Below are 71,075 nucleotides of genomic sequence, written 5' to 3'. Positions count from 1 at the left end.
AGTCTGTGTGGGATTGCCCAACCATTCTGTGCATCTTCTCTTTCAGATGAACTTGGTATATACCAAATCTGCTTTCTCCAAATTCTATAAGCAATCCATTGTCTCAGATGTCAGGTGGGACATATTTTCCATTTTATTTGTGGCTGGGGGTCTTAGCGAGAAATAATGTCGAGTTGCAGCATTTACTATCCGTGTACTGTCTCTTGTTGCAAACCAAAAGCCTCATCATATGTGACCAAATCCAAACAGCACTCCCATGTCCCATAAAGTGTCTTACATTTTAAAAATGTTCGTACATTAAAAAAAAACCAAACAACAACAATGATGAGAGAAGCTATAGATTTTCAAGCACCTGAGTCTCAGAAACGCCATGCTGTAATTTCCTTTTTCATTTGATTTCAGTAACAACAACAATGGGGGTCTTCTTGTCCATTTCTGGATTGTGTTTGTGGTGCCACAGGCTAAAGGCCAAGTGTTTTGTGAAGATTGTGTAGCTGCTATTTTAAAGGACTCGATTCAGACAAGCATCATCAATCGAACCTCAGTAGGGAGTCTTCAAGGCCTTGCTGTCGATATGGACTCCATTGTGCTTAGCGGTTGGTATTCCTTGGCAGTTGCTATTTTTCCTCTGAAGAAAGTGAACCTTCTGACACAATTAATAGCTTGCTGTACTAAAAAAAAACCTAGAATCCATAACTTTTGCCTCTGAAATAATCACCTCCTGGAACTGGAAAAGCAGAATTGCTATGTGGGGATCTGAACTGGGCCTAATGGTGCTAATCCAATTTTTAATTTAATTGGATTTGTGTCCCTTTGTGTTTATCATCAGTTAATGACATGTGTCATTGGAATGTTCTCCCTCCTAATGACTTTTCTATAGAATTCATTCAAGGAGGAATGTGGTCATGTGTCTGCTTTGATATATATGGTGTCAGAGCTAGCCCTACATTAAGTAGAGTGAGGTGTCTACTTCAGACAGCTAGTTTTTGATAGGGTTGTGCACAGTGCCCCTGCCTGGCCTAATTTGGGCCTCCAGGATCAAGCCAATCCAGGGAAACTTGTCCTGCCCTGGATTCAGGCCCAAATAATTTTAAATACCCTCATTAAACATATGGCCAGGAGAAGCACTCGGGAAAGAGATATTGCACCTCCACCCACTTAAACCAAGAGCATGGGGGTTCCCACCTGCAGGGTGCTGCTTCACAAGTGGCTCTGCTAAGGGGAAGGAGCTTGTGAAGAAACACCCTGAAGTAAGGTTACCAGACGTCCCCATTCCCCAGGGGACAGTCCCTGGATTTACAAATCAGTCCCCTGACAAAATCCATCCCCTTCAACTGAAGTTGAAAAGTGTCCACGGATTCATTGAAAAAATCTGGTAACCTTACCCTGAACCCCACAGGCTGGAATCCTCCACTCAACAGAGTGGAGAATTAATGTATTGCTTTTACCACCAGGGAGAAGCGAGAGGCACTCCTGGGATTTTCAAGCTCAGGTGGTTGGCCTTGGGACTATTATCTTACCTTACGGTGTGGGGTGGGTGGGTGCTTTAAGCAATAAGAAATGTTTTTGGCCAACCCTATGTGGAGTTCCAGAGTGAAACCAGCTGGCAGGATCCCATATCCCTCTCATAGCTGCCAAGTTTTCCCTTTTCTCGCGAGGAAGCCTATTCAGCATAAGGGAAAATCCCTTAAAAAAAGGGATAACTTGGCAGCTATGATCCCCCTCCCTGCCAAGTTCGTTGCAATGCATGTTAAGTCTTTTCGTCTGAATAAAATCCTGGAAAACATCCTTTCATGACGGCTTCACAAATTCACACAAATTATTGTCATATCAATGGGTCCCTAGTCTCACGTTCCGAATTAACACTGCAGTGCAGTGCAATCTCATATTGTGTGGTGGTTACATTCTGGAGATGGCACTTATATGCAAAAATGTGTATACTTCAACCAGCCCTTTGGAGCTACCCAGTGTGAGCATCCTTACCTTTCCAGAGTTGTACACCATGTGGGCCTTGCCTGTTCCCCAAGCAAGGCAGAGAGCTTTTACCAGGCTCTGGGATGCTCTCATGATATCTTGTGGGACTGTTCAAGCTCCAGCATGATATCACAAGTGCATCCCAGAGCCCAGCAAGTCTGAGAGCTTAAATGCTCCGAGGAATAGTTCAGTCAGTAGAGCATCGGACTCTAAACCTCAGGGTTGTGGGTTCAAGCCCCACATTGGGTGAAAGATTCCTGTATTGCAGGAGTTTGGACTAGATGATCCTTCTGATCCCTTCCAACTATGCTTCTATGATTCTTTCTGCACTGAGAAAACCCTGCACAGAAAGAGCATTTAAGCTGTCTGTGTCCCATTATGGGTTGCCAGACTCAAAAGAGAGCAGGGCAATTTAAGGCACAGAAGTCCTGTTCACTATTGAGTCTGGCAACCCTACATTCCATGCATGTCATTTGTATGATTTCTACTGGCCAGACTTCAGCCACTTCATGTTGAAATCACACATGTTAAATGCACATAGGTTGTGATCATACTGTATTACATTCATATGTTGCCTGCTGGTCCGTTTGTTTAAATATGTGCAGAATCATTTGTATTTTCTCCTCCAATGCAGTTGGGCTTCGATCTGATTACTCTTCAACAACAGGAACAGGTACATGACTGAGTTTTTTAAAAACACATTTTCCCATTTAACACATTTCAAAATGGGAAATGTATATTATGTAGTGAAAATTGAATCCTGCCTCTATCTGTATCACCTTCTACAATGTAAGCTTCGTACAGGGCTAAACATGGGATCTGCTGGGTAATTTAGCATTTAGACCATGCCTTTGAGTGCTCAAAGATGTAATTCTTACAACAACCTGGGAGGCAGGTCAGTATTGCGAAATGCTCCCTATTTCTCTGGGAGATAATGAGTTTCAGAAGGAGACACTACCAGGGGTTGGGCTTTCTTTAGAGGAGGGTCTTTTTTGTTTTTTTTTAAAATTGTTTTCAACTGTAGAGAATGAGTGGGAACAATCAGTGTGTACCATAGCTGCCAAGTTTTCCCTTTTCTCGCGAGGAAGCCTATTCAGCATAAGGGAAAATCCCTGTAAAAAAGGGATAACTTGGCAGCTATGGTGTGTACACTGATACTAGACAGCAGAAATGCAACCCTCACATCAGCTCTCCCAAGAGATCTTTGATGTGGTTCTTCATGCAAATAATGTGTACAGAAATGTGTTTATTAGGAGGAAGTATAGATAAAAATGCATATTCATGAGAATATATATAATATGCATTATATCAGGACAGTTGTTTGCAAAAAGGGAGAGCTCTGCACTAAAATGCTGCAACATTTTAATGAGAGGTGGTTTTTTTTAAAAAAAGTAAATTGATGCAGAAATATTGAGAATTAAACTTAAGACTGGAAAAAATGAGAAACTAAAATCAATATATTTGGCCATTCCTGCTAGCGACTGCTTCTAGGTCTGCTTCTTTCAATCTGAAAATGGCTTTTATTCCTCTACTCACCTGCTCTCCCACACATACATTCACACCACACATCTCTCTTTCTGTCTTTCCCTCTCCTCCTGTCTCATTGTTTCCAATTGACCTGTTTACTGAATATTCATTCTGAATGTTTGCACAACTTTGTGGAAATGCCATTTCTTTACTGAGTGCTTGTTCTGGTTTGTGGGGAGCACAGCTGGCCCATCTGTGAGGCAAGGTGAAGCAAGTGCCTTGGGTGGCAGGATCCTTAGGTGATAAAATTTCTTGGTCTGGTCCTGTCTAATACTCTCTTTCTTTCTTTCTTTCTTTCTTTCTTTCTTTCTTTCTTTCTTTCTTTCTTTCTTTCTTTCTTTCCTTCCTTCCTTCCTTCCTTCCTTCCTTCCTTCCTTTCTCTCTCTCTCTCTCTCTCTCTCTCTCTCTCTCTCTCTCTCTCTCTCTCACACACACACACACACACACAGAGAGAGAGAGAGAGAGAGAGAGGAGAGGAGAGGAGAGAGAGAGAGAGAGCTCCTTTGGTGTCTTCCCCTCCAATGCATCTCCTGGCTGAAGTAAGAGGCAGCTGCCAACCTGGTTAACTTTTGGGAATGGGAAGATAGGGAATATCTTATCCTTTGCCTCAGGGAGCAAAATGTGTTGGGTGGTTCTTGGTGAGGAGATTATATGATGTCACATCAAGCAATTATTATCTCACACTTTTCCGCTCATTTTTTCCTGTCGCTTTTCAAAAGTCCATTTTTAAAAAAGTGGCTGCAGCACCATTAGGTTGGGTGAAGCCACTGCCTCAGGTGACTGAATTCCCATAGGGGGCATCCCTGTGGACCCCCCACCCCACCTGCCCTGCAACCTCTGCCACCAATGTCTGGCGAGATCTCTCTGAAATCACATGAAACTTGGTTTTAACATCTGCTTTTATTGGCATTTTTAATCTGTATGATGTATTGTTTTTTGCAAACTGCTTAGATTGAGCAGCATTTAAATCCAGTTCATGTTGTTGTTGTTTTTAATACAGTGGTACCTTGGTTCCCGAACTGCCTAGTTAACGAACAAATCGGCTCCCAAATGCTGCAAACCCGGATGTAAGTGTTCCGGTTTTGTGAACATTTTTTGGAAGCGAATGTCCGTTTCGGCTGTTGGCATTGTTTCCGGGGCCAATCAGCCATTCAAAAGCCGCACCTTGGTTTTTGAACATTTTGGAAGTTGAACAGACTTCCAGAATGGATTGAGTTTGAAAACCAAGGTACCACTATACATAAATACATTTTGGGGAGTTTGAATCCAAAATCAAATGGGCAAATCTGGTTGTAAATGTCTGTAGGATCAATTGATATTTCATCAGTGACATGTGAAAAATATGATCTTGCCTCTCCGTAAGGCTCAAGCATTGTCTTTTATCAAGCATTGTAATCTCTATGACACTAATCACCATTTACTGTAGGTTCAAGTTGCATATATGATCTGCATGCAGACCGGCTGCACCAGCACTTTCCATTGGACATTTCAACAACATCTGGGAGGATGATCTGCTATTTCAAACTGATTGCATTGGTCGGCTACTTAATCCGCCTCTCCATAGCATCCATTCAGATTGAAGCAGACAATTGCATCACTGATTCGTTGACCATTTATGACTCCCTGATGCCAATCAAAAGTAAGATACTGTATCGGTAGGTATGCCTTTTCAGTACAATTTCTTTGGTTTCTGCAAGCAGAAAATAAGTTTATTAAAACAACAACAACATGTGTATATTAAACTTGTCTGTTGGCAGCCACTGTGGATTCCTTAGCAAGGTATTGCTTGCTAGCAGTATGTTGCTCCTAACAGCAGCTTGCAGACCAAACTTTATGGGAAGACCCACAAAAGAGTGTGTTGCAATAATCCTACCTCAATGTTATCAGTCCACCTGGGAGTCATCTGGAGAGAAGGGCAGGATAGATTGGGGCAGGGGTCCAAAAGGCATGTGATTGGCAAACATCTTGTCCATGTTATCGAATTGCAATAGCTGATTGAAGCAGATTGAACCTGATTGAACACACCTATAGGATCTGCTGTGTCAACAGTATCAAAGTCTAACGTGTTTACTATCACAGTTACTGTGGCTTCCTTAAACTATTGGCTAAGCAAAGGGCCAAATCTAGTAACGAGGCTTATGATGCATTGTAATCCCCATACTTTCTACACAATGAAGAAAAATCAATTTGTTTCAGAATTTGTGAACCAACCAATTCATTCCTGTCTTTCGTTTCTACAAATAATTTGATGCTGGTTACTCTGAAGTCCACGCAAGTGAAGAAAGTGAAGGAATTTCATGGATACTTTGAAGTGATCCCACAAGAAAGTAAGTGTTCTCATTTGTTAAATGCGGAAACTCCGGCTGTAGACTCATCATTAGTTAAGTTTCCCCCCCTACCATCAAAAACGTGAAACATCAGTTGCATTTTCATTATGGAAATAACCAGTATCCCTTTTACTCCATTATGCCAGTAGATGGAGTAGTTGTCAAATACACATATGACATGAGATTGTTAGTTTCACCGTAACTAGGAGGCTGCCTTGAATGAAGTGAAACCTCTGATTCATCTAGTTCAGTATTGTCTTCACGGACTGACAGTGGCTCTCCAGGTTTTCAGACACGGGACCTTCCTAGTCCTACCACAAACTGAATCTGGGATCTTCTGCATGTGAAGCAGGGGCTCTGAGTGATGGTCCTTCCCAAACGATTAGGGGCATTTCAAAATAACAAAGGTCATTATGTCACTGGAATCAAGTATATATTTTTCTTGTTGACATGCTTCCCCATTATGGGTCCTTGTGGTCCATTTCACCCTTTTATCTTTATCTGTCACATCTTTTCCAATAGGGACAGTTGTTGGGTCAGTGGGACAGACTAGGCAACCTGCACCTTGGTTGCAGAATATTTTGGAAGCCGAAAGGGCTTCTGGAGTGGATTACGTTTGACAACCGAGGTTTGATTGTATTTATATTTAATTTTCATACATTGACCAATGACCACCAAGCTGTTGGAGGTGGTCTCCATGATTATAGTTCTGCATGACTTCAATATTCATAGTTACAGGTAGGTAGCCGTGTTGGTCTGAGTCGAAGCAAAATAGAAAAAAATTCCTTCAGTAGCACCTTAAAGACCAACTCAGTCTTTATTTTGGTATGAGCTTTCGTGTGCATGCACACTTCTTCAGATATGAAGAAGTGTGCATGCACAAGAAAGCTCATACCAAAATAAAAACTTAGTTGGTCTTTAAGGTGCTACTGAAGGAATTTTTTTCTATTTTGCTTCAATATTCATGTCAAGGCTGCTATCTTTAGTTCTGCTTGGGACTTCATAGCCTCCATGACAATCAGGGGGCAGAACAACACACAAGGCAGGGCATGCACTAGACTTAGTCTTCACTTCAGGGCAAGTGCTGGAGTAGATGTTGGAGGGATGGAACTGACCTTTTTGTCATGGTTAGATCACTAGTAAAATTTGGGCTTGCAGCATCAGTATACCCCCATAGGGGTGGGGTGGGGTGGGGGCAATTCAGATGGTCTCAGAGAGTTACAGAATCTGATCTGGGGGATTTTCCAGCAGCCATATCTGATTATTCTTTTGAGGACCTAACTTCACTGTGGAATACTGAGATGGGGAGGACAATTAAGACAAGATCCACAGAGTGCCCCGTCTGACACTGCAAAGCTTGCTGTGTTCCTTGGTTTTCCCCAGAACTACAAGCAATGAAGCAGGCGGATGATAGCCAGAGCAAAAGTGATGCAATTTCTGGTGTGAAGCCAACCACATAGTGGTTAGAAAGCACAACCACATGCACCACGAAGTGACGATGGTAGCAAAAAAGACCTATGTCTCCATCATGTCCTCAAGTAGTCCTCAATATGATGGAAAAGCTGATATTACTTGCTCTGGTTAATTTTTATGCACCTTGTTTTGTGTCTGAGCTGTTTACTATGTTTTGCCTTGTTTTCATTGTCCACCGCCCTGAAACATATTTAAAAAGGCAGGGCAGAAATCCTAAAACAAAGTATTGCATAAAAAGAAGACAGACATACTGGAAGGAATGGTTCTTCTTCTTCTGGCTGATTCTTGGCTTCCAGATTGTGCAATAATATGAAAATGCATCTTTCTTTTCTCAGAATGCGGCAAAGCTATACTGGCATTGGGAAGTCCTCGGTTTGAAGGGAGAATCACAAGTCCTTATTACCCAAGTTACTACCCTCCGAAATGCATTTGTACGTGGAGTTTCCAGGTAATTTTGAAATCCCGTTGTGCAGGAGTTTCGCAGCTGCCCTTTGGTGTGTTTCGTGTCAGTTGGAAACAGGGCTCTCTGTCTGACAGTCTCTCTTTGGTGAGATGAAGTTGCAAGATTCTGAGCCCTTTGATCTCAGCACAAAGCTTGGATCTTTCTCCCTCTCTCTTGCTCTCTCTTTGTGGGTCAAGTAGCTGTAGTGGGAGATGAAAGGTTCCCTTGTGAGGGGATGGAAAGCTGCACTTCCTCTTAGCCACTGCCAGCCTGACCTCTTTCCCAAGGCTCTGATGAGCTGGCACCTGAGTTGTGGCAAGCACTGTTGCTCCCTGTAGCCTGGCACAGGGAAAACAAAAAGTGCTACTGCTGTGATGCGGACCCTGTGGTCAGTTTTGAACCAGCAGCATGCTAGTGCTTCAACTTGGGTGTCAGTGCTCAGATCTGGAAGTCCTTATTCACAGCTGTATCAGACTTTGATATGGCTACTCAGTGGGGAGAGATAGGCATAAGATCATAAGTAGGCTCCTGCTGGATCAGGATAGTGGCCCATCCAGTACATCATCCTGTTCTCACAGTGGCCAACCAAGTGTATACAGGAAACCTACAAGCCAACAGTGGAGGCCACACATGCCAGTTTCTGAGTGAGAATGGTGGCACAGTGTGTGACGCCACCATGCATGACATCCTGACATTGTACGTGTGGTGTCATGACGTCAGAGGAGCCAGGGTGAAGCCGAGCACAGCAGCCACACATTAGCAGCACAGCTTCAATGGCCGTGGCTTCTCCTGCTCCTGCTGTCACCACCAGCCTGGAGTTGCTTCCAAACTCCTTCCCGTCCATGGCAGCAGGAGGAGGAGCCAGAGCATTGAGGCTGCACCATGCTTGGCTCTGTGTTCGGCCTCATTGGGAGGTGTTTTGAAGGGCTCAGTCCCCAGGAGATGGTGCCCCTGATGGAGGTAGAACATTATCCTCCATGAACTTTTAAAATTTTATTTTAAAGCCATCCAAGTTGGGAGCCAATCATACATATCGAGGGAGAAAATTCCTTAGTAGACATTCTGTGCCTAGTTTGTTAGAGCTTCCACCCAAAGCATACTGCAGTAATAGCCAGGTGATTTTTGTCAAGGTAGCAAATGTTAACACACATTTAACCTACTGCAGAATGTGGCTCTCATCAGATGTGTTTCCATCCTTATATTGTTACTGGTATCTGCATGAATCTTGATAAGCTCTGGAACACTTGAAATCCTTGCATGTATATTATAAGAGCAGCAGCAGCAGTAGTATCAAGCTGAATTGTCCACAGTTGTTAAACATATTTTAAAAAATGTATCCCTTATTTCCTTAAAACAGACTCCCCTGAAAAATCTTGGCATAGCGCTGAAATTTCATAATTATACTATCAGTGAAAAAAGCATTAAAGGCTGTGAGCACGGATGGTGGAAAATTAACGAACACATGTAAGTATATGAATATAGGCTATATATTCTCGAGGAGGTAGGCAGCAGATTGAGGAAGTTGTCATAGCAAGTAGTCATGTGATAATTACATCGTCCTGATGGCCTTTATTTTAATGCGCACGGCAAGATACAAACTGTTGACATTTGCTTCATGTTCATTCTTCAGCATCATTTGGATAAGAAGTATCCTGTCTGGCTTGTATCAGTTGTAGAAGGGGGAAGGCTTTCCAGTAGCTGGAAGGCAGTAGCTAATGGTGTAGTGAGACAACAGTGCTTACCTGACTTCCCAGCAGTGGAGTCTCTGCTGCTTACTGGGAGGGAGAGTGGGAGAATTAAATGGTGGAGAGGTTGGTGCTGAGCAAATACACCAGCAGGAGCTCTGTATTGACTTAGCTGATGTGTTTGCTCAGCTTGGACCTCCCCAACACCTTGCCCCTCCTACTCTCCCTTGCCTTCAGTAAGTTGTAGCTACTCTACTGCCATAAGGTAACATAAATGATGACGCCCTGCCACAATGCCTGCTACTGGCCCAGATATTCATAAGAGCAAATACCTTTCTGGGTAACAAATATTTCTTTCTGGGCGACATTTTGAGGGTCACATGCCACTGATGAGTTGGCCAAAGGCAAAAGCTGGAAGGATATCATTCTCCATTCCAGTTGACATTAAGCCCAGATATTTATAGGGGCAAATACAGAACATGGTAGTGTGTGTGTCTGTGTAGAAATGTATAGCAGCACCCTAAATTATTTGACCTCAGAAACTTGTGAACATAGGAAACATACCTAATGATGCTATTTGTCCATTGACTCAGTACTGTCTATTCTGAGTGATAGCAACATTCCAGGCCAGGTGTGTGGAGAGAGATGCTTTCCATTATCTACTGCCCGGATTAACCGTGGAGACAATTAGAAATTTAACCTGCAACCGTTTGAATGCAAAGCACATCCTCTGTCACTGAGCAAATTCCCTACCCTAAGCATACAACAAACATGCAACCTCATATTAAAATACTGAGATCACATAAGAAAGCTTTACAGAGAAGGCAGCAACCTTTGAACCACTTTGTTTCACCATGTAAAAAAATAGCGTCATCTGAACAAATAGATTGATTAGCATGGAAGGGTTACGATACCCTCCAGGTGCCAATTTTAGTTGTGTCATTGCCACAATGTGCACTGAAAGGGGCTATCAGATGCAAAGTGGAAAGGCAATGGGCAGAACAATTAATTCCACATGTACAAATTTCCTTTGGGTGAAATTCAGTGTACCTAATACTCAATCAGCACAAGCATTTTTGCTACACTGCCAGAACAGCCTCTCCTCTCCTTCCTCTATGTGCTGTTCTGGCAGTTCTCTTGACCCTCCACAGTGGATTTGGGGGAAGTCATTGGGGTGCACATAGAGGGAGGAGAGGATGGGGAAAGCCCAGTTGTGCTAGCTGGAGTTGAACCCGACTCTTACTCTTTTGTGATGATTTTAGCATGTAGTTGTTAAAAACGTTGAAAAATTCAAATATACTACTACGACTACAACTGTTCTTGTCTTTTAGTGTGAAAGATGTTCCATGCCCCACAAGTTAACATACATTCATCCCACAGGTATTGCGGTTATTACATTGATCATCAATCAATATTCCGAGTTGCAAGCTTTGCAGTTAACGTTGAGTTTCAATGTAGTTCCAAAATTTCAGAGCAGCCACTGCTTGTAGAATATGGAAGCTACAATATCAGCCAACGTAAGACTGATTTTAACTTTCCTTTATAGCTTTTGGAACACCACCTGAATGCATCTTTACTAAAAAAATACTGGATGCCATCTTTGGCATGCAGGATAATGCTGAGTTTTTGCGTGCGGACTATGTAGCCATAAAACAAAGTGCTCCCCCGTTTTTCTACTTTCTATCCAATAGTTATCCACATTTCGGCTATATAAGCTTGATGTGACATGGATTTAAAAACATTAGTATAAGATGGCAGCCACTCCTATTAATTTTTTAAAAAAGCATGACTTGCTAATGCACGGTAAGCAACATGACTTGCTAAGTATGCTGAAATATGAAACTGTAACAGATGGATCAGACTTCCCAAACCTGGTGCCTTCCAGATGTTTTGGACCACAACTCCAATCATCCCCAACCTACAGAGTTGACCTGGCTGGGGTTGATGGAAGTTGTAGTCCAAAATATATGCAGATCACCAGATTAGGGAAAGCTGAAATAGATTACACCTATAAATGATTTGGCAACTCAGCTATTGAGTTAACCTTTCCTAGTAGAGCATGGCATGAGATTGAGAAGTATCCTTGTATGCTATCTTTCTTAGACTATACGTCCCAGCTTTGACCAGTATCTTCTTTTCCTGATAAATTGGTAGTTTAAAATTTTATCTCAGGTTTATGAGTAACTCACAAAATAATATTTCATTGAGTTTTATTAAAAGGCAGTACCTGCCAAGTAGCATTTCTGCCCCTTTGTAATAAATAGGAGTGATGCAAAAGCACCTATGAAGCACATTTCATTTTGGGAGAACCAAGTGTGTCATTAACTGGTGCTATGCCATTTATTTCTCCAGCTTTTCTTTTCTTTTCTTTTTTTTTTCTTTTTACAATTTCCCATCATTATATGAAAAGGCATTAAATTTGAAAAATATTAGGTAGTGAAATATTTAATGAAATATTCATGAATGCAGTGCAGAATTTGTGTTGCTCTTACCTTACTTTGGAGGTGCCCAATCCCTCTACAGATCATCTCACCAGAGCTCTGCACTCTGCAGCCTTCCCAAATGCCCTGAGAATATGGCAGGAAAAGAAAACTTTTGAGATAGTTGAGAGTAGGCTTCAGCACAGTATAAGTGTAAGAGCCAAAATTACTTTGAAAGTTAGAGGTCCTAACTGTTTCCCCTCTTGCCTTCAGCTTGTCCACTTGGATCTTTTGAATGCCACACAGGTTTATGTGTTCAACAAACTCGGCGCTGTGATGGGATCAATGACTGCTTTGATGAAAGTGATGAGCTCTTTTGTGGTTAAGTATCGGTTGCAGATGAGCCCTGAAAATATTATGGCCATTCTTTAAAGTTACCTTTCTTAGTGACTTGCTGCCTTTCTTCTCATTTTAGGTGTTTCCAAAGAAAACTGTAACACCAGCTTCCTAACACAGCACCATTCCCTTTTCTGTGATGGAATAAATGACTGTGAAGATGGTCAAGACGAACGACACTGCACTGAAAGTGAGTCTCACCCCATTAAAGTTGTTAAGTGCAACACTTTCACCTCACAAATTGCTCATTCTAGTTATTGTAGTGATCCACTTTATTTTGGGCTTGATACTAATTCAAGACCATTATTTTTAGCTCTGATTTTTCTAATCAGGAGAGGAGAGAGATCTGTTGAACGGGTTGCTTTCCATTCATGCAACCATTGGATACAACCTTTTGTCTCTGACTTAAAAAAAACCCCAAGTACTGGTGTCAAAGTGAGCTGGTAGCACCTCGTCTGGATGCAAGCCTTTTGTGAAACTGAATGTCGGAAGATTCAGGGCGGACGAAAACAAGTCCTTCTTCACAGAGCACAATTAAAATCTAGAGTTCACTACCACAAAATGAAGTAATGGCCACTGGCACGGATGGCTTTTAAAAAAGGATTGGACAAATTTATGAATGATAAGGCTATCAAAGTCTACTAGCCATGAGAGCTATGTTCTACCTCCACAGCTGAAGGCAGTAGGCCTCTGCATACCAGTTTCTGGGGAACACGTGTGGGGAGAAGGCTATTGAGCATCAATAATGCCCCACTAGTGAGATTCTGATAGGCATCTATTTGGCATCTGTGATAATTCCCCTCACAGAGCTACAATTCTCAGAGTTCCCACTCTATGCTCCAGGCCCAGCCATCCCTGGCACATGTCTCTTGGAAGTTTGCTCAGGCAGGTGTGCTCAGGCAGAATAGGAATTGACCATTAAACCGTTTTGAGAATTGTCGCTCAGTGAGGGGAATTGGGGTCTCATAACAACTCTCAACACACTTAACAAACTACAGTTCCAAAGTTTCAATGTCTGAGCCGGTGCTGAATCGTTGTCATTTCTTGGATGAAAAAATGAATAAAACAGAAACTGCTGAAGCATGTATTTTTTCACTGGTTCTTTTTCAGGCATTCCGTGTACCAACAATACATTTAAGTGCAGCAATAATATTTGCTTCAGGAAGCAGAATGCAAGATGTGACGGGATTGTAGACTGCCTCGATCGAAGTGACGAAAACAATTGCAGTAAGTCTGATCAAGGCTGCAATCCTTTAAAATATGCTTACTAGGACAGCCCGTCCTACCCTAGCATCCTCCAGATGCTGTAGGACTACAGATCCCATCAGTCTACAGCAAGGGTGGCCAACTCTCAAGAGACTGTGATCTACTTTCAGGATTAAAAACTGGCAATAATCTGCCCCCCTTTTGGGGTGGGTTCTGTTCTCTTTAGAGAAGAGAAAGCCCTGTTTTTAGGGGTTAAACAAAGCTTATAGGAGGGTGACTTCCATTTTTGCGGGGGTTAAAGGCAAGGGACAAAGGGGTAAAGTCACTCACATAAAGATCACTATGGATGAAAACAGCAGCACTGAGAAAGCTCTGTCTTCCCTTCCAGAGATCAAACCATAGCTGTCAGCCCTCCCGTTTTTGGCGGGAAACCCTCGAATTTAAATCCGTTTCCCGCTGCAACCCTGGATTGTAAAATACCCTGTAAATGTCCCGGCTCCCGGCTGGCTGCTAGCTCACTTGCCGAGTGCTGCCGGTGCTAGGCTGCCCAGACATGCGGACACGGGCAGTCCGGCCCCGGAAGTCGCTTCTGCGCATGTCTGGACATGCGCAGAACCGATTTCCGGTGCCGCTCTGCCCATTTCTGGACACTGGAAATTGGGCAGAGCCGGCACTGGAAGTCGCTTCTGCGCATGTCTGAACATGCGCAGAAGCGACTTCCAGTGCCGCGCCACTGCTGATCCCTTATTTTCCAATCCGGAAGTTGACAGCTATGGATCAAACTACAATGGAGGGTGGGGCAAGGGGGTGGGGCAGGAGTCAGTTTTACCGCCACTAAGGAAAGGGAGCCAGAGATTGACCACGATCCAACAAAACTTTGCAGGGATCTACCAGTAGATCGCAATCGGCCTGTTGGATATCCCTGGTCTACAGCATGGCTAATGGTTGGTGATGATGGGAATTATAGTCCAAAATAACTATAGACCACCAGGTTGTAGAAAGCTGTGCTACAGAATTATGGTGCATCAAATATGGTGCATCAAATACAGACGACCTTTGCATTCAAAGGTCCTCTGCTGCACTCCACCTCCAATCTGTTTCAGATTTTGAGGGTGGGGGTGGATGGGACAGGAGAGGGAGAGGAAGTTCCATTGCATGCATGGAAGTCCCTTGCACAGGGGTGTAGTGTGGGTTGCCAGTCCCCGGGGTGGGGCAAGTGTTGTGCCATCCTGTTGGCCTGGACAGCGTTCAGTCCCTTCACCAGCCAGAGTCTAATCAAGCGAGTCTCTCCTTGCAAACTAGCCCTAGCCTGGGAGCAGAGATAAGGCAGAGAATCTCGAAGCCATTATTTCATTGATTCAGATTAACTAGCTATCAAATATTCTGAAAAGGATCACAGGTGGTTTCAACAGTGTGGGCAGAAATTCTAGTCAAAGCTGATGTGCATGAGCATCGGAAAATGACTCATAAGAAACACTCAGCTGGGATGTTCACATCTGAATGGGGAAGTCACATCTCCATTTAAAAACAGAAACAAAAGCAGCTTTCTGATTCACGTGAATTATTGGCTTTAATTTTCAAAGCTGCACATGCTTCTCCCAGCCCATGCACACTGCTCTGTACAACACAATAGGTATTCATTAGCATATTTAAGTCCATAGATATTGAAAGATACCTTATGCCAGGTCAAACGGCTCATTTAGCTCATGATAGTCAACTCTGACTGCCAGTGGCTTTCGAGGGTCTGAGGCAGAGGTCTTTCACATCCTTTGCTTCCAGATGCTTTTATTTAGAGATGCCAGGGACTAAACCTAGGAAGCAAACTGAAGCTATGGGAACTCTTCTTCCAACTGAATGTAAATAGATTATGGTGCTTGATCCACCACAGAAAATTCCTGGGCCTAACTAACAGCTGCATGAATTAATCTGTAACTCCTCAATCCCTAATAATAGATGAAGATTTAACTCAGTATAGAATCAGAGATAATGACATCTACCATTTACATTAATTACCAGTGGTCTCTGTAAGGCAATCAAAGTGTCACTGGGTCTCCGCCTATCTAAGCCATGCAGCTTCTTCTGCAGGAAACAGGACTTCGCTTATCTCAGTCATTCCCCATCTGCCACAATGTGATAAAGTCCAATGAATGATGTGCTACATGGATTCCCATCCCGTAACTAGGCTCTCATTGCACCAGCCACAGGTTTGCATAACAAATCCAGAGGATATTGTGTCGGTCCCTATACAGACAGTGAGGACTTCCAACTTTTTTCCTAATGGCAATTGTACACAGTGTTTGAAACTTGGGGCGAGTTTTTTAAAAGTTGTGTGCCCCCATGCAAGGGCCTTGTGTAAAACAAAAACGTAAGTCAGAAACCCTCCTGTGCATAAATAAACCCTTAATTTGCACCAGAAGGGATCATTTGAATCAAGACCACTGTCATGTGTTTCCTAGCACTCCAAAAAGGCAGACCTCAGTTTGCACACGAACTAGTTATATTTAGAGTGCTCAAGTTCAAAAGGATTAGTTAACAGATCATCCAGTTAACTGTATTATTGGAAAATCATGATTCCGCCATGGCTGCTACCGCAAGGGAAATATTGAACTGTTAACCTTCTTCCAAAGGCTGTGGCAGCACTAAATACCGCAACATGCCCCACCGGATTGTGGGGGGGATGGATGCCCACGAAGGTGAATGGCCGTGGCAAGTCAGCCTCCATTTTGCTGGAGTTGCTTACTGTGGAGCCTCTGTGATATCAAAGGAGTGGCTTCTCTCCGCTGCCCATTGTTTTCAAGGGAACAGGTGAGTAATTAGAAATCCCTTCATCCATAGCTTCTCCTTTCTCATAACTCCAAAGTAGTGGCATGTATGGGATAGACATGGAGCACAATGCGCTCCTTCTTCTCCTGTTAATTTGTAACAGTCAACCATGCAGCGCAATTATGAGATTTCCAATATGCAGCTTGAAAAATAGCCTGACCTCCCTCGGCATATGTGAAGGGTCAGTGCACAAGGCTGCCTAGTGCTTGGCTTTTCCATTTCCATCTGTCCATGGCATATCCCTGCTCAGGGCCCACTTTGTGCTCCAGGCCCAACTACCCCTGGCACATGTCTCTTGCAAGTTTGCTCAGGCAGGTGTGGTCCTTGGCTGAACAAAATTCCCCGCTCCCACCTTAGTCCCACAACTCTTGTTTTAGATTCCTCAGTTGCACACCCTCCAACATTCCCCTGAAGAAAACGGGCACAAGGGCATGGTACCAAAAGGCACACATCTTTTGGTGCTGTGCCCTCGCCCGAGTCAGTTGACTCACACAACAGTGTGGCACCACTGCCAGTTCATCCCTGGGAAATTCTGGGCAGCGGTGTGCGGTCAATAGACTAGGGGGACTAGGCTAGTCCTCTAAATTTCCCCCTGGCACCTCCTTACCAAAGCCCATCTGCTTCTGTCTGGCTTAGGGAAGGAGACGTGATGCTCTAACAGTTCTACAAAAAATGTCACCACACGCCACTGATTCTGGGATGAATTCAGAAGCTCGGATGGCTTCTGTGATTTTGGGAATGTCCTGTTAAAATATGGACAGTTGGATGGTACGCAATTGGTGTGTGTGTGTGTGTGTGTGTGTGTGTGTGTGTGTGTGTGTGTGTGTACTCCAGAGTTTTCATACCTTGTTCTAGAAGTCTGGTTACTGATGCTTGCATGATAATCTCTTTTCCTTAAGGTTATCTGATCCTAGAATCTGGACAGCTCATATGGGAATGCGCACTCAAGGAAAAGCCAAATTTGTCTCTACTGTGAGGAGGATTATTGTGCACGAGTACTACAACAGCAGGAATTATGACTACGACATTGCCCTGCTCCAATTAAGCACACCGTGGCTGGACACAATGAGGTGGTTAATTCAGCCAATTTGCCTGCCTCCCATCACACACAGAGTTCACACTGGGGAGAAATGCTGGGTAACAGGATGGGGGCAAAAGCAAGAAACAGGTGAGCTTCCTGCTCCTTTTGGCCAACATGCCGGGAATTGCAATGAGAGGTTTTTTTGTTTCACTTTTTTATGTTTAGCACAAAATTTATATCTGTAACATCAATGCATAATCCTATTTTCTGGAAACAGATAATGGATTAGGTGACAAAGCAGAAGCAAAGAGAGTCCGTGTGGTGTCCTGGTTAGAGTGCCAGACTCAGACCTGGGGGACCAGGGTTCAAATCCACACTCAGTCATGAAGCTCACAGGGCCAGCCAGTGTCTACAGCAACACCCACAGGGTTGTTGTGGGGATTGAGGAGGGGCAAGAACCATATAAGCCACCTCAAGCATCTTGGATAGAAAAAATGGGATATACATGCAAAAAATAAATAAAAAGTGACTTGTTTTGCTCATTTTAAGCAACATCTGAACTCTGGCAAACAAGGTAGAACTTTCTGAAGGATCGATCAGCATTGTGCCATCCATGCCAGGGATGAGGAGGAGCCTATAACCCTTGGACTCCAACTCCCATCAGTCCCAGCCAGCATGGGCAAGGCTCAGAGATTATGGGAGTTGTAGTCCAACAATATCTGGAGAGCCACACGTCCCCTGTCACTGACATGCTTTCTATAATGGTTCTACTGGTAATGATGGATCATGAGGGCACCAACATAAAAGGGAGCCCTTTTTGTCAGCCTCAGTTGGCCACCTGCAATATGAGGACAGTAATATTCACTTACCTCACAGGATTATTGTAAAGATCATTGTAAAGATCAAGCACTGATTTGATCCATCTAAACTCATAAATAACAGTAACAACAATAAGAGCTAGGACAGAAACCAACATCACCTTTCTGTGGAAGAGAACCCCATTCCAGTATACTTTCTAAACATACGATATATAAATGAAGACGTTACTGTATTGGTTTTCTTAGATTTGATAAGAGCCAGGTTTAGTATAGTTGCTATAAGGATTGCTATCTAGATCAGGTACTAGAGAATGATCATCTTGCCTAAATTATTAAACTTTTCCAGATGATGAAACCTCAGCAGTTTTGCAAAAAGCAGAGGTAGAGATTGTTGATCAAACACTGTGTCATTCAACATATGGGCTTATTACAGCCCGCATGCTGTGTGCTGGGATGCTGTCTGGGAAAAGGGATAGCTGCAAAGTAAGTACCTTGCTCTCTCACATACTTGCCCCACTTATACTTGCTCACCACCGTTGCTTACTATTCCTCAACACCCCCCCCCCCAATATTACCACTGACTTTTGACTGCATTCCAGTTCAGGTCTGTGCTAGGAAACCTAATGACACTGGTCTCAACTGGATCTTATATACCCTCCCCTGACAGGTTGCTCTCCTGCAACCTGAGACTTCTCCTGCATGGAAGGTGCCACTGCTCTTCCCAATTCATACGTCTCCTGGTTCTGGAAGACAGGGGTGGGTGGGAGAAGATAGTGTGTCTACTGACCCATCTATTGGCTGAACAGCCTTTTCTTCGGCTACATCTGGTGCACCTTCCTCTATCTCATACTAGCTTGACTCTTCCTCCCCACCCACTCCCGCCTTGTGGATGGCGCCAATCCCCATAAATCACTGGTCTCCTCTCCTGGGTCATTCCCCATGCCTCCGCCACATACTCTTCAGAGCCCTGCCTGTCGCTAATCACCTGGGGACAGCTTTTATCCACATTGGTAGATAATTGATGCTATCAACATAAAGGATTGTGTTGACTTTTGAAAACAATGTCTTTTTTTAAGGGAGATTCTGGAGGACCCCTATCATGTCGAAGCAAAAGTGATGGAAAGTGGTTCTTGATGGGAATCGTTAGCTGGGGCTATGGCTGTGGAAGACCCAATTTCCCTGGAGTATACACAAGGGTGTCAAATTTTGCTACATGGATACACAAATATGTGCCTTCAGTTTTTTAATTTAGCGGCAATTACACTTGAAACAGAGTCAGCTCTGAAATGTCCTCATTAAAACCACATTTACTAAATGATTAGCGGTGTTTTCAGTTTGTCATTGTGTCTGCTACACCCATGGCCTCAGAATGAATGGCACGACCACATGCTCAATATGTAGAATTGTACAGAGGTCTTGAAAAATCTAGGTTCCCGCCTTTCTCATTCTCAAGTGATACCACAAAAACTTAATTTTTGGTATATTTTTAATGGTTATTTGCATCAAATGTAGGGGAAAAATATTTTATAAGACTACAACACTAGGCATGTGTCAGGATGCTGTCAGCAGCTCCCGGCTGGTTGCCCAAGAAAGTATTTTTAAAAATGGAAAATTTCTTACCGTCCTTTTTTATTTCAATATTTACAGAGAGAGGCTATAGAACCCAGCCTCTTGGATAATGGCATTGTCCCGAGTGAATCTCCACCCCTGTCTCTTCCACCTCCTCATTTGTCACTTCTACAGGTGCTGCTACATGCCCTCTGTCTTTGAACTCTTTGCTCTCCTACTTTTAAGTCTCGCCGGGTTCTGGGAGATTGAGGGTCTGGAATGCTTTCTAATGACATTGTGTCAGCCAGCTGCTGCTCTGGTTCTGCCTCCTCCTCCTCTCCTATTATTTCTCAACTTTCCCCCTCATCTGCCTTTGAGCTGTGACTTCCCACAAACCACTGTTGTAAATCTATACTGTCTTCCTCTTCCTCCTCTCTGGAAGTGTCGGGATGGGGAGGCAGTCTCCACCACTTCTCCTCCTCCTCTGCCCAGCCCCTGACAGCATGACACAGGATGTCTGTGACTATTATATTTCCAGCATGCAACCACAGGCGCTGTAAAATATGGGGAGGGAGACACCATCTTCAAATCTCTTCCCCTCTTGAAGGAAATATTGCTTGAGAAAGGCAATGCTGATTTTTTTTTGGGGGGATACTCTGGGGGAAAAGTTAAGTATCCCTTTCCCCTAAACCACCTCCTCTTCACACTGCCATCTGGCTACATTTCAGCTTGGAGATTAATCACTGGGCTCTCACAATGCCTGTAGTTGGGTCATTTCCCCCAGACAAAACTTGAAAGTGGAACCTTATTCAGGGATGCAACATGGAAAGGGACACAACTCATTTCAGAACGCCTTAGGACAAATCAGTTGTGTTTCTTATAGTTTATACTTCTTGTTGGCATCCATCTGTCTCAGGAGACAATGAAAGAGTGCCTTCAGGGATGAAATCAAACTGTTGGAGAGTTACAGTGCCTGCTGTGGCTGAAGAAACATACAGGAGAGAAATGTTTTATTGCATCTGGAGCAGATGAAGGTGTCCAGTTTTGCTGCTACCGGTACAGGTGTACCATGGTGTTTCATCTCTAAGCGCTCCTCCCATCAGTCATTTCTCCTCTGGCCACTGTTGCAGATACAAGACCTGACTGCCTATCTCCAGTTTTTACTAGGGGTGGGGAACTTCAAGCCCATGGAAACAATTCCTCTCTCCAAACTTCTGTGTCTGGCTCTCAGGACTTGCTCCAGACCACACTTCTCCCCAGCGACACACCTCACCTGTTCTGCTACACAAGCTCCCCAGGTGTTTTTGCTGGGCTGGAATGTGTTCTTGAATTCTGATCATGCTTCCTGCTTGCCTGGACGGAGGATAGAGATGGTTATGTGTTGAAACTACCTTACTATACAAAGTTTGTTGTTGTTTAGTCGTTTAGTCGTGTCCGACTCTTCGTGACCCCATGGACCATAGCACGCCAGGCACTCCTGTCTTCCACTGCCTCCCGCAGTTTGGTCAAACTCATGTTCGTAGCTTCGAGAACACTGTCCAACCATCAAAGTTAGAATTTACAATTCTTGCTTCCCTCCCTGGTTTATACACCCACATGAAGGCAACTTCAAGGGATGACTTGTAGATGTGAAAGATTACTCCCAAGTTGAAACACATCATCTGATGTCTACCTCTTCAGTGGAAAGGCCTTCCGATTCAGGTGCCACCGACATAGTGCTGAGAAACCAAATAATAGTTCATACATAAGTGCAAGTCTAAAAGACTGTAATGAACGCTCTGCAAGCGATAGACATCAGTGGCAATTAAAAACTCGCTCATCTCATGATACGATTGGAGGCCAGAAGGCCAGGACTTCTTTTCCCCTAAAGCTTTTTAGTAACCATTCTGAGGGTTTATCCACACTTCTGCTTGCGCTACCACATTCCCCATGGAAAACCTGCTGTTCATCGCTGAATTGGAACAAACATCAATCGGGTTTTCTCTGGATTGATGTTCAGTATGATTTAGCACTGGGGAGTGGATTTTTCTGGGGGGAATCAGTGAGGCAAAGGCAAAACAGCTCAGATCCATGCCTAGAAAGCATGGGGCAAGCGGGAAACAGTTTGGACACGTGCTTTCTAGGCATGAAACAAGCAGAAGTGTGGATGAGCTGCGGTTTGGGATAAAGGAAATATCACTTCTGCAGAAAGTGACCTCAGCTCAGAGGGCTGCCAGGATTTGCAGACAACAAAGTGCTGCTGGGAAAGAAGAAAATAGAAGCATGCTTGGGGAAATACCAAGTTTTGCAGAAATACATAAAGGGGGGGCATAAAACACCAGCCAGCAAAAATCAAACAAATGGCCCAGCAATAACGGAGCATAGTCAATAGCCACATAATGTAGATAGTTACCGTAGTTGGAAAAGAAAATAGGGAGATGGGGAGTAGAGTACTTTGCTTGAAAGGAATTACTGGCTGGAGAATGCGCCAACACTTTGTTGCAGGTCCCACTTGCTGGCGTTTCTTTTATGCCGTTTTTTTGGACTAGTTACAGTGATTGGTGTTTATAGAATCTGAGCCATCCTGAGTCTCTAAAATAGGGCTGAGCAGAAGTATGACCACATGGATCCTAATATGTGGTTGTTTTACACATTTATGAACCACATTCCTGCTACAACAGGATACAAGACAAAGTAGACCTATTCGCCGGTGTAAAGTAAAATGAGTTAACTTGGGATACACACACATCATATGTTCACAGCACATGACTTCCCCCAAAGAATCTTGGGAGCTGTAGTTTGCGGTGGTTGCTGGGAACTGTAGCTGCATGAGGGGTAAACTACAAATCCCAGGAGAAGCAATATGCTTTAAACATGTTTCAAATTTATGGTGTGTATTACTACCCTTCACTGCCTTCAGGGGGAATGTCCTGGTATTAAACCAGGCATCCCCAAACTTCGGCCCTCCAGATGTTTTGGACTACAATTCCCATCTTCCCCGACCACTGGTCCTGTTAGCTAGGGATCATGGGAGTTGTAGGCCAAAACATCTGGAGGGCCGCAGTTTGGGGATGTTTGTATTAAACCGTCAAGAAAGGAACCGTTTTACTACCTCTCCTGCTTGAAAGTCCACAGCACAGTGAAGAATACCTACAAATGCCAGTAAAATGTTGTGATTCAGATTTTATCATACCATCAAAGCATGCTAGCATGCCAAAGAGGCACAGGGCAACTATGCTATATATTAGATGACCTTGGGCTTTAGTGTGTTCATCATAGGCTTTTAATTTAACTAAATTGTTGATAGATTTTCTTTTTCTTTTTTGGGTGGGGCGAGGGTAAGAATAGCATCATTTCAGAAGCCGTTTTAAAACAAAAACAACCTATATCATTTAAACACCCCTCCCACCAGTGCCATGTCCTGTAAACAAAGAAGCCAAGAAGTTCGACTTGAAAGAGTAAAGTGTGTGCAAGGTTTTCAGACTTTTAAATACGTCCCTCAACCGTAACCATACTGTAACAAAATCCCTCTGTGTTCTTAATTACTGTTCTTGGTTCACTTGGTTTTGTTGCAAGTATGTAAGCATTTTAAAAGGGTCAGTAAGTTCCTTTGATTTCACTCAGGCTTTTTCAGTCACTGTCAGAGTTGCTCATCACAGCCGATATTCTTTCCCCTTTCCCTTTGTTTTAAGAAATGCTTGGTGCACATGCTGTAAAGCGCTGCTATCTAAAACTGAGTTTTTGCATGAATAGCATTGGGGTTTGTCTCACTTGTCCATTTTCAAAGGAGATGCTATCTCAACCCAGATTCCTTTTGTGTAAACCTGATCTCATCTGCCCGGTTTGGAAAAGAAAGAGTTACAGCCTGGATGGCTTATTTTCCTTCCCACCTACTACCTGAACCACAGGTGCTCAGCCGGGAGGCTGTTTAGTTATATAGCAAAGGACAACCAAGGACAACAATAAGAGGGAAAGACATTGTTTTCCCCTGAGGTTCCTAATACAAAAGCCCAAGTTGCTTCCAGGATTTTGTTATGTAGAACGGCAGAACAAACCAGGGAAGCATCACCATGAGGTCTTTCCCATCCAGGCGCCTCTCTGTTATATACAGCATACCTACTCCTTGTGACTCACATTTTCTCTCTGGACTGGTAAGAAATTGCAATTCAGTTTCCTAACACGCTTGTAAGTTGCTCATGAATAATGCAGTGATTAATTCGCTTGTCAGCTGAGCAAAGGCAGAATCATTTCCCCCAATTTGCTTGCCGATTTCTTCCTTCTTTCTTGAACAGGGTCTGCCTTTTCACCACAGCCAGGCTTCACAAGAAGATATTGCGAGTCAAAAGCATTCTTTTGGCCAAAAAGTGCATTTTCATTTCTGGAAAAGATGTATTTTACAAATGTTACCTGTGATTTCTTTGACGGTCACTGTGATTCTGCTGGTGCTGTACTATACGTTATGTAAGTGTCACTATTTCAAGCTTTTAATTTCTATAAGCATTGCTTTTCAAGCAGGTTAATGTTAAAACTATTTTTAATGGGTTTTTATTTAGTTCCACGATGTCAATGATGTATCGTGTTTATGACAAATGTTCATAACCAACTAGTTTTGGCACACTATGAGAATCTTGTGTTTTTGGTGTTTTTGTCCTAAACTCATTAGATAGTACGGTAGTTCCAATCCAACAAAAAAGAGCCTATGTGCTGAAATAACTATTCTTCTTATTATTATTTGTACCCCATCTGGGGATTGCCCCAGCCACTCTGGGAGGCTTTCCTTTAACAGATCTGCTTTCCACTCTGTACTCAGGATCTATGGGTTGCAAATAATGCTAATCCTACACCATCTGCAAAGCCAAGTAATTTAAATGTTTTGCCCCTTGGGTATGAATTTAGATTGAACCTTTAAAAAAAAGTTAGAAAACATACAAATAAAAAGCAATAACATTTCAAAGTTAAACATTTGCAGTGTGTGTAAGAAAGTCCTACGTACACCGTTTCGATCACTTGAGAATATTATAAGCAGGCACTGACAAAAGTCAGAGTCATCTGATAGTTGAGTCTTCATTTGAATCCAGTGAAAGTGGATTTCCATTTGAATACTGAAGATCATCTGATGATATTTTTTGAATAAAACCTTGCAGTGGACTTTGATTTGATGTTGTGTATTAAAAGGAAGTGTCTTCCTATTACCGTAACATGGGAGTTAGTCTGATGCCTTTTTAAGCAACCTTCCCTCCCCTCCAAAGCAGGAATTAACCTGTTTTTGTTTTGCTAATATCTCCCCTCCCTTCTTTTCAGCTCCTGCATTCTCTTTCATCTACATTGGTGGAAGCCTAGAAATTCCTAACCTGACCTACACAAGTGACCTAATGCACCCCAAATCGCATACATTTATATTGCAGGCTGAAGCTGTCCAGAATTGTGTGAGTTTGCCTATAGAAAATATAAGGGACTACATTTTGGTTCAAATTTCATTCGATAGGTTTTGTACTCGGAATATGCTGCTGATGAAACTAGACCTGCTGAGGCACGGTTAAGGAACATGCGCCTATCTTTTTTGAGTTGCCTTAAAGGGAGGGTTGTGGTGGTACTTTTCACACCCACCCAAAAAGTGGTCAATTCATATTTTTGCTGTTGAACAAGCGTGCCACTTTGACGTTATGCTTCAGGAACTGAAATATCTTAAGCCTTCTAGAAAATAGAAAAACAAACACACTCTCTGGTTCCATTTCCTGTAAGCAGAGTTGTGTCTTCTTCTGCTTTACACAGTATATATTTCATATATATCCTCTGCCTACTCAGAAATAGGCCCCACTGAATTCAATACAACTTAGCCCCTAGTAAGTTTGTATACGATTGCTGCCTTAGTGCATTTCTTTGTGGAGATTTTCGGACAATTAGTTTATATTTAAAGCAACCCCCTTTTCAATTTCCCTCTTCCATCACAACAATACTTGCTTTCTTGCACTTCGCTCCCAAGTTTACTCTATTTGTGAGATCAATACACTTTTCTAGCTCCGTGCTAACAGAAGGCTTGAAAATACAAAGCATCTCTCTGTTAGCTTGCATTTCCCAACTGAATTCACCCGGTACCTCAAAGCTGCTTTGTGCATGGGTTGCATGAGTGGCCCATGACCTGATTAGAAGCCAGAAATGACAGAGATCTTAAATAGTCTAAATCCATACTGATTTTTGTCATTCAGTAACTGCTATTTCATGAAGAATCAGTATCATGCTACCTTGTAAAAATGAATTGACCAGTGCTGGCTACCAACTTACTTGTCCTAGACATAAAACAATGTCAAGAAAATGTTTTTGTTACTTGGGACACTTTAAAAAACTGTATATTTTACAGACTTGTTCTTTATATTTAGTTTTCTAATCGTTTAACTCTCAGTTTCCAGAATTGTATGGATCATCTGCCTTAGGGAATTATTACTTGACATCTGTTATTGCTGCTTTTAGGTAAGTACCAGAATTTCAAACCCCCCCTTTCTGACTGTAGGCATTTGATGTCTTCTCTATTCATGTTCTCAAGAATCAGAAGATAATAAAGTTAAGTGGAGGATCTCATTAGGAATTTAGTCTTATTCCAGTTCAGATTAGACTTTGGCTGGAATTCTAAATAAACTTCCCATTCCATCTAAGATGAATCACGAGCCTTTTTTGAAATAGTCTAAGCAGGGGAAGTGAATGTGAAGGTCAGTGGATGGTTAGCGCTGGTCTAAGACAATTTGCTGCCCGAGTCAAAGAACATATACAAAAGCAATGAAACTTAGTTCATTGCAGCTCATTTATGCCATTGCTGCATAAATGTTACAGACGCTTCAGGTTACAGACTCCTGCATAAATGTTACAGACATTGCTGCATAAATGTTACAGACGCTTCAGGTTACAGACTCCGCTAACCTGGAAGTAGTACCTTGGGTTAAGAACTTTGCCCCAGGATGAGAACAGAAATCACACGGCGGCGGCAGCGGGAGGCCCCATTAGCTAAAGTGGTACCTCAGGTTAAGAATGGTTTCGGGTTAAGAACGGACCTCCGGAACGAATTAAGTTTGTAACCAGAGGTACCACTGTATACCTTCTAAACACAATCAAAAGACATTTCCCACCTCAAAATGAATATTATGCCTCATGAGAGGAATGAGGCTGAGAGACGGTGACTTGGGCTGGGTAAACATTAGCAGCTTAAAATGAAGCTAGGTTGCTCTTTTTCTCTGTTTGGATCAAAGCTGTTTTTGTTTGTTTGTTTGTTTGTTTGAGGGGGGAGATGGATATCAGAGCGTAATATTTCAGAAGAAATGGCAGGATACCTAAGGATTGTGGCTAAATTGGTGTTTCTACCACTTCCCAAACCAATGGTGGGAGCACACTAGATGCAGAATAGACAGGAACGGGTCTGCAGCCATGTATAATGTCACATAAATCTTGTGCAACTGAGGTTAAATGTGAACCAAGGACTTCCCAGTTCACCAGCTCTTTGCAGATGTACATTGCCACATTGTTGGTGGCTGCATTTCACCCTTAGTTTATGGTGAAGTGCAGGATCTGAATAGTAAACAACCATCTTTACGTGAGCAGGAATCTCCCTAGGGAAAAAGAGGTCTTTGTGAGCACTGATTGATTGGTGCTTGTAGTTTGAATGTCTGACCCCATTTAACTCACAAACTTCTCCCTATGTGCTGCAAATCTGCCCTTATACCCTTGTGCACAGGCAGAAAGGAACAAGACATCCCTCTCCAAGCCAATGCTCTTCTTCAATCTTATTTTGTCATCTTCCTCCAGTGAAGGGAAGAGTGGCCTTCGAGCTTATTACTGGAGTACATTTTGGGCCCCACAAGATATGGTTCTTTCAATTCAAAATCTGTCTTCAACGAAGCAAAAGCAAATACTCAGTAAACGGGCACCTCCAACTGATAACAGCACGGCTGAAGTATATTCTTTGGAGGAGGATTTTGATGTTATTACCATGGAGCTCTTTGGTAACGTTATTTTTTAATATTCTTTAGAAGTTCCAATAATTCATAGGAATGCATATGCCACTAATTTTGAGGATTATTCATCATTTTTAGTTTCAGATTCTATGGACTATGATGTGACATTGAAAGCAGGTAAGAGCTATGTTTGTCCCCATTGTCCAATGGCACACCATTAGCAATCTTTCAAATGTTGCTCTAGCACAACTTTCTTTTGCATCATCAGTGCTTGCTCTTAAGTTGAACCTAAAGGATTCAGTGAGTAAGAGGAACATCTCCACTCAAGAGTCATGGAAATGAACAGGGTTGCTCAAGACCACCTTTGGACTCCTATGCAACTCATTTTCATTCCAAGGCTTCTTCTGCAGGAAAAAAAAGTATTGCACTCTGAGTCAATTGCAACCATTGTCTGTAAGGATGGATAGACCTATTCGTTTCAGCTCTCCACATTTCTGCAGCAATTTGCCACTTTCAAAAATCTTCACAAAATCTTGATGAAAATTCACCAGCCCTTTAGCATGACATGAATTTATCCTAATAAACACATTTTTGCATACAGTGTTAACTAATATACATATTTATGCAAGCAATTTCCCCTTACAAATTCTTTTTTGTATGTTATATTCACTAATACAGTAAAGATGTCCACTAATAAAGATGCTCTCCTAACAGATGCCAGAGAGAGAGAGAGAGAGAGAGAGAGAGAGAGAGAGAGAGAGAGAGAGAGAGAGAGAGAGAGAGAGAGAGAGAGAGAGAGAGTTCAGATGGAGAACTGGATTGCAAAATTTTGAAAAGTGAGAATGTTGAAGGATAGCTGTGTTTTGGTTCACCCTGCGGTTTGAGAAATGCAAATTATGTAGTTCCTTGTTAAAATGCAAACAAAATCAAATTTCTTCTGCATCCCTATTTTCAGCTTATAAATACGAATCCAGACTATTTAAGCATTTCCAAAGGGCCCTCTCCTAATCTTCTAAATCTGGGGCTGTAACCCATTCAAGGTTTCTCAGTAGATAGTGTTATAGCACTGGCAAACTAAAGTCTGTGTATGGATCCCTATGTTGCCAAAATAGCACCATACATGCATAAGAGGGAGGGATAATAATAATACAACAGGCGGAGGAGGGACATAAGGAGAACAAAACCCCAAAGAGCCCAATGAGTACTGAGCTGATTGACAGTTATGTGTACTTGTGACTGAAAACTGAGGAGAGGGGGAAATGGAATGGACTATGTTAGAAGAGGACATGGAGAGCTGGCTGGAGAGCTCCACACTGCAGCATTTTTCTTACAGGCCCCACTTGTCAGTTGCATAATTGGCCAATTTAAATCAATGTTGCACTCTCAAAAGGTGAGGTATGTTGAGTTATTTGCTTCTTTTATAAAGGCTGTTTAAGAACTTGCTAGATAATTCAACATGTGGAAGACAGTGGTGGTGGTGGCAGCAGTAGATTATCAGGAGTGCACCTGCTGGCCAGCTCCTGAATGAGGGCAACAAGACCAGTACTGTTCCCTCCATCCATGTATTGCTACCTGCACAGATGTCATCTGAGTAGGAGCTCTGGGCCAGAAGCCTTGATCTCTGCTCCAGCCCTTCACCAAAGATAAGAACAAAAATCTCCCTCTCTCTTTGGAATTGCTGCTGTGCCTTGAAGCATGCTGCTCAAAGATTATGGCATGATAACAGCAGATCAGTTCTGAGCTGGTTTGTCCCTACAATATGACTGTAATTAATGGGATGATATGTGAGAAGAACCGTAATTATTTAGTCCTGCTGGCTGGGCCACAATGTGGTCTTAACCTCTGGATAAAGTAAAAGGAAGACGACCAATATGCTGACATGGTTTATGGATCGGAGAAATTTTGAGCTGGCTTGGCTTAGTGGACTAACAGTTAAACTGTTGGCCTTGACATCTATAGACAAGTCAATCATGATTCCTCATCCGCACAATGGGTATGGTGAAGCTCATACTGAACTTAATGCCGGAAGAGTTATATACAGTGTAACCTCGGTTTATGAACACCTCGGTTTATGAATTTTCGGTTTATGAACGCCGCGGACCCATCTGGAACGGATTAATTCACTTTCCATTACTTTTAATGGGAAAGTTCGCTTCAGTTTATGAACGCTTCAGTTTATGAACAGACTTCCGGAACCAATTACACCCATGTTTCAGTTTATGAACGCTTCAGTTTAAGTACTTTGCGGACCCGTCTGGAACAGATTAATCCACTTTCCATTACTTTCAATGGAAAAGTTCACTTCAGTTTATGAACGGTTACTCCGCGGACCGTCTGGAACGGATTAATCCACTTTCCATTACTTTCAATGGGAAAGTTCGCTTCAGTTTATGAACGCTTCAGTTTATGAACAGACTTCCGGAACCAATTGTGTTCATAAACCGAGGTACCACTGTATTATACAAATGATGTTTATGGTATTTAGCTTAAGGCTACAGCTGTAGTCGGGAGTAAGCCCCATAAACCTTAGTAAGATTTCTGGACAATTGTGATTAAGATAGTGCTGTAAGAAAGAGGAATTGTCTCCAACTGTGTGCTCTACTAAAGCTGATGTGTTTCACCTGCTTTTTCCATTAGTTGATTCACTTAGAGCTGCTCTGCATTCAATTATCTAGTGAAAGGTGCTGGCTTAGTACACAGAAATTCAAGTCTTCTAGCCACTAATCAGGTGCCCAGTGTAGATCCTTTTTCATCTCCTTTGTGTCTCCGCCTTGTCCCAAAGGAGGACAACTTCATGGAGTGAGAGCATAGCACAGAGCTGTCTCATAACGTATTCAGTCCTTGTCTGATGGGATGGACAAGCCTGCCTTTTGTGGCATAGACATCTGGTCCCTGGGATCTGGGCTGACAGGGTCTGGATTCATTTCTTTGCTTTTCTGCTTTTCAGCCACTGATCTATTTTGGTTTTGTCTACCAGTGGCCTTTGACCTCTATGCAAAGCCTGGTAATAATAGGACCTTAACACTGATGAATCCTAAGAGATCTTTTTATCAGTGGAGGCTGCGAGTTCCATCGGACCATGTTGTGAGACTAGTGGTTGTTCCCTTGCATGGCGAGACTCCCGGGAGCTGTGCATCTCACAGGCTATCCGCGTATGACTTCCTTCTCCCTCTGCAAAACAAGATCATTACAAGGTAAGAGCATTTACAAAGTTTGCTCCATGATGTATTGAGGTTGAGGGTACGTTTTATCATATGTGGTGGACTTGTAAAAGGGTAAAATAGTATTGGGAAATGATATATAATGAATTGAAAAAAATGTTTAAAAGTACCTTTCAAAAAAAGAGAGTCCTTTTTGTTGGAGATAATTCAGAGGGGAATTCCCAGGTGTCAAAAAGGATTATTTATGTATGCTACTACTGCGGCCCATGTTTTGCTAGCCCAAAACTGGAAAATGAGTGAGGTCCCAACCAAAGAAGAATGCCAATTTAAACTGATGGAATACACACAACTTGCAGTTTTAACATATAGAATAAGAGAACAAGAAGAATGTTTAAAGAAGATTGGAAAATGTTTACTGAATACATGGGTGAAAACTGTGTTCATTTAAAAATGCTGGTAGCATTAAGATAAATCCAACAGTGTGAATACGTTTTTATGCATGTAGCAATGGATTACGGAATGGTTTAGTCTATGTAAAATATGCAGGGATGTACAGTATGTGAAATGAACCATGGAAAGAGAAGAAGGGAAGCCATTGGTTTAAGGTTGTTTAAATGAATATTTTGAAATGTAAATTATTAAAGTTAATAAGAATTATATATAAAAAATTAAAATAAAAAGTTTGCTCTATAGACACAAAGCAGTGCGCTCTCTCTCTCTTGTTACATGGGATAGAGCACCCTGTGCCCCAAGGCCCCTTGGGTGGTACGTGTAGCAGTGGTAGAGGCTTTCTGCTCTCCGAATCAGCTTTGTAATCTGCCTGGATGTATTTCAGATGGTGTGGGTCGTCTGGGGCCTGGACTTCCCCAGTTATACGTTTAACTTCATCGAGTAATGTCATGCTGGTCACATTCTCATTGGACCGAAGAAAAGAGAGCAATATATTGAATGCATATTTTCAAGCGGTTCCTAAAATTGGTATGTAGTTGCCAGATGCCAAGCATTGGTTTGTGAATTACTTTTGATGGCTCACATGTAGTTGTGATATATTTGAAATATTTATGTGGATTTGAAATGGGGAATAATGACTCGTGATTCAAGTGACTTGGGACAGTGGCTCTGTCAAGTTCACAATGGCATTGAGAAGAGCGAGCCAAGTGATGAAAGATGCTTTGGTGGGGATACTAATTCTGTCACCCTTCTAATTACAAAGGTATACAAATCTGTGCAAATTTTCCTCAAAGCGGATGGTGGCGAACTGAGCTGCCTCCACATATCATCACTATGAAAGCATATTCTCCGAGCAGCAAAACAACCAGCTTCTGAAAATCAGTGAAGCAGGTTCCAAATGCCATTTGTTGTATGATGCGTAGGGGAAAATAATTGAATCACTGTACTTTGTATGTGTTTTCCCTTGCACAATGAGAAAGGAAGAACCCCTTTGGCCTAGCAGAGTGGAGAGAGCTATTTCTATGCAGTTCTTTCTTTCCTGAGGGCAAAGCCAGATGTTCTATAAGCTCCACAACTGTGCACTAAATGCAGTTTTTTAAAAAATCAGATCGCCCACGCAGCACACCTGATCTATATTTTGACAATAATGTGTGTGTGAATTTAATCCTACCCGCCTATAATAATTCTTTTTTGCTCTACCACCTCATAACAGCTACTTGCATAGGGGAAAAACCCTCCAATTCACTTCAAGCAGAGCTTTCCCCCCATGTTCCATAACAACAAGAGATGAGCAGTTCTTCAGAATAATAATGTTATGTTTTATTCTCTCCTTAGTGTGCGGCGGTCGATACATCTCTTGGAATGGGACTATAATTTCTCCATACTACCCAAGTTACTATCCACCGAATATTGACTGCCACTGGATTATTAGAGTATGTACTCTTAGAAGGAACATAGAATCATAGAGTTGGAAGAGACCACAAGGGCCATCCAGTCCAACCCCCTGCCAAGCAGGAAACACCATCAAAGCATTCTTGACATATGCCTGTCAAGCCTCTGCTTGACAGGGAACTTTTTAATGAAGATCTTTTAAAAACTTGATTCCCCCCCCCAAAAAAAAGCTCTTCTAAAACAAGGAGTCTAGGGAAAACAGAAGGAAGTAAGAATTTTAAATGACATGACAGATCTTACAGACATGTGATTATCATTTGTGTGGCGAGGAGAAATAGGCATTATATCAGCCTAACATGGATTTTGGATTGTTATAACATTGTGTCCTAATCTTCCTCGAAGAGACCAGGGTAGCATTCATGATCCTACTGCATTCCCTATTTCAGTCAATTCACATCTTGCACACATGTAACATTTGTGATCACAGCTTTACGCGCTTGGCAGCTGTCCAGCTGCAACTGGACAAATGAAACACATGCGAGGTGGAGATCTTAAAAGCTCTCAGACTTTCTTACCAGGCTCGGCTCAGAGAATGTCTCACACAGGTTCTGGAGGCCCTTGTGGGATCTCTCTGGGCCACCTGAGATATCACTACATTTTGCAAAGGCCTCCAGAACCCATGTAAGATTTCCCCAGAGCCTGGTAAGCAAGGCAAAGAGCTTAAAAATACCATATTGGCCTGAATATAAGCCTCACTTCGCCCCCAAATTCTGACCATGAAAAGTTAAAGTGTAGTTTATATTCGCAATCTTACGGTATGCAGCCAGGAGCGTGGCAAAGCGGCACCCGCCCCTTGTGTAGTCGGCCATCCTCTCCCCCAAGGCTGGGAAGGGAGAGAGCGAGGAAGGGAAAGGCCGGCAGCAATGCAGCGCAGCCCCCCCCCCCAGTATACAGCCAGGAGCAGTGAGGAATGGAGCAGCTTATATTCAGGTATTTTTTTCTCTCTCCCCCCCCCTCCAATTTTAAAGGTGCAGTTTATATTCGGGCCAATACGGTACTTTCCGCAGTGGGAAAATCGGGGCACATAAACACCTTGCAATCTCATGCTCATTCAAAGAAGGGGGTCTGTTTCCCTTATTATCCAGCCTATGCTCAGTTGTGGGGGGGGGGGAGTTTAGTCCCAGGTATGTGTGTACTAGACCCCATTCTATAATCTAGGGTGGGGAACCTGTGGTCCCCTGGATGTTGGTAAACTTCAATTTCCATCAGTCCCAGCCAACTTGAGCCTTAGGAATGATGGGAACTGTAGTCCAACAATATCTGGATGGCCACACAAGTTTCCCATACCTTCTATGCTCACTCCCCTGGGTGTACCACTGAACTTGGTAGGACTTATATCTCAGTAGACCGGACAGGATCGCACTGTTCATGTGTTTAGGACCAATACACAGGTTGTTTTTAAGTATAAAAAGTATAATAAATGTTCTTCCCCATGCTTTTTCCTTTTAGGCACCGCTGCCTGGATATAGATTGCTGCTAAAAATTCTTGTAATACAAGTTCAGGAACCGTCCCCTGGATCCAATAGATGTGATAAAGACTGGTTGGAAATTGATGGAATCAGGTGAGTTACAACCTTTTCTGCTACTTTTCTGGAAACAACTATGTTGACATCCATAGGTGAAGAGTAGTTTATGGTTACAGATAATTTAAAAAGGAAAGGGTTGTAAGTAAAATTAGAATAATAAAATTTGAAAAACTGACCACATTTTGCCACATTGTAGGGTTGCCATATTTTGAAGAGCAAAAAAGAGGACAGTATGACGACTCTCATTTTAAATGTCCCTACTATATGTAGGCTATAGAAGCTGTGATATATTGCTGAGGGGGGTAGGAGAAGAGAAGACCACTCATTATGTCTATGTCACATCAAGCAAGTATAGGTGGATACATTTTGGCAAATTAAAAAAAATCTACCCGGACAGAAATTATACCTCTGAAAAAGAGGGTGTGTCTTGGAAAAGTAGGAAACATGGCACCCTACCACAATGGGACCAAATTTCAGCTGACTCTGAGTGGTTTAACAGCCACCCCCTCTTCCTTCTGAATAATGGAGCTCTGTGAAGGGAACAGGGGTCCCCTAACAACTCTCAGCACCCTTAACAAAGTACAGTTCCTAAAATACTTTGGGGAAAGCCATGACTGTTAAAAGTGGCATGATACTACTTTAAATGTTTAACATGGATGAGTTTTTAATCTGGACTGGAATTCTGATAGTGACAGCTGTAACACAATCTGAGTCATGAGAAGTTGTCAAAATGACAAGTTATGATGAATGCAATAAAAGAGAACCAGTCCTGTGCTGCCTGCGATGGAAGCTGAGAGACCATAGGATGCTGTGGACACCCCTTTCCACAGAAAGCTCCACTGCTATTACTCTTGCACTGTTAGTGAGCTGAAGGCAGTGGGAAGAAAATGGGAGGCCTTGGGCCCAAAGACCTTCTGGTTTCTCCATCACCTTCCCACTGCCTCGCCAAACCAAGCAAAGCAAAGAACTATGCCAGCCCTGGTGGTGGGGTACTTATTTTCCCTTCCCTTGACCCTACTTCTACACCCTACTTCTAGAATCTCTCCATCACTATCTTATGGTTGCTGCACTTGGTTGCAATCCTGTACTTATTGACCTAGGAGTCCCATTGAATTCCATGAGGCTTACGTCTGAGTAAGCACTGTAAATACACTCTTTGGTTAGTTCTATTATAGTGGTGTATTATATATCTGTAATTTTGTTGTGTTTTATTCTTATCAGATATTGTAAACCTATTGGGGAAGGCAGCAGGGTCAAGGAATATGGCTATTCAGTGGCCATCCATTTCCATTCAGATGAACTGGTCACACACAGGGGTTTTTATATTGAATTCAGAGCTTTCAGCCACACAGACCGTAAGTGGACACATATGCCCTTGGTATTAATAGCATTATCATGGTAATTTACTGATAGAGCATGAGCACATTTCTTCTAGCTTGTCCCAAATGTGCCTCCTTCACACCTATGTCTATCCCTATTATGAAGCAGGAGGAGTCAGCAGATTTGAGGCTACAATTAAAAGTTCAACAAATGTTTGATTTTTCGGTTTGCTAGAAAAATGCTTACCCCTAATGATGGGTATACATGTGGGTTGAAGTCTTGTGAATAAACAAATAGTCAAAGCCATCCAAAGTCATCTAGTGAGCTTCATGGCTGTGTGAGGATTTGAACCCTGGTCGCCCAGGTCCTACAGGTCCAATACTCTAACCGCTATACCACACTGGATCTCAATGGGTTGGTAAATCTGTGGGTGATGGAGGACTGTTTGGCTGCTATAGAAAGATACGGGCAGTGTGATGAGTGACTTAAAAAGTCATTTATCTCCAAAGACTGTTATGTTCCTTGTGCTGACTCATATCCTTCAGGGAAGGATTAATAATAAATGCTTGGCCAGCCATACTAATAAGTTCAGTGGAGTGCTCTGCAGTCACCAACAAAGGTGGCTGAACTAAGGAGCTCACCAGCATTCATAACCTTTCTGTGACTCCATGTCAGTGGTCATGCCACAAAACGTTGTTTAGCTGGTACATATTTTAGGTGCAGAGACAAAGGTGGGACCCTCTGTAGCTAAGATCCTTGTGTCTTCTGCTTGGGTTAAGAGATGGATGGTGTCAGAGAAGTCTCACTTGGAGATGCGGGATTCCTTCCTGCATCTATCAATGTGTATGTCCTGTATCTAGTTGCAGCAGTGGAAATGGGATTCATTTAATCTGCCACCATCCCTGACCATTGGTGATGTTAGCTGGGCTTATGGGAACTGTAGTCCAACAATGGGCACCACACAATCCCTTGTCTCACATTCTGAGATACTGTAAGATCGCAGTTGCCTTGTTAGTGCTAAATGCTTCTGGTAGAGTGCTGCTATTGGCTGCAAAATTAGCCAGAACTTCTAGCCTCTGCTGAGTCTGTAGGAGCATGGTGGGAAGAGATGGGGTAAGTCTAAGGGTTATGTCCATTACCATTTGACTTTGGTCCTCTGGTACAAGGTTATAGCTATTCTAATATGTTTTCCCTTGTCACCAAAGTGGGTTTGGGAGAAATCTTCTCCTACTCAGCAGTCATAATCCAATACAGAATTTTACTCTGTGACTCAGTGTCATCATGATTATCTATGGTAGTCTGATATTTTTCAATTCTTTCAGCTTGTCCTAGGCAATTTAAATGTTCCGACAAAACATGTGTCTCTTTAAACAGTAGATGTGATGGGTGGAAAGACTGCGCCGATGGAAGTGATGAGGTAAACTGTGGTGAGTTCATCATGAGCTAATTAGAATATTGTAATTATAGTTTAAAGCATTGGCTGGAAAGAAAACAGCTTGCAGGGTTGGTTGGTTTTAAACTATCAAACAGTTTATAAATGTCATGGCATAAATAAATAAAATCAGAGCTATTAAGCATATAGAGCTTGAATATCATTACAGGTAATCAGACCCCTTCAGTAAACCATTCATTTATTAAAAATACCTTTCATTTTGTTTAGTGTTTTAACAGCTCAGTCAAGAATTGAGATTTGTTTCATATAAAGAACTTTGAATAACAAAATAAGCAGTGGTGATGCTGAAGAAAGTAAATTTTCCTGGTCTACTGCATTAGAAGACCATGTTTTACTGGGACATATTCTCATTTCATATTGGTCTAATAGTACTTCCTAGTTTTTAGTCCAGGGTTTGGACTTGTTTCAGGTGGGACTAGGTCCCTCTAACTGAATTGTTAGGTTGTCAACAATTCCCAGGGTTCATTTAAAAGAAGTAATGGCAGTGGGTATGCGCTCTCTGGGGACATCTGCTGTTGAATGAAATGCCACAGTCTTGGTGATAAAATTCTTCCCTAGGCTGTAATCCCGTGAAGTCTAATTGTGGCAATGGGAAGTGTAAACACCATTCCAGGCCTTGCAAAGGAGATGGCAGCTGTGAAAGTGAGAGTGATGAGGAGGAAGACAATTGCGGTAAGAACAACATAAACAAATTTTAGACTTGAGATGGGAATTACGAACATGCCAGCAACGTAGGGCATTCTTGCATCATATTCTCATGTGTTATGTTGATATGCACCATACTCTTATTTACTGCAGGAGCAGTTGGCAGGGAGGGATGCCGCCACACATCTGGTCTATCATAGTGGTCTCACTAGTGTTTACCGGAGGAAAAGGGGTAGGAGCAAGGGAGGGGTGATGCTGGTAGCTCAGGCACACTAGCAGAGCTAATCCAGTGCTCTCACTGGTGCATCTCTGTAGGTGTTGACCTCTCTGCTGCTGCATCCCTCCCTCTCTCAGTAAGCACTAAGAATGCCACTGATGGGATGCCAGGTATAGTGTATTGCCCCTTCCTGACAGCTCTTTCTGATTTATCTTATGCTTGCTTAATGCAATATGTCTAAAACATACATTACTATGTTTCTCATCTGTCACTATATTCTTTCAGCCTATAGAAGTTGTTCACAGCATGCATATAAATGTCTAAATGGAAAGTGTCCAATAAAGCAAAGCCCAGAATGTGATGGAATAAGAGATTGTGCAGATGGATCTGATGAAATGAATTGTGGTAAGTCAATGACGAGTGAACAACAAAGTGAGCTGAAATGCGTCTGTGTATTTCAGCAACTAGATCAGGACTGTGTACACACTAAAGTGCACATGGAGCTCCTAGGTACCCAATATCTAGGAATATGGTACTTTTTCATCATTGACACAGCTGCTATATTATCTCTTTGCTCCATGCTCTGTCCTGATGGCCCAGGCCTACATGGGAGCTCAAAATCTGTCCAGTACAGTAAGGAGAAGAGGTTCTCATATAGTAATTCCTAAGGGTTGTAGTTTAGTGGGATTGAGAAGAAGAAAGGGTGTCATTACTATGTCTTACTCCAGTTGCTATCAATCTCTTCTACAGGCCGAAAGCTTTACCACAACTTGTGTCCTGGTACTTCCCCACTTCTCCTCCCTGAGTCTCTAGCCATTGTACTGAGGTTCTCATCATACATAAAGGCCTTCCAACAGATATAGCCAACATAGTGCCTTCCAAATGTTCTTGGACTACATTTCCCATCAGCCCCAGCTAGCATAGTCAAATAACTTTATTTCAAATCAATTGAACAGGAAAACTTTATCTGAAATAAAAAACCAGTGCCTTGCTCCAATGATACATTGAAGGCACAGGAGAAATCCCCACATTGATGGGGAAAAGGAGCTCTACGAGTTGTCATAACATTTCTTGTCATTTAATTGGAAGGAGTAGCTCTATGTGTTCAAAGGGATGTGTTGACATGTCTGTTTTCTCTGCTGAAGTAAGAATTGGCAAAGTGTGAGAGCTTTGTGTCCACTGCAAGACACACATGGCTCTGAATTAGGGTTTATCCTTAAAGACCTACACTGGCTCCAAGTACATTTCCGAGCACAATTCAAAGTGTTGGTACTGACCTTTAAAGCCCTAAATGGCCTTGTCCCAGTATACCTGAAGGAGCATCTCCACCCCCATCATTCAGCCCAGACACTGAGGTCCAGTGCTGAGGGCCTTTTGGTGGTTCCCTCACTGCAAGAAGTGAGGTTACAGGGAACCAGGCAGAGGGCCTTCTCAGTAGTGGCGCCTGCCCTGTGGAATGCCCTCCCATCAGATGTCAATGAAATGAACAACTATCTGACTTTTAGAAGACATCAGAAGGCAGCCCTGTTTAGGGAAGTTTTTAATGACTGATGTTTTATTGTGTTTTTAATATTCTGTTTGGAGTTGCCCAGAGGGGCTAGGGACACCCAGCCAGATGGGCAAGGTATAAAGAAAAAATTAAAATTAAAATTTATAGGGCTAGTTCCTCAACAAGGAGTGGATAACCTCTGCCTCTCATCTTCCATTCTGTTCAATTCATTACATCCTAGTTCTGCCGCCCTGTGGCACCCCCTAGGCTCCGGGCGTAGTGTGACAAAATCAGTCATGCTGCCCTAAATCCACCTCTGCCCATCATCCTTGCCCATTGACCATGCTGGCTGGAACTGATAGGAGTAAGAAGTCAACATCTGGAAGGCTCGAGGAACCTAACCCTGTCATAAACCCTTTACATGAAAGATACATGTCCCAGGATCTTTAGTAGGCCTTTTTTCATGTAAGTGCAATTGCATTTCTACAGTCCAAATCTAAGCAGATTTACTTCAAAGAAAATCTATTTAAACTAAATGGGACTTGCGCCCTAGAAAGTCTGTTCAGGATTGCACTGCATGACTGGTAGAGTGTTTTGTTTTTACATACATAACCTCCATATGTATTTCGTGTTTTGTTTTGTTTTTAGCATGTGGAAGAAGTCAGGTAAAAAGGCCCAGGATTGTAGGCGGTGAAGATGCAAAGTATGGAAAGTGGCCTTGGCAAGCCAGCTTGCAGCTAAAAACATATGGCCATATATGTGGTGCATCTATTATTTCAAATAGTTGGCTGGTATCTGCTGCCCATTGCTTTCAGGACTCTGATTCTATAAGGTACGCATTATATAATGTGAAGCATTCATTACTGATAAGTAATCACTAGGGGTGTACAGTAACCACAAGATTTGCCTTCCATGTCTGTAGCACTTGGAGGCAGCCCAGTCTGTTTCAGATCCTCTCAGTGTTGTTCTGATTAGAATCATTATTTCCAGATTTAGTTTTTGCAATGTGCTCTAAGTGGGGCTACCCTTGAAGAGGGTTTGAAAATGGTGACCTGGTGCAGAATGCAGTAGCACAGTTGCTGGTGGTTGTTCATGGCTCGACACCATACCACTTAACCAGGCATCTCCAAACTTCGCCCCTCCAGATGTTTTGGACTACAATTCCCATCATCCCTGACCACTGGTCCTGTTAGCTAGGGATCATGGGAGTTGTAGGCCAAAACATCTGGAGGGCTGCAGTTTGGGGACGCCTGCACTTAGCCATTCTAATTTAAGGAGGAATTACAGAAACCACCCCGGCTTCTTATTGGATCCTGGAATGTGCCCCCTTTTGGCAAGGTGTTTTGGCGCTTGTCAGCTGGCTCTTGCAAAAGCTTGGGACCAACAAACCCCCAAGCATTATAATTTGGATCACCTGGATGTTGGAGGCTATGCAACACCCATTTCATCAGTCTTGAAAGTGCCAATGCAGTATGGAGCCCAATTAAAGGTGGCAACACCGACATATACACAACTTGGGTCCCAAATATTTGAATGAGTGGCTTTTCTTGCACCAAGCTGCCTGGGTATTAAAATCAACAGGAGAGGCCATGTTGACAGTATCGCTGCCTTCCCTGGACTGAGAGATGAAGATACATAAGAGGGCCTTTTCTGTGGTGACCTAGGTTGTGGAATGACCCCCTCCCCAAAGGTGTATTTTGTGATAGCTTGAGGGTTTTTAAAAAAATGATTGATCAAGGTCTAGGCCTTGGGCTGAATGGAATCTTCCTTCCTGCTCAATTGTTGAACTGTGGTCCACTTTGGTTATTTTCTTAGTTTTGTTGTTTTATTTTATGATTTTATTAGAACTTGTATTTGGTTTGATTATGTGGAGTTTGGGGGGGGCATTGTGTGTGTTTGTTGTTTGTTTGTTTGTTAGTAACCTGCCTTTTGAACAATTTGGTGAAGGCTGAGCTATAAATACAAACAATAAAATGAATAAATTATGCAATTCCCATTCAAATGAATGAGACTCGTATAAGAAGAGCACATGGCAAACTGCACGCTTTGTTGTTTTTCAGATACTCTATAGCATCTGGCTGGACAGCATATATGGGTATAAAGGTCATTAACAGAAACCATGATAATCACGTAGCAATGAGATCGATCAAAAGGATTATTGTTCACCCACATTATGACCAATATATCTCAGACTATGACATTGCCCTGTTGGAAATGGAGTCACCAGTATTCTTCAATGAGCTGGTACAGCCCATATGTTTACCAAGCAGTCGTAGACTATTAATTTATGGAACTGTCTGCTATGTAACTGGCTGGGGAGCCGTAAAAGAAAATAGTATGTTCATTTCTGGATATGTTTCTTGCAAATGCCAAGCATCCTAATATATTGTACCTTTTTGTGGATTGTAAATGTGAGCCACTTTGGGATCCATTCTTGGCTAAAAAGTGAAGTGTAATGAATGTAATAAAATAAATAACATTAATAGAACTTAAGGTATACGGCCTAGCTCAATTGGATATCACTTGTGGCAATTCTAACTACATATCCTCAATGACAAATGATGGAACTCTTTAATTTCAGTTTATTCTTAGAGGATAGTAAATTTAAGAAGCCACTAGGAAGGTAATATGCTTAGATTTGGAAATGTTCAATTAGATTAACCTTTATTCAGTTTAATTCACCATGTGCTGTGCCAATCGTTTTTTATTCCGGGAACATATAGGCAAGGAAAAGTTAAAAGATCTAAGGCAGATCTTGATTATTATTTTTTCACCTATCACTTTGCAACCAGAACCATCATACTCACCCCATATAATGTTTTGTTGTTGTAGGTGAACTTGCAAAAACACTGCAAGAAGCGAAGGTGAAAATAATTGATCAGAGTGTTTGTAACAAGCTTTATGACGATCTGATTACTTCTCGGATGCTGTGTGCTGGGAACCTTAATGGTGGCATTGACGCATGTCAGGTAAAGTGGAAAATGATTGTGAAAAGTGACACTGATTTGTACACCAGTCCTTTCAAAATTATTTTTTTCAGGAATGTTTTCTTAGACAACTCTGGGTTGGATCCAGAGGCCCATTATCCAGAGGCATGTTATTCATGCTTTTATACTGTATTTTATGATGTTTTTATGTTGTATTAAGTGTTTTAAATTTGTTGTTAGCCGGCCTGAGCCCGGTTTCTGAACCAGGAAGGGCAGGGAATAAATAAAATTATTATTATTATTATTATTAGTTATGCAATGAAGCAAAAAGTGAGGCTTCTGTCCTATCCTACCTTTTAGGGTGACTCTGGAGGTCCGTTAGCCTGTTTAGGAAGAGGGAACAGATGGTACCTTACAGGCATTGTCAGCTGGGGTGAAGGATGTGGTCGGCGAAATCGCCCTGGCGTTTACACCAAGATCACAACCCTTTATGACTGGATCCGTCAATACACAAAATGACAGATGAGTTCTGGAGAAAGCCAAAAGTATGCACACATTCTTATTGATTAACCAAACAGGATTTATACTATGATAAAGGAGAAACATCACTGATAATTTTGTATGGACATATGGAATATATATAAAATTTAAGCAGACAAAAATCAATGAATGTTTCCCACTGCAAAGAGCAATATGAACACAACCACAAGGTTTATTTCACTGTCTTTGTTGATTTTCTTGGTGTTCCATCAACAGGTACATATGGGTAAATGGAGTAGCACATTTGATCAGTATCTGCCTGCAAGTATTTTGATGCATTTTCTGCTTTGCCTATACTTTGATCTTGCTTTTGATGATTTGCTGTTAAGAGCCATTCAGGCTTTCTTCTTCCTTGACAAAAAAAATTGTCCATTTCTGAGATGTATGAAAACCTTTGGAAGATACCAAATATACTGAAAATAAAGGATGCTTTAATTTTGGGGATGGGAGTTAGAGACTGATGAAGCTCCAATTTCCCTTCTCTGTCAGTTTCAAGAAGGTGGTTGTGTTGGTTGGCTGCAGCAAAAACATCAAAAGCTCTTACAACATTTTAAAGGCTAACAAGTATAAAGTTTCACAGACAATATCCCACTTCATCAGAGTTACAAGTCTATAGATACTAATTGTTGGAAGAAGAAGGGGATTATAAACAGTGAGGCCAAAGCTAAATGAAATGCAGTGATGAGTTATTTTAATAAGTTATCACTGTCTGTTCTTCCTATGTTTCATTTTCTTCTGATGTCACTGTGGGTATTACACCTGTAACCTAGGCTAACATACATAAGATACAGTGAAGAAGTGGGCTGTTACCCTACAAATGCTTATGCCATAGTAAAATGGTTGGTCTTCAAGGTGCCACAAGATTCTTCATTCTTTCAGAGTTCCTGTTTTATTTTGCTCTCCTCAGTGGACTTTTAAACTATTTATTCATCCACCCATCATCAACTCCTGGTAATATGAGTGTTAGCTTAGATAATGAATTGTATAGGACCTTTAGCTAACTGTGTAACAAGCTAAGCCAAAGAGAGTGTTCCATCAGATTGAATGAAAAGTCTGTTCATCATCCTTGTTTTGTCAAGTTCCTTATGTACAATCAAACTGTGTCCTTCCTGCTAGCATTAAGAGCCACTTTCATTTCACTGAGACTATTCACATTACACCTTGTATTTAAGCTCCCTGTTTTTAATTTTGTTTGTAAAGCACAGCTTCTGGCCTGGCAAATGTAATCTAAATCACCAGTAGCTCTTAGAATGCCAGTGATATGTTCCATGATTTGAAGGCATAGGAGGCGGCAACCTTGCTGAAGATAAGCAGGTCTGCATGTGGTCAGTTCCTGGAGAGGAAATGATCTAGGAGCCTTATACACAAAAACAAGGGAGATTGAGAAGCAAAGCAAGGGAAAATAAAAGCAAAAGGACTTCACCAGAGGACTATGGCTGTAAATGTTTATTTATAACCTGCCTTTCTTTCACCACAGAATGCAAAGCAATGTACACACACTAAAGAACATAAGAGCCTTGCTGGAGTAGGACAAAGGCCCATCTAGGCCAGCATCTGGTTCTCACAGTGGCCAAGTGGAGGACTGCGGGAAGCCTTGAAGCAGGATCTGAGTACAAGAGAACTCTCCTGCCTGGTGGTTTCCAGCAACTCATATTTAAAATTATACTGTGTCTATGGTGGAGGCAGAGAATAGCCACCATGGCTAGTAGTCCCATCCTTTCCTTTAATGGTGGGTAGTTCTTCAGGTTGTGTGTGCTTTGAATGATACTGAATATGCCAAGAGGCAACTGCCCACTCTTATACCTCAGTAACTTTGTGAACAGGGGTGGGTTTAAGACACGGAGTCTAGGGAGCACCGTAACTATGTTGGAGAGTAGAAGGTGAGAGGTGGGGTGGAGCAAATTTTGGCATTGCACAGGGAGCCGCTGAAATTTGAGACCCCCCAAGGTCTGCCACTGTTGGAAGACTACAGAAAGAGAAGATTGCCTCTTCTTTTGGATTTCAGACATAGAGGAACTTGTGGGATGTTGACATGGGCAGACATTCCTTAAAAAGGAGCATATTGCTGTGAATGGAATAGTGAAAGAAGAATACAGTGTATCAGATCAGTGACCAAACATATCTAAGATTATGACTCATGGTATCCTCCCAAATAAACATAAAGGATACCATGGACAAATTTGCATCAAGAGAAACCAAGATGTAATGTTCAGTTGATAGTGATGATTCAGAAGAAATTATATGACACCTTTCATTTCAAGAAGATATTCCCATGGCATTTACAAACAGCAAAATAATGAGTATAAATACAGCTAGTCAAGATTAAAAAACATAATAAAACAGCTTCATCAAAACATCCATTAATTAAAAAGTGCAGCAAACAAGCCACTTAAAACAGTGTAACAGTTACACTAGTTAAAAGAACAACCAAAAGAGGAGGTTTTATTTTGGAGATCAGGGGAATATTTGCTTAAGCAGGTGTGACTTTGAGAGTCAGTGGACTGGTAATATTTCAGCAGGAAGAGAAATCCACAACACTGTGGATTTCACTGTGTGAAAAAGCCCACTACCATGTTACCATAAGCCAAAAATCATTAGGTCATGCAAATATAATCGGGTTTCATTTGTTGATCTAAATGTCATTGCTGGTCTTTTGGGTAACCCTGTTGCAAAGTGGCTTTAGATACAAGTAACAGGATTTTTAAAGTGGTTTGGTTTTAATAGGCAGCCAATAGAGATCCTTCAGCAATGGTGTGTGGCATGCACTCAGTTAAAAAGCACCACCCAGGGGGCATTAATCTGCACCAGCCACAGTCTGCCCCAGGCTAAAGGGAAGCCCCACATAGAACACATTGCAACAGACTAAACATAAGGACACCAAGACATGTGCCACAGTGACTACATTATTCCTGACTGGGAAATGACACAGTTGACACACCAGCTGAAGATGGGGGTAGGTGCTCTTCACCATGGTGGCCACTGGAACCCCCATGGACAGCTGTGATTTCAAAAGCACCTCTAAACAGTTGGACAGTCAATGTTTCCAAATGAATGCATGCCCTACCTATCTTCCAAGGTTGGTGTTGGAAAAAACAGCTTTTCAGTTGGTGATGGGGCTACTGAAAGTGAAACAGTCTGATTTTTTTTTTTTAGATGGAAGTAACTTTAGGGAATTCAAAGGGCTTATACAATAAGTATGGCTAATCTGTGCTCTTCCATATAATGTTGGACTCACATAAGTTCTAGCTTTCGGCAGGTCAAGGGTTACCTGACCTTGTTAGTATCTGCCGAAGTATCTGCTTGTTCCTCTAACTTGTTAAAATAAAATAAAATAAAATAACCAACATCAAGCATTATGGGAGCACTACACGACTTGTCAACATTAACCTTGTAAACACCTGCCACTGCAACTTCCTCTTGCTCAGGAAGTGGTGAGTATGAAAAATGTAGAGCCGTAACATAGCAATAAACAGATCAACAAATAACAGGTGAGCGATATACAAAGTTATACTGAAGCTAAAGAACCGTCAATGAGTGGAAAAGTGAAGCAACACACTAGCACAGTTAATGATTCATCTGCAGTTTCACCTCCTGAGCGATAACAGAGAATATTCCCACATTTCCCCCCTGTCTGGTTAAGAAAGAGCCAATGGAGAGTGGAAGGGACTGAACACTAAAAGAAAACAAGAGAAAATTCCATTGGAAAGATTATGGGTTCCAGGCACACATTAAAAGACTGCAGCTTCAAAGTGAATTCAGAATTTCGGGCTGCTGGACTGCATAAACTTAAGGTATGCATTTAGATTCTTCCTTTACATGTATACTCAAATAAATGTGATGACAAATCTAGATTCTGATACAGTGGTATTTTCACATGGAAAGCACCTTCCATGACTCAGGTTAATTACCCAAGTATACAACACACAATATTGTGTAGGTGGGTTGTATCCAACTAAGTTCTATTCAGAATCGGTTCATTGAAATTCCTGTTTCTTTCAGTGGGCCCACTGAGTATCACTGACTTTGGCTACAACACTGTGTGAGTGTACATGCAGATGTAATACTACCTAGGGTATCAAAGCTGTTCTATATTGAATTAAACAAAATAGGTCAAGTTAAGCAAAAAGGAAAATTGACAAAACACAAGGATATTTTTAAAAATAAAAAAGAATTTGTCTGACAAAGCCTGAGAATCTTCTGGGAAGAGATGCGAGACTTTTCCTGTTTAGATGAAAGCCAAGGTTGCAGAAAAGTGACTTAAGTGTATTATGCAAAAAAGGACCAACAATGCAATCCTACTTGCATTTACTGAGAAGTAAATCCCACTGAGTTCAATGGAACATCCTCTTGGATAAGTGTGTATAGGACTACAGCTTAAACTGTATGCATTTTTAGCTAACATACACATTTCTACAAAGCATATTTCCCCAATACAATGCCTTTTTGTAGTGTGTGTGTGTGTGTGTGTGTGTGTGTGTGTGTGTGTGTGTGTGTGTTAGTTCAATCCATTCTGAAATACGTGAACTTCCGCATCAACAGTAACTGTCATAGTTCTATTTGTTTTCCATACACACCATGTTTCATTCCTTCTGAGTCTCAACCTCAGAGAATAGCATCAGTCAGGAATCTAAAAGAAATAAATTATGCAATGAGTAAAATGTTATCCAGCTCTTTCAAATTCCAAAGTCTGCATTTGCTCCACAGGCACTTTGTTGTTGTTGTTGTTGTTGTTTTGAAACTACAGGTGTGTCCCCAAAGATCTCTGCAGGGCTTTTAAAACTGTAAAACTTTAAGCCCTTTGGAGGAATTGAAATTAAAACTAATTTTGGTAAAAATCAAAAACAAAACAGAAACCTGTTGTATATGACATTTCTTACTGGGTTTCTTTTAAATGGCTCTGACAGAAATTAAATTCCATGTTTCCTATTCAGCTTTGGAAGTTTTAAAGAGTAGTGTTGTCATTTTCAAACTGGGGCTTCTGTGGGAACAGGAAACTATTTACTATGAGTTGCGTAAATTAAATGTGCTCATTTGGGATTGCAATAAAAGATGAGTTGAGCAAAAAGTGACTCATATCCATTGCATGAAAGGACTGGTTAACATCAGTGTTCATTTTGGGATGGTCCACCATGTGCATGGTGAGAAAAAACGCACTTAGGTCAATACTACACCTGCCATGGGATGTCTAATGTTTCTCAGAAAGATGGTTGCAAATTCACCAGTGATCCAAGTGAGCGGTGATCATATTCATTCTCACAGGACCCCTGGAAAAGACCACCTGAAACAATCAAGATAACAGGAAGGGTATAGTGCAATCACATACATAGTTGTGATTGCACTATTGTGATTATACATAACATAATTGTTATATAATCAGTGCAACAGTGCACCCCAACTCTTGACAAAAAAGAAAAAGGTAGACTGACCACAAAAATTGCATTTCTCTTGGCCAGAAGGATGACTTCCTATTGCAAACCACCTTTACCCTGATGCAACTCTGCATGGGGCAGGATTTTCAAACCATTGCAGTAATGAGGGTGAGGGAATCATAGAATTGTGGAGTTGGAAGGGATCCTCAGGGACATCTAGTCCAACCCCCTGCAATGCAGGAATCCTTCCCTCAGCTGTCCCTGGGTGGACTCAAACCACCAAATGTCCGGTTAATAGGCAGACACACTGACCCATTGTGTTGTTGTAATTTTGCATTCCACGTGACCTGTGTCAGTTGGTGTCAGTTACCCTGTCTGAGGTAAATCTGTCTGTGTGCTTCTGGTAACTTCTATGGAGAAGTTAGTTCTCTTTCTTTTGCTTTAGGACATGAAGAGATTGTATGTGTTCATCTTTTGTCCAGCTGTTTGTTAAATAAATGTTTGATAAATTTTTCATGCCAGCCTCTGTAGTGCCACTTCTGCTGTGATAAGAAATCTGAAGGTGAGCCTAGCTTACTGAAGACTAGGCCCTTGATTTTTGCTACTCCTGGGAAAGGAACTCAACTGGCAGTTATCGTCCGGTGGTGAAAGAGCTAACTGGGAGGGCAAGTCAGTTGCTCTGGTCTCCCTGGAAATATCATAACATGTGCCACCCTCTAAGAAGAGGGTGAAAGGTTGTTTTCTGCTGCTCCAGAGAAGCGGATACGGAGCAATGGATTCAAGCTACAAGAAAGAAGATTCCACCTAAACATTAGGAAGAACTTCCTGACAGTAAGAGCTGTTCGGCAGTGGAACTTGCTGCCAAGGAGTGTGGTGGACTCTCCTTCTTTGGAGGTCTTTAAGCAGAGGCTTGACAGCCATCTGTCAGGAATGCTTTGATGGTGTTTCCTGCTTGGCAGGGGGTTGGACTGGATGGCCCTTGTGGTCTCTTCCAACTCTATGATTCTAAGAAGACAAAAGCTTGTTGTCCATGCTTACTCCTGGTCTGCTGCTCTGAAATAATGTATCTATCGGTAACAGGGCTACATGTCTGTATTTTGGTTGTAGGAACCATGGGGTGGAGTCCTGTGTGCAACAGCACCCATTTGTATTTAGAATTCTTCATACACCCTTGTTCCCTGGCTGGTAGACTGGCCATGTAAGATTTATCGAAAAGAAAAGAAAAAGGAGGAATAAATGCATTATTAGAAGAGAGGAGAAGAGGTTTGTATTAGTGTGTGCTAATTTATATGTCTGGGAAGATGCAAATTAAGAAATAATTCCTACAATTTAAACAGAAACGTGTCTCACTATAGTATTGAAGACAAAGAACAGGTGACCCACATGGCTTCGGTGGTGTCCAAAACTGACTGCTGGATAATTTCAAGTCATCGTCTGTTTCTTCATATCTTTAAAACTGGATTGGGCTGGACAGAACTTTGGCTAGAGGACTGCTTGAAACAGAGGCTTCTCCCCTGATAACCTCACTCGCAGGGCAGGGCACTTTAAATTCAAACATACATTTAATATTGAGCTCAATGGCATTTACTGCTGGGTAGACATGCTTTAGCTCAGGCATCCCCAAACTGTGGCCCTCCAGATGTTTTGGCCTCCCATGATCCCTAGCTAACAGGACCAGTGGTTGGGGAAGATGGGAATTGTAGTCCAAAACATCTGGAGGGCCAAAGTTTGGGGATGCCTGCTTTAGCGTCAACTAGTCACTGTGAAGTTGAAGATGTATAACTATAGTCTCAGATGACATGCCTTTACAGCCATGGAAACCAAGTGTGATATCTCAAGAGTAATAAACAGACTCTAAAGTTGCAATAATAAACTCACATAAAGGTAAAGGTAAAGGTAAAGGTAAAGGTACCCCTGACCATTAGGTCTAGTCGCGGACGACTCTGGGGTTGCGGCGCTCATCTCACTTTATTGGCCGAGGGAGCCGGCGTACAGCTTCCAGGTCATGTGGCCAACATGACTAAGCCGCTTCTGGCGAACCAGAGCAGCACACGGAAATGCCGTTTACCTTCCTGCCGGAATGGTACCTATTTATCTACTTGCACTTTGACTTGCTTTCGAACTGCTAGGTTGGCAGGAGCAGGGAATAAATCCCACTGAAGTCAATGGGGCTTACTTCTAAGTAGACATGCAGAATATTGTACCATTAACCTTTGCAACAGGACTCTAACGTTACAATTCTGCATTTGTTTATTGAGAGGTAAGCACCATCATGTTTGATGTGACTTACTCTCAAATAAGTGGGCATAGGAGTTCAGCCTTAATATTATATTTCATTCTTTCCCAGTTGGCTTAGTAGGTCCAAGTCTATATTTACAAAATTATTTCAAGGAATTAATGATCAAATGTTCTATGAAAATGCCAGGGTTCTCCAGGGGTCCTTTAGGCAGACTCTTATCTAGATGTATGTAGTTATTAGTCTAGCAATTAGCTACTGTCAGACAAAAGAAGCTTTGTATATAATTTGAATTTTTCCAGCTCTCACCTACAATCACAGTTTTTTGTGCTAGCATTCTTTGATATCTATTAAGGCCATCCCTGTCTAAGGATCTAATTTCATTCTTGTACAAGCATGAGCTTTTATTTGTCACTCCAGCAAGGGCTGGGCTGCCTCAGGTTATATTACCTGCTTGTGTCTGCAGAAGGCAGGCTTACCAAACTGGAAAATCCAGCCTTTATTTGCGCAACTCTCGAACGAGAATTTGCATTTCCCGAACGCCGATAAAACTGGGACTTCTCAACTTTTACGTACTGATTTTTCCAAGAGCTCACTTGAAATCTATTTTTTGTTTTTGTTTTGAAGCATTCCAGTCTATCGTCCTGTTTCAGGGGCACAGGATATGGAACATGGGAAAAATAGAAACTTTTCAGTTTTGGCGTGTTATCATCAGAAACATACCCAGGGCTGAAAATGAAGCGGAAGTTAGTTTTTCCTGCTCACGTGTCCTGTGTTGAAAAGTTCTTCACTGGGAATTGGAAGCAATGAATGGCCATGAGACCATTGATTTAACAACATTAAGTAATGAAGAACGGGAACATGAGCCTCTTAACCCTGAAGCCCATAATGAGGTAGGCCACTGAATTATTCTCTGTTTGGTTAAAGTGTGTTATTACAATTGACCTGCATTGTTTCAGAATAATAAAGAATTCTCTTGGGACAAGCTTTGACTTTAACAGTTTTAAAGATAGATATAGATAGATTAGATAGATAGATAGATAGATGTGTGTGTGTGTGTGTGTGTGTGTGTATCACACAGAAAAATTGGGAAATTCAGTGTAAAACACCCCTCATTTAACAGATACAACATCTGTTTCTCAGTATACCAACATATCAGTTTCAGGAGTGTAGCGATGCATGAATCAGCCAGCTTCAGTTTCTCTCACTTCCTCATTTTTCTAATCTTAATCTTGCCACATTTCCACATCAGTTTGCAACTTTTAAAAAAGTTGTCATGGAAATTCACCAGCATTTCCGTGTGTGTTCTCTTAATATACACATTCATGCATTCAATTTTATCTAAAGTACACATTTTGGCAAGCAGTTTCCCAAAATATAATGCATTTTTTGCATGTTGTTTTATGCACACTTTCCACTAGTGTATGCCTTTGTGTATATTCCTTTTTTTCATTGGAGAACCGTGTCACAAAATTCAGAGAAGGGTGGATTCTGAGGGATAGTGCATTTTGCTTTGCATATGGTTTTGAGGCATGCAAATTAGGTAGGTTCACATTAAGATCTATACCAATAGGTATCTAATTTGTAGTTTATTCTGGAGCTCAAGTATTAGCCTGGCTAGCAGAATACCAGCTGTTTTGGTTTGCTAATAGAGCTAGTAATCTGAACACAGACATTTCAAAAGGCATGTTCAAGTCAAAATGAATCTTTCTCTCTCCATTACCTGTTTTGGGAGCCTTAGGCAAGCCACTTGCTCTTAGCCCCCATCTCTGCCATCTGCAATATGCATAGGATGGGCAAATATGTGAATTTGGGTTCTCTAGATTTATCTCTCTTTTAATGGTGAGTTGTAGGCAGCCTTAAGTAAGTCACTCTGGCCCCATCTATAGTGGCTTCTTAACAGCCAATAGCTTTACAGCAACCCTCTCCCAACCAGATGTTTTGGACTACAACTCCCACAATTCAAATGATCAACAATATTAGATTAGTGGTATCAACCAGATCTCCATGAAATCAGTGTGTTTTTGATCACTTGCTTTCTGGGCCTAAGCAAGGATGTGATCTTGTACAACATGAAAAGCTGGCATACCCATGATCTGACAAACATCTGGTTCATTTTACTCTCTAATGTTCATTGGGCTTTTGCACTGTACTGCAAAACTCTGTTCCCCAATCCACAAAGTTGGCACGCGTGTCACAATCTAGCTTTGGTGAATTCCTGCCTTCCTGAAGACCTTTGATTCAGTTGCATCCATTTCCCATTTCTTTACAAACAATCAGTAGATTTTAGCTCTTTGAGTTTGCAGTTTGCAGTACTCTACATCTGCTTTCCTGGACTAGAACCTTAAATGATTCTGTCACAATCGACTGTGTTCTTACAACAATCATGTTGCCATTATCATTTTTTTTAACTTTTCATGATCAAAAGCCTTACATTTATGTATGTTATGTATACATAGCTTTCATCTAGTAAAACTAATGTGGGTTCTGATTATTTTACAATTAAGCCCCATGTATGTCTGCTCAGAAGCAAGAGCCATCAAGTTCAATGGGGCAGGTAAATGTCTCTAAGGTTGCTGCCTTAAAAGGGTTATCACTCTCCCCCAGTCATTAACAGTTCTTAGAGTGGGGCGGGGGAATCTGCACATAAATAAAAGATATATACTTTTACAAGTTCATAAAATAAAATCCAATAGCCTAACAACAATCTCAGTTGCTTCTTATAGAACAAACAATAGCATAACACCCAAACAAGATATTGCTACCAGCAGGTTGAGGTGATCCCCAAGGCTTGCTGAAGTACAAACAAATCTTGGTGGTGGTAGGGGACCTAACACGTTGGGAAGGTGGGAATCTTGTGAGAGGAGGGATGGGATGGAGTATTGTGGAGGAGCAAACAATACAGTGGATGAACAGTACAATGTACTCAGGACAACACTGCAACATTTTATTGCAAGTCTCAGTTGTTAAAATAAAATATTTAAATCTGCATGTGATTTTATTCCTAGTTAGTCATGCACATTTTTTTGTATTGTGATGTGCTCACTATCATATTTATGGGTTACAGGTAGGTAGCCGTGTTGGTCTGACGCAGTCAAAATAAAAATAAAAAATCCTTCCAGTAGCACCTTAGAGACCAACCAAGTTTGTCATAGGTATGGGCTTTCATGTGCATGCACACTTCTTCAGATACCTGGTTGGTCTCTAAGGTGCTACTGGAAGGATTTTTTATTTTAATTTATCATATTTATGGTTCAAGAACATGGATTTAAAGGCTACAGCTATTCACACCTGAAACTGTTGTAACCCTATTGCTCTTTATTTTCAACAAAGGTGGTGCTGGTTTAAGCAAGTATGCACGTGATAGCAAACATCCGGCTTAGCAAACACAGATGTTTACTAAAGGTGTAACAGTTAGCTCTTCAAGCTAGGAACTTAGTACGACAGCTTCTACTTGTTGAGTTCCAAGCTCCAACATCTCCTTTGGGGGTTTCCAATATTGTTATAGACTTGGGGTAGGAAGAATGATGCTCTTGAGATGTTGTTGGACTCCAACTCTTGTCAGTCCCATCCAGCATGAGCAATGGCCAGGGATCATGGAAGCCGTAGTTCAACATCTATTTATTTTTCCATATTTTTTATTCATTTTATAATAAACACAGAATACCAATACATATTAAAACAAAACAAAAAAACTTAACAAAAGCATTATAAAAACAAACAAAACATATAGCTACTTCTAATCACATATTTTACTATCTCAAATCACCCCCTTTCTGATTTTCATTTTTATCTAGCAATTTAGCAATTTTCATACATAATAACTTTAGCCATTTTCAATAATCTAACCTTACACCATAACTTTAGCCATTTTTAATGATCTAACCTTCATTATAATTTCCTATCCTTTTGACGCTAACCTTTAACTAATTTCAAACAAATTTTACCTTATACTTCACTCCCTACAGCCTAAAACCACTTCCAACAATACCCATAAATTTAAATATTTTCAACTAATTTTTTAACCATTTCCAATCTTCTCCCACCATCTCTTCTTTCTGGTCACGGAATCTCCCAATCAATTCAGCAAGTTCCATAAATCAGTCCAGTTTCATTCTGGGTTTACCTGTCACAAAACAACAACTTTTTCTATTCACCCCACTTCCATTCTGAAATGTTTAAAAACCAAAATTCCTTCTTCTCCCCCTGCTGCCCCCCAAATATCACCAAGTCTTTAGATGGCCAACGTCTAACCCTGACATTTTCAGCTTTCCTCTCTAATCTCTATCCCAGAAATAATTCTTGCTCTCTCTTTTGTGTGAATGTGATGTTCCTTAGTGCTTCTTGCTGACTTTTTCCCAAATCTCGGCCTTTTCCTTCTTTATGGGTTTTCAGTTTTTCACCAACCAATAAGTCCTCAGTTTTTTCTCCTTTCCCCTCTTTTCAGGGATTTCCTCTTGTTTTGTCTCATTCTTAATAAATTGCTTCATCTTTTTAATCTGAAATCCATTCACTTTCACCTTGCTTTTAATTTCCGACAGCAACATCAAAACTGTCTCTTGAAAACCAGATGTTGTTTTGTCTGTTGGCATTTCTCCGTCTTCAAGGATACAGCAGAGTTTGAAAAACAAAATGGTGCAGTCTGTACCTCTGGACTTGAAAATTGAAAGTTACAACCGAAATATTATTCTAAGTTCAGTTACTTAAGTTCCTCAGACCATTCCAAAAGAAAGTAAATTGCAATTCCTGATGTTACAGTCAAATTTATTTCTCTTCTACCGCAATAAGTTCAAAGCCTCCAGATACAAAGCAAATTCCTTACTGATGATGTCATAATGGTGTCTTGCTGTGTCGACGGGGTGCCGCTTCCAGAATGAAAAGTGGCTTTTCTCAGTTCATATATAAGAACTTTGGATAAATAACACTCCCCCCTTACCCTGCTTCTGGGGGGGGGGAGTTTAAGTTCAATCTTTGGAAGTTTAGATGTCACAGAATATTTCCCCGGCTTCAGGGAAATGTAACTGCTTTCCAAATTACTCAGTGGTAAGGGATCGACTTCCTTTTTTTGAATCCCTTTCCCGTGACCTAATTTCCCCAATTTTATCTAATAAATCAAATACTCATGGTACAGTCCTTAATTTAGCAATAACTTTGGAAGAATTGATTGCTAAAAGCCTCTCAGGCCCGCAGCTTTGTGCCATCAAAGGAAGCCTTGCATCCGATGCACCGCGACTCCGACCCCCTTGCTCTCAGAGCTCAGAAACTGAGCTTACTGGGGAGGGGGGAGCTTGCTTTTTGGCGTCTGCCAGATCCCATGCCCCGCAAATGCTCAATTTTTGGTACTCCTGGGAGGCCGCTGCACTGTAGTGCATTCTCCCTGCCTTTGATGCACTGAGGTCCCTTCAGCCAAAGGGTCCTCTGCATGAGATAGCCGCGCGATCAACCAGAAGTCCTAGTTCAACAACATCTAGAGGCATTGGTTACCTTGATCTACAATGTCAAATCTCATACATTTGTGTTGGAATAATTCAATTAGATATTGCTTTCAATCTTTCACATAACTTATTAACATGTTCCCTCCCTTTTACTCTTTTTTTGTGTGACAGACATCAGCCTACTTCAAGCCATGTTCTAAAACTGTTTTTTGGAAATGCAAGCTGTGGATGATTTTAACTTCTGCTTTTCTGGTGTTGACTCTTGTGACTATTCTAAGTTTAGTTTTCTATTCAGGTATGTACCCTTCTTCCAATATGAAATGACATCAAAGATATGTGGGGAGAGCTACTCCCTACCATGGTGTCAATCCATCTCAAGTTACTTGTGACTAACAGGGCAGCCCTTATATGATGTCTACGCCGAAGTAAGTCCTACTGAGTTCAATGGGCCTTACTTCCAAGTAAGTGGGTATAGGATTGCATCTGAATTCCCTGTGAAAAGCTTAATGTAGTCATCTAGATTGGGACTTCTATGGCAGCGTACACACCATACATTTTAACGACACACATACCCAAGAATCCTGGGAACTATAGTTTATCCCCACAAAGCTACAATTTCCAGAACCCTTCGCAAACTACAGTTCTTAGGATTATTGGGGGGGGAGTGCTTTAAATGTAGAGTGTGTATACAGACAGTCTTTCAATCAATCAATCAATTCAATTTTATTCGACCGTCAGTCAGAAATAAACATTTATCAGACAGTGTTTCTATGACAGTTCTGTGTAAGGAGGGGTACTCCTGTGGATTAGAAATGGCACAGAATTTAAAACCAGCATTGCCCCTGCAGTTAGACTTTTATCTGAAGACTTGGAATCAAGGCTCACCTTTGCCTTGAACTTCTCATGCGATCTTAGGCAATGTCTCTCACCTTTCTCCATCTACGAAAGAAAAATTAGGATTCCTCCTCACAAAGCTGTTTTGACTATGATGCAAAACTAACAGAACATTCAAAATTTAACATGTTATAGTTGGTTTAAAAATGGCTTTCAGGCTTATTCAGTTTTCAACAAACTTTTATTTCTTTGGGGGTTATAGATCATCACTGAAAGTTTATTACACATAAAGCGTGTGTGTTTGCATAAAATGGCTAAGTGTTAAATTCCCCTCCTGAGCACTGTGATCCCAATCCGAACTTTCACCACAGCCACTTTATTTTTTCAGAGCACATGATACTATTCATCCTATGCACTGTGTCTAGTTAGGTCCTAAGAGATAGCTGTGTTTGTATGCTGTGAAAGAGAGGCACCACCCAGTGTCTGGGTATGCTAGCATTACTTCTGCTTTGAATTTGGCCCTGGGAGTAAATGCAAGCATGTGTATTGAACATTTGCTGAACATTCAATTAAAAATGTATAAGGGGGAGAGTGTGAAAGAGCCTAAATGTGTACAGACTGTACACATAATTAGAAAACTTTTCAAAGACAAGGTCACTGGTTTTATTTATTTGCTTCACATTTTTTCCATGCCTCTTTTTCAAGAGGCTTGATCACGTGAATTGAATTTTCCATGTGCAGTTTGTATACACTCATCAGTGCTTGAATGCAGGTAAATGGCTGTGCATAAAGCCATCATTCTACTCTCTGCCCACCCACTGCTGTCCACGTGTACATGGGATAGAATGGGCTGTATTTGCAAGGTTCCTGCACTGAGCAGGAAGTTAGTCTAGATGTCCTCCAACTCTAATCCCCTATGATTTTGCAACAGCCCAAAGTACTGTTCTTGGTTTAATGAAATTGAAATATAGACATGGGTTTCATCTCATTGAGAGAAAGGTGTTGTTGTTGTTGTTGTTGTTGTTGTTGTTGTTATTTAGACGCACTATATGATGAAATATATATTGGGTAGCTTTTGACAGTTACTACAAATATTTTTATTATTATTATTCTAGCGGTTTACATAGATGAAGATGACTACTGGGACCCTGAATCAATAGCAAAGAGCAGTCTTCATAATTTCACAGGGATATTAAAAATTCGCTGTACTAATTCTGACCTGCAGCTCTCGGAATCTGCACTTAAGTTGATTTCTGAAAATCTTACTAAGAGGGTAAGTTTTCCAGCTAAAGTCCCATGGTAGTATCCAGTGACATCATTGCACAAATTGAACAGTTTCTGGCGGTGCAACAGAACTTCCTTTACATCTCCTCCTGTATTTATTTATTCTGCCAATTCATCCTGCATTAAGCAGTATAATGGACTGGATGACCTTCAAGGTCCTTTCTAACTCAAATGATCACATGATCTCACACATGAACATATTTTCTGTCCCGTTCTTATAAGGCACAAGAGCCTCATCCTGAGGAGATGGGCCATAGGTCAGTAACAGAGCATCTGCCATGCATGTGGAGAGTCCAGGTTCAATCCCAGGCAAAAGGGAAGAGAATTGCCCTCTGTCTGAAAGCCTGGTGAGCTACTGCCAGGAGGGAAAGATGGGAGAGTCATCTCCTCCACCCCATACAATTTCCAGGTAGGGACTGCACATTAAGATGTACAGTCATTTCTTGGAAGTTTGTTTACACACACACACACACACACACACACACACACACACACACACTGCAGCCACAAAGCTGCTCTAAACAAACCAAAATATTTAAAAGGTTAAAGAAATAAGGAGGCAGCCCTTGGACCAATCCCCAGCACCTCCCTCCCTCTTTGTAAAAATGGGTGGATTTGTCCACCCGTCAACAAGGGAACGTGGAGCCAGTTCTGGGGGAAATGAAATCTGTTCAGAATGGCTCTATGGTGAGCCATCCATCCTTATTGTTGCCAAACAATATCTCTCTCTCCATTTTGAATAGAATATTCCAATGAGATCATTCTTATCTCACGATGTGTTGTCCAGGGGATGGAGGAGGCAGAGTGCTGAGATGAGCATAGCACAGCTTCAGTGGCTGGCTCCTGAGTGCGAGAGAGGAGGATCCACCAGCCCTTGAAGCTGTGTCATGCTGGGATCTACACTCAGCCTCCTCCCAATGACGCTTGTTGCACACATGAACTCACAAGCGCGCCGTGCACTGAGCCCCCTCAATCTTGGGTGCAAGTTAGCGCCTCTGGTGTTGTCATTCCCAGGAGCATTCTTTGGGGAAGAAGATAACTCTTCTCATTGCCCAAACAGGTCAGCTGCACCCCCCCCCACCTCCCAGGAATGTCCCTGGGAATAATAGGATGCAGTGGCAATTGCACCAGGGACTTCTAAGCTACATGAAGCCTTGTCCATCTGATGGTGGTATTTTCATTGTGCATATAGGGCATATCCCTTGGGTAACCTAGTCAGAATGTTAAGATAACATTTCCCCACTTAGAAAAGCAGGAAGGGTCGCTACTTGGGAACTAGTTGGGAAACCAAAGTGATAGGAAGGTGTACTTTTGCCTTCAAGGAAAGAAGGCAGGATGTAATTGAGGCAAGCAACAGGCCCGGCTCTAGGTATAGTTCCGGTGGCGTGGGGCACCAGGGCGCCGGGCCGGCAGGGGGGGCGCTGCGCAGCAAAGCCGCACGGAAGCCGTGCTGTGCGCTGCGAGGGCGGGGGCGCCGGAGCGATCTCCGTGCCTCAGCGCCAGGGTGCCCGACCTGCTTGAGACGGCCCTGGCAAGCAAAATGTCAGAAGGAGACTCACTATTTATCTAAAATAATTTGTAACTCTGTAGCTGACATTTCTGAAGTGTTGTACCCCATAAGGCATGGGTGTCAAACACAAGGCCCGGGGGCCTAATCCGGCCCGCCAGACCTCGTCATGTGGCCCGCGTAGCCGCCGCTGACAATAACCGCTAACAGTAGTTCTGGAGCCTGCGATTGGCCGAGGGTCAAAACCGGGGGCGGGGCTGCAGGCGGAGGCCGGGGCGCTGGAGCCGCGCTGACGGCCTTGGCCAGGGAATTTCAATTTCGAATGAGGCTGAGGGAGGCGGTGGCACAGCGGCCAGATGGGGAAGTGAGATGCAGGAGGAGGAGGAGGAAGCCCGCCGAGGAGGTAGGAAAGCCCTACAGGCGCCGCTGGCAAAGTTGGTGCCGGGGCGGAGCAGCGCTGGATTATTTTTTTTGGCGGGCTTTGCTGTTGTCTCCGAGAGCGAGTGAGGCGGCACTGGGGAGCCGCCACCCGCCGCTTCCCTTCCTCTCCTTGGCTGCATCCGGGAGGTGGGCGAGCGAGCGGGCGAAAGGGACGCGGAGTGAGCCTGAGGGGAAAGTAGGCGAAGCGCAACAGCCGCTCTCTTGATGGAGCCGGGTTTCTCTTCCCTCTTCCCCTGTGTTCTCCTCATAGACACTCGGGAGGGTGCCTGGCTTTTGCTCTGCCCCCCACCCCCGAGCCGCCCTTTGGCTTCTCAGTTCCGGCGGAGCTGCTCACCGGGGGGCGGCTGGGAGGGAGGCGGCAACGACGGCACGGGTTCCTGCTCTTCCCGCTCTGCCGCCGCCTCCTCTCAGCCCCTCATGATGTAGGGCTCCAGATGGAGTCGCCTCGCGGTTTGAGTAGGTGGGAGGGGATTGGGGGGGGGAGGTTTTCAAGCCTCCTCTGCCTGCAGTCCCGGTAGGGAGAGGCGGCGGCGAAGACGACAACAGCGCGGGTGGGGGGAAGAGCAGATCTGAGGCGAAGATGCACATCTGCTGGGGCTGGGGCTGCAGCTGCCACCGCCTTCCTCCTCGGGAAATCCGCTGCCCTCCCTCAGCGCGAGGGGAAGGGACTCTGGCGCTGAGGAGGGAGGATGCAAAAGCAAAGCAGGGAGTTGGCGCTGCACCGCATGTTCCTGCCCCTCTCCAAAGCATGGGGTGGGTTGCAGCGTGTGGCATCCTGCCTAGCGGGGTTTGGGTGCGCGCAGGGCGGGAGAGGGAAGCCCTCTTTCCATCTGCAGGTTTTTAATCCCAGCAGTGGCTTTCTCCTTCCTGCCGAAGGTTTAGTTGAGCCCCCCCCCCCCCGGAAGCCGTCGATCCCCACCTTTTGTTCAAATTTCCCTCGTTTAGATCCCCTCCCACACACGCGCCACGACGCAGGAATGTGATCCGCGTGGGGGCGGGAATGAGCTTACATTATTACAAAAACAGTAATAATAGAATGCAGTGACAATAATTTACGATAATAAAGAGTGGACACATAGTCCTACAGACACAACCGGCCCTTTGAGGGTGACCAAACTGCTGATGCGGCCCCCGATGAATTTGAGTTTGACACCCCTGCCATAAGGTCTCGTGCATTCTTTCTTCTTATAGCGGAGTGTCATGGAGAATAGCTAAACAATATGAGTGCAATGTGCAATATCAGGAACCAGTGTGGTTCAGTGGTTAGTGTGTTGGTCTAGGACAGGCATCCCCAAACTGCAGCCCTCCAGATGTTTTGGCCTACAACTCCCATGATCCCTAGCTAACAGGACCAGTGGTTGGGAAAGATGGGAATTGTAGTCCAAAACATCTGGATGGCCGAACTTTGGGGATGCCTAGTCTAGGACCTGGGAGAGACCTGGGTTCATATCCCCACTCAGCCTTTGTTTGTCTGTTTGTTTGTTTGTTAAATTTGCATACCATCCTTCATCCAAAGATCACAGGACAGTTCACAACATAAAAATGTAAAATGAAAACACATGAAGCCCAGTGGTTTACCTTGGGCCAGTCACTGCCTCCCAACCTAACCCACTTTACAAGGTTGATGTGGGGAATAAACAAAGAGGATGACAACCATGCATAGCTGCCAAGTTTTCCCTTTTCTCGCGAGGAAGCCTATTCAGCATAAAGGAATTTCCCTTAAAAAAGGGGAGAACTTGGCAGCTATGCAACCATGTACACCACACAGAACTTCTTAGAGAGACATAAATGCAATAAATAGATAGATAAGTGAATATGTGTCAGTAATTAATGTCTTCTCTCTCAAGCTTATAGGTGTATACAGTCATTCACCTGCACTTGGACAGTATTTCATCACGGCTGAAGTTGTTTCCTTCAGGTAGGAAAGTAGAGTCAGCTTCAAGGATTCAATTATGTGATTTAGAACACCTGAAACTGAATGGGGGGTGGAGTGTGTTGAGAAAATTTTAACACAGTCCATATTAAATTTCTTTAAATGATCAGTCCACTTTTTAAAAAATTTGTTTCTTGGTGGCCCTGTTTTGGCTCTACTTCGTTCAGCACTCACCACCTGTTGTAGGGCTACCATTTCCCCCAAAGTGAAAATCCAGACAGAGGTTTTTTTTTTTTAACTTTCTCGTTGAAGTTGTTGAGCTTTTTTTTGGGACAACCCCCCCCCCATTTTTTTGTTAGCCCAACTTGCCGATTCAGCAAAAATCTGCCAGGACGCCATTTTTCTCAGTGATTCCTGGACGTTTCTCAGTGATTCCTAACCTGTTGCTATTAAAGTATTAAGGGTGGCCAGTGCAATAACAGTCCACCCAGCAAGCTACATTCATTCCTCTTCACAATGATTAAGGATGCAGGAGCCCTACAATATAGCTTGGGGGCTTTAAGAAGTTGTTGGTACACACTCCCGGTGAGTTGTTGTTTTCTTTTTTAAAAAAGCCACTCCAATATGAAATGGCCTCATCCCAGTATACCTGAAGGAGCGTCTCCACCCCCATCATTCAGCCGGAGGTCCAGCGCTGAGGGCCTTCTGGTGGTTCCTTTACTGCGAGAAGTGAGGTTACAGGGAACCAGGCAGAGGGCCTTCTCGGTGGTGGCGCCCACACTTCCCATCAGATGTCAAGGAAATAAACAACTATCTGACTTTTAAAAGACACCTGAAGGCAACCCTGTTCAGCGAAGCTTTTAATGTTTGATGTTTTATCGTGTTTTTAATATTCTGTTGGGAGTTGCCCAGAGTGGCTAGGGACACCCAGCCAGATGCTTACATTTTTTTGATGCAGAGGAGAACACCCCAGGCTTTCTTTGTTTTTTGCTCCCAAATGTGCATTTATCACATTACCTCATGCATAGCTGCCAAGTTATCCCTTTTTTAAGGGATTTTCCCTTATGCTGAATAGGCTTCCTCGTGAGAAAAGGGAAAACTTGGCAGCTATGCCTCATGAAGTGTATTTAAAGTAGGGGGAAGAATAGCTGTATAACCCAATGGCTTCTCATTCCCACAATGCTTCTTTCCTTCTTACAGTAAAGAAAACAACTCAGCATCCTACATTTTATGGTTCACATTGCCGCCTAAGACTGAAGAGTTTATGAAGTCTAGAATGAGTGAAGGGATTGTGATGAATATTTTAAGGCAAAATATTTATGAAAAGGAAGAAATAGGTGGGCTGAATGTACCTGATTGCACAAGCGTGACACTTGATCCAACTTCCCTTGCAGTAACGCGTAAGTACCTCATGCAGTGAAGAACTGTACTCTTTATTTTTAAAAGCGTGAATTTTCTAGAAAGGCCATTTAGTGAACGAACCTCTCTGTAATATTTCACTCCCATAGATTATATCCAGGGAACTTATCTGATTAGCGCAATAACATGTGATAACATCTGATTAGCACAATGGGACTCCCTATCCTCATGTGCCTCCTCCGCCCCTAATCTGTTCTGGTGTTTCTTCCAAGTTTCTGGAGAAAATTTGAAGGTGAGGATGCAGGGAAAGGAAAACCTGTTGTGCAGGCATGCATCCTTGTGCCAATGGAACAACTTTGCTGTGTACAACCTTAAATGCAGATTCTGTGAATATTCTGATTCCCTTACTGTTGTATAATTGCCAGCGTATAAAACAACAGTACAGTCACACCTTGGTTTTCAAATAGCTTAGTTCTAGAACGTTTTGGCTCCTGAATGCCGCAAACCCGGAAGTTAGTGTTCTGGTTTGTGAACTATTTTTGGAGAGCCGAATGCCTGACAGGGCTTCCACGGCTGACGATTGGCTGCAGGAGCTTCCTGCAGTCAATCAGAAGCTGCACTTTAGATTCCGAACATTTTGGAAGTCAAACGGACTTCCGGAATGGATTCCATTCAATGTCCATTGACATCTTTAGATCCGGCCAATATGGCCAACTATCGCCCAGTCTCAAATCTTCCATTCTTGGGCAAGGTGGTTGAGCGAGTGGTTGCTGAACAACTTCAGGCACGCCTGGAAGAAGCGGACCATTTGGATCCCTTCCAGTCAGGATTCAGGCCTCATCATGGGACTGAAACTGCCTTGGTCGCACTGGTCGATGATCTCCGGCGGGCTAGGGACAAAGGTAAGAGCTGTTTCCTTGTTCTGCTGGATCTCTCAGCGGCTTTTGACACCATCGACCATAACATCCTTCTGGATCGTCTAGAGGGTTTGGGAGCTGGGGGCACTGTCATGCAGTGGTTCCGCTCCTTCCTCCTGGGCCGTGTTCAGAAAGTGGTGGTGGGGGATGAGTGTTCGGACCCCTGGGCTCTCACTTGTGGGGTGCCTCAGGGTTCTGTCCTCTCCCCCATGCTTTTTAACATCTATATGCAGCCGCTGGGAGAGATCATCAGGGGGTTTGGGCTGGGTGTCCATCAGTATGCTGATGATACCCAGCTCTACCTCTCTTTTAAATCAGAACCAGTGAAGGCGGTGAAGGTCCTGTGTGAGTGCTTGGAGGCGGTTGGAGGATGGATGGCGGCTAACAGATTGAGATTGAATCCTGACAAGACAGAAGTACTGTTTGTGGGGGACAGGAGGCGGGCGGGTGTGGAGGACTCCCTGGTCCTGAATGGGGTAACTGTGCCCCTGAAAGACCAGGTGCGCAGCCTGGGAGTCATCTTAGACTCACAGCTGTCCATGGAGGCACAGGTCAACTCTGTGTCCAAGACAGCTGTTTATCAGCTCCATCTGGTACGCAGGCTGAGTCCCTACCTGCCCACTGACTGTCTCTCCAGAGTGGTGCATGCTCTAGTTATCTCTCGCTTGGACTACTGCAATGCGCTCTACGTGGGGCTACCTTTGAAGGTGACCCGGAAACTACAACTAATCCAGAATGCGGCAGCTAGACTGGTGACTGGGAGCGGCCGCCGAGACCACATAACACCGGTCCTGAAAGACCTACATTGGCTCCCAGTACGTTTCCGAGCACAATTCAAAGTGTTGGTGTTGACCTTTAAAGCCCTAAACGGCCTCGGTCCGGTATACCTGAAGGAGCGTCTCCACCCCCATCGTTCTGCCCGGACACTGAGGTCCAGCTCCGAGGGCCTTCTGGCGGTTCCCTCACTACGAGAAGCCAAGTTACAGGGAACCAGGCAGAGGGCCTTCTCGGTAGTGGCACCCACCCTGTGGAATGCCCTCCCACTAGAGGTCAAAGAGAACAACAATTACCAGACCTTTAGAAGGCATCTCAAGGCAGCCCTGTTTAGGGAAGCTTTTAATGTTTGATGGATTTCTGAATTTTAATGTTTGATGGATCTCTGTATTTTAGAATTTCTGTTTTGTTGGAAGCCGCCCAGAGTGGCTGGGGGAACCCGGCCAGATGGGCGGGGTATAAATAATAAATTATTATTATTATTATTATTATGACTGTATTGCCATTGGTTCTACATAGTGGAGTTAATAACCGCTTGTTTAACCTGCTCAAATATTGCACTAATGACTTTGATCATATCCACACTATATCCACACTTAAAGCACTCTTTTACCACTTCAACAGTCATGGCTTCTCCCAAAGAATCCTGGGAACTGTAACTGGTTAAGGGTGCTGAGCGTTATTGGGAGACCCTGAACAAAGTACAGTCCCTAAGATTCTTTGAGGGAAGGCATGGCTGTTTAAGTGGTATAATAGCACTTTAAATGTACAGTGTGGAAGTGGCCTTTATGTCTGATCATATATTGCATAGATAATAACTTTATGATCCAGAAATAGACTGTCTGTGTATGTGTTGGCTTATGTCAGGCATAGGCAAACTCAGCCCTCCAGATGTTTTGGGACTACAACTCCCATCACCCCTGACTACTGGTCCTGCTACCTAGGGATGATGGGAGTTGTAGTCCCAAAACATCTGGAGGGCCAAGTTTGCTTATGCCTGGCTTGTGTGTTCTCTCTCTCTCTCTCTCTCTCTCTCTCTCTCTCTCTCTCTCTCTCTCTCTCTCTGTGTGTGTGTTTGTATGTATGGCACATATATAACAATTGGTTATATTTTGTAAATTTGTGGATGAGCATAAATTAGAGAAGATAAATTAGGGGAAATGTGCCAATCACTTATTAGTTTTAGCAATGGCTTTCTTTCTTCTTCTCAAAAGTAGTAATATTCTTGTTTCTAAAGAAATACAGATTGGCGAATAGTATGCAGAAGCGTGAATAGTACCGTAAGCAGACTGGTGGAGCTCCAAAATGTCATCAGAGGAAGCCTCATATATGGAAACAATGGCATCTTGTTCAAAGAACTATGGATCATTTCCAGCATGTCCCCAATCCTCTTACTGAAATCAAGAACTTCAGGAGAATATGACTGCACCAGTCAAGTGGATAAGATGGTGGCCCCTGGCAATGCTACAGGTGCCTGTTTAGAAGAACATATGAGTTTGTTGGACTGCTATCTGACCACAACCAAATCTGGTTGTTTGCAGCTTGATTAAAGGAGAGTTCCAGAACATAGACACATAAGGTTTCATTCAAGCTTGAGCTGTTCCTTAGCATCATGAACCCAAAGTTAGTAAGGGATCATTCTGAAAGCCATTTTGGTTTCTCAGTTAAGAAAGTCTTTCCAAGTTTCTCAGCAGACTGCTGGACTGTGTGTATTAAGATGTCCAGACTCATGTTGTATTTGTGGGTGTTTTATGACACTATAAGAGTGTTTCAGTGGTGGATATATTCAGATTTGTTAGTCGTTCTGTTATTCTTGCATCCACATTACTACTGCCTGGAGGGGGTATATAATGCGACAAAATCTGGACAAAAAACCCCAAACATTTGTGTGGTATGAAAAGTTACAGGATAAACTGGTGGGCAATGAAGTACCGGTAGTATGACCACCCCAAAGCATGTGCAGGTGTAAATAGTATGTTAAGCAGGATCATGTGTGATCCAATAGCATTAGAAGCATAAATCATCATGAATGTGCAATGAAAGGGTAGGCAACCTAATGCCCGGGGGCTGGATGGGGCCCAATCACCTTCTCAATCTGGCCCACGGAAGGTCCAGGAATCAGCATGTTTTTACATGAATAGAATGTGCCCTTTTATTTAAAATGCATCTCTGGGTTATTTGTGGGGCATAGGAATTCATTCATTTCTTCCCCTTCAAAATATAGTCCAGCCCACCACACGGTCTGAGGGACCACAGCTGAAAAAGGTTGCTGACAACATGACATGAGAGGTATATGCTTCCTATCACTGGCTTTGGTCAATACTCTGAGTGTAATATTCTAATACAGTTAGAGTTCCTGAACACTCTTGAATGGCAAGCCCAGAGATACAACTAAGGCAGGTCTCACTGAATCCAGATCTGACATTTTGAGGAACAGAAGCAGTGGCAGATACCTATATAGAATCACTCCAGGCACTGGCGGAGGAACGGAGCAGGCGGGCGGGTGGAGTGCACCGTCCCTGGCACCATCGGGGAGGGGGTACCATTGCAGCTGCCCCCCCTGGACACGCGCTGTGCACCCCCACCACGCCGGGTGCCATGCTCCCATGGGTGGCACGCCATGCACCCATGCCACACGCCCCTCTCGCGGGGTGGCGTGCCATGCCCCCAGGACATGTGCCAGCCATGCCCCCGCCTGCTCTCCGCCCCCGGGGCTGGAGCATGCAGCTTCGCCACTGACTCCAGGCCCTTCTAATACCTGGGTAGCCAGTTTCAGGGCTGAATCCAAACTACAAACCTGAGTCTTCAGAGGAAGTGCAACCCTATTCAAGATAGGCTGAGCCCCTCTTCTCTGATCTGCCTTATTACTGATCAGAAGCACCTCTAACTCTCCTAGATAAAGCTTCAGTTTGTTCATTCACATCCATAAGGTCAGGCACTGAGGACTTCACGTGACACTAAATGTGTGTTTGTATTTACTGTGTCGTCTTTTTCAAAATGCAAATTATATCAGTAGCGGGTGTCGTGTTGATAATTAATGGTATCAGAGCGTTCATGTGGGGAAGGATTTAACTCTCTCCTCCCTTGCTGCAGTCCTGAGGAAAACCCCTCTTCTGGTGTCAGTAATGCTTTGGTAGGAAAAGCCCCATTAGCACCAATGGGGGATTTCCTACCAATACAAATGCTTGCTTCAGTGGAGGGTTTTCCCTCAGAACTGCAACAGGTGACTAAGGAGTTAAATCATTCTTCTCTACCTGGGGACCCAGGTGGGGACCCAGGTGGCGCTGTGGTTAAACCACTGAGCCTAGGGCTTGCTGATCAGAAGGTCAGCGGTTCGAATCCCTGTGACGGGGTGAGCTCCCGTTGCTCGGTCCCAGCTCCTGCCAACCTAGCAGTTTGAAAGCATGTCAAAGTGCAAGTAGATAAATAGGAACCGCTACAACGGGAAGGTAAACGGCGTTTCCATGTGCTGCTCTGCTTTGCCAGAAGCGGCTTTGTCACGCTGGCCACATGACCTGGAAGCTATACGCCGGCTCCCTCGGCCAACAATGCGAGATGAGCGCGCAACCCCAGAGTCGGTCACGACTGGACCTAATGGTCAGGGGTCCCTTTACCTTTACCTTTACCTACCTGCTCTATGGTGATAATTATGCTATTTGCTTTTTTCTTAAAAAGAAGAAGAAGAAGAAAACCCTACTTTTTCAGTGCAAAGCCATATTTAATGTCATGCATAGCTTGAGCTTGATTCAGAACTTGAACAGCTCCCTTGAATTTAGATGGAAAGAGAAAGAGATGGTCCTGGGTTGTATCCAACATAGTTGGTGTTCTACTCATGGAACAGGGCTTACCCTTCCTCTTCTACCTGCCCCTCCCCAAATCTGCTCCCTCTGGGGCAGATTAGTGTGTACAAGGAACTGTAGGGATAGGAGAGTAGGAGGAACCTCCATTGCACAAGTGGGATGGCTGTGTTGGAGTCAACTCACTGAACTCCAAACCTCCAATGACCTCACCCAGCAATTTCATGCATGTGTTACATATCATGAGGGACAAGATGGATCATAGGCAACGGGTGTTTCCCCAGTATCCCTTTCTGAAACTACCCTTCTAAGAATAACTAGAGCCATCTTAACAGGGTAAAGGGAAAGGGACCCCTGACCATTAGGTCCAGTCGTGACCGACTCTGGGGTTGCGGCGCTCATCTCGCTTTACTGGCCGAGGTGTACAGCTTCCAGGTCATGTGGCCAGCATGACAAAGCCGCTTCTGGTGAACCAAAGCAGCACACGGAAACACCGTTTACCTTCCTGCTGCAGCGGTGCCTATTTATTATTTGCACTTTGACGTGCTTTCGAAATGCTAGGTTGGCAGGAGCAGGGACCGAGCAATGGGAGTTCACCCCGTCGCAGGGATTCGAACCACTGATCTTCTGATCGGCAAGCCCTAGGCTCTGTGGTTTAACCTCACAGCGCCATCTGCGTCCCCGACCTTAACAGGGATACATTCATAATTAACAAATCACAGTATTAAAGAAAACCAACAAGGAATTCTTATGAAGGGACCCAAGAGAGGAATCAGTAGGTGTTTGTTTCTTTATTCAATAGATTTGTAGCTCATTGTTCAATGTGAATAATTTCCAGGGTGGTTTACAGTGACAGCTAAAGGCCCATTGCAACCATCAGTCATTACATGTGACATTTAAAGAGAGAAAACACCTTTTTTATTTCTTCAAAGTTTATTTTAGATGAGGAAGTACCCCAGTTAGGAGAAGCCCAAGAGACACACCCACATGGGCAAGCAAACTCTTAGATAGGTTTCCATGATCCTGTGGAACTTCCTCCCAGTTAAGATTAGACAGGGGGCCTCACCATTCAACTTCAGGAGCCTGCCCAATACCTTTCTTTTTCAGCAGGCATTTTTCTGTTATGATTACTTTTGATTGCTTTCATCCATTGTATAAATTTTAATAATTTTTGTGTACACTGCTTAGAGACTTAGGTAATTAAGCAGCAGATAAATATGTCAAATAAAATAAAATTTGGCTCCTTCTCTCCCGTGCATTAAAACTCTGCTGCCTCCACCCAAGTCAACCAAATCCCAGACTGACCTAAATCAGCCCAATTCCATTTGGGATCTGGGATGTGATCAGATCCAGCCTTTGACTGAATGACCATGGCAGTGGACACCAGCCACGCTGACCACAGCTTTCTTCCCTTTCTACTCATCACATCTCATGAGCTTTATTGCTGCTGTTGCTGCTCCTATTGTTAATGACCCACATTCACCATAACTGCTTGGTAACAATGTAAAAATGCAACATGAAAATCACGTAAAACAATTTACAATCAAAAGATCAGGAAAAGTCCTAACCCATATATATCTCTATTGAAGGCATTGATTTAGATTCTCTCTCTATTCCCTATGAACCTTTCTCTGATGCCTCTGGATCTGTATGGATGTCATTATACAGTGGTACCTCATTTGTGCTGTCATTTTCTGGAGACGGAGGTCACTTCTACACAACTTGTTCATCAAGAATTAATTCTGGTTTCCTTGTGTTGTGTCAAGCAAGTTGTGATCCACACCTTCCTCTGCAATTTCCCATCATGTGGGGAAAGGCCAATCTTTGGGTGAAATGGGTTTGTTGTGCAAGACCTCCAAACCACATTTAATTGCACAACCTGCCCTTGCCAGTGTGCAATTGAATGCCACCCCAAAGTAGCAGTGCTCCAGAAACCCCCCTAGCCAGGCTCTGCAATAGGCTTAAAGAAGTAACTACTTACTTACTTCTGATGTGAAAGCATTTCTTTCTCCCCAGGCAGGGCAAAGGCTTTCTGCTGCAACATAAAAACCAGAGGAGCTGTTTGAGAATGGAGTTCAGCCAGAATGTACTGTAAATGCTTTCCCCTTCTGAATATCTGTTCCCTACCTAAGATGGGGAGACCTCTACCAGATCAGGGCAATAGCTGAGTGGTAGAGCATCTGCTTTGCATGCAGAAGGTCTCAGGTTCAATCCCAAACATCTCCAATAAGGGCTCTGCCTAAAACTTTTGGAAGGCCACTGCTAGTCAGTGTAGGTAACCCTGAGCTAGATGTTCTGGTTCAGTACAAGGCAGCTTCCTATGTCCCTTAGCACCCGTTTCTCCAACTTCTTATTTCTTCTGGGTGTCTTAATACACAGGAAAGGCAGAGGAATGTCAAAGAGGAAAAACAGATTCTACATACGTGAACGGGTTTGTGAAGTGATTCACACAGCACAATAGCAAACACAAGACTTTGGAATTGTCTTTCA

At 42.9% G+C, this 71,075-nt stretch overlaps 3 protein-coding genes across 6 annotated transcripts; all 3 read left to right on the top strand.

Annotated features, from left to right (window-relative positions):
• Positions 1-34: 34 nt before the first annotated feature.
• On the top strand, positions 35-19,408 carry TMPRSS7 (transmembrane serine protease 7). The gene is made up of 15 exons (XM_035115483.2): positions 35-114; positions 403-596; positions 2,609-2,647; positions 4,928-5,156; positions 5,698-5,828; positions 7,637-7,749; positions 9,101-9,207; positions 10,809-10,945; positions 12,122-12,229; positions 12,324-12,434; positions 13,355-13,471; positions 16,078-16,255; positions 17,173-17,441; positions 18,459-18,595; positions 19,189-19,408. The coding sequence occupies exons 1-15, from the start codon at positions 47-49 to the stop codon at positions 19,357-19,359; spliced, it is 2,109 nt and encodes a 702-aa protein (XP_034971374.2). The 5' UTR covers positions 35-46; the 3' UTR covers positions 19,360-19,408.
• Positions 19,409-23,709: 4,301 nt separating this feature from the next.
• On the top strand, positions 23,710-43,254 carry LOC118085157 (suppressor of tumorigenicity 14 protein homolog). Its single transcript, XM_088668051.1, has 18 exons — positions 23,710-23,790; positions 23,932-24,100; positions 24,941-25,065; positions 26,040-26,107; positions 27,431-27,627; positions 27,718-27,756; positions 30,557-30,773; positions 31,576-31,718; positions 32,526-32,623; positions 34,092-34,204; positions 35,390-35,523; positions 36,811-36,915; positions 37,500-37,613; positions 38,089-38,208; positions 39,941-40,124; positions 41,353-41,627; positions 42,125-42,261; positions 42,580-43,254. The coding sequence occupies exons 1-18, from the start codon at positions 23,710-23,712 to the stop codon at positions 42,736-42,738; spliced, it is 2,478 nt and encodes an 825-aa protein (XP_088524177.1). The 3' UTR covers positions 42,739-43,254.
• Positions 43,255-46,320: 3,066 nt separating this feature from the next.
• Positions 46,321-66,357, top strand: C4H3orf52 (chromosome 4 C3orf52 homolog). Of its 4 annotated transcripts, none has more exons than XR_015949638.1 (7): positions 46,321-46,550; positions 50,992-51,257; positions 55,971-56,094; positions 57,749-57,906; positions 61,720-61,783; positions 62,939-63,138; positions 66,026-66,357. XR_015949638.1 is itself a non-coding variant. In XM_088668052.1 (7 exons), the coding sequence occupies exons 2-7, from the start codon at positions 51,171-51,173 to the stop codon at positions 63,297-63,299; spliced, it is 693 nt and encodes a 230-aa protein (XP_088524178.1). In that variant the 5' UTR covers positions 46,322-46,550; positions 50,992-51,170; the 3' UTR covers positions 63,300-64,436. The 4 variants fall into 4 exon arrangements, 3 of the variants coding, with proteins under 3 accessions (XP_088524178.1, XP_034970664.1, XP_088524179.1); XM_088668052.1 differs by lacking the exon at positions 66,026-66,357 and adding an exon at positions 63,247-64,436 and having other exon boundaries at positions 46,322-46,550; positions 61,713-61,783; XM_035114773.3 differs by having other exon boundaries at positions 46,333-46,550; positions 61,713-61,783.
• The last annotated feature ends 4,718 nt before the right edge of the window (positions 66,358-71,075 follow it).

This window comes from Zootoca vivipara, chromosome 4, assembly GCF_965207765.1.
Source record: "Zootoca vivipara chromosome 4, rZooViv2.hap1.1, whole genome shotgun sequence".
Lineage (NCBI taxonomy): Eukaryota > Metazoa > Chordata > Lepidosauria > Squamata > Lacertidae > Zootoca > Zootoca vivipara.
The sequence above is the reverse complement of the archived record's forward strand: the minus strand, read 5'-3'. Positions and strand labels throughout refer to the sequence as shown.

Bases quoted from the DNA above. Each gene is read 5' to 3' on its own strand.
- TMPRSS7 (XM_035115483.2), top strand. From the start codon at position 47: ATGAACTTGGTATATACCAAATCTGCTTTCTCCAAATTCTATAAGCAA. The intron at 5,829-7,636 runs GTAAGTGTTCTC...TTCTTTTCTCAG, and splicing joins TGAAGTGATCCCACAAGAAA to AATGCGGCAAAGCTATACTG. The intron at 9,208-10,808 runs GTAAGTATATGA...TTCATCCCACAG, and splicing joins TGGAAAATTAACGAACACAT to GTATTGCGGTTATTACATTG.
- LOC118085157 (XM_088668051.1), top strand. From the start codon at position 23,710: ATGAGGTCTTTCCCATCCAGGCGCCTCTCTGTTATATACAGCATACCT. The intron at 24,101-24,940 runs GTAAGTGTCACT...CCTTCTTTTCAG, and splicing joins GGTGCTGTACTATACGTTAT to CTCCTGCATTCTCTTTCATC. The intron at 27,628-27,717 runs GTAACGTTATTT...CATCATTTTTAG, and splicing joins TATTACCATGGAGCTCTTTG to TTTCAGATTCTATGGACTAT.
- C4H3orf52 (XM_088668052.1), top strand. From the start codon at position 51,171: ATGAATGGCCATGAGACCATTGATTTAACAACATTAAGTAATGAAGAA. The intron at 57,907-61,712 runs GTAAGTTTTCCA...TTCTCTCTCAAG, and splicing joins CTGAAAATCTTACTAAGAGG to CTTATAGGTGTATACAGTCA. The intron at 61,784-62,938 runs GTAGGAAAGTAG...TCCTTCTTACAG, and splicing joins GCTGAAGTTGTTTCCTTCAG to TAAAGAAAACAACTCAGCAT.